This window comes from Saccoglossus kowalevskii, chromosome 9 (genome assembly GCF_978046115.1).
Source record: "Saccoglossus kowalevskii chromosome 9, keSacKowa6.1, whole genome shotgun sequence".
NCBI lineage: Eukaryota > Metazoa > Hemichordata > Enteropneusta > Harrimaniidae > Saccoglossus > Saccoglossus kowalevskii.
Genome location: NC_140649.1, coordinates 6,794,826 through 6,852,818, shown reverse-complemented (window position 1 = coordinate 6,852,818; position 57,993 = coordinate 6,794,826). Strand labels below are relative to the sequence as shown.

Below are 57,993 nucleotides of genomic sequence, written 5' to 3'. Positions count from 1 at the left end.
TATTGACTTTCACATACATTGGTGTATATTGACTTTCACATACATTGGTGCATATTGACTTTCACATACATTAATTTGTGCATATTGACTTTCACATACATTAATTTGTGCATATTGACTTTCACATACATTGGTGCATATTGACTTTCACATACATTAATTCGTGCATATTGACTTTCACATACATTGGTGCATATTGACTTCCACATTGGTGCATAATGACTTTCACATGCATTGGTGCATATTGACTTTCACATACATATATTGACTTTCCCATGCATTGGTGCATATTGACTTTCACATACATTGGTGCATATTGACTTTCACATACATTGGTGCATATTGACTTTCACATACATTGGTGCATATTGACTTTCACATACATTGGTGCATATTGACTTTCACATACATTAATTCGTACATATTGACTTTCACATACATTGGTGCATATTGAATTTCACATACATTCGTGCATATTGACTTTTCACGTACATTGGTGCATATTGACTTTCACATACATTGCTGCATATTGACTTTCACATACATTGGTGTATATTGACTTTCACATACATTGCTGCATATTGACTTTCACATACATTGGTGTATATTGACTTTCACATTCATTGATGTATATTGATTTTCACATACATTGCTGCATATTGACTTTCACATACATTGGTGTATATTGACTTTCACAGGTTGGTGCATATTGACTTTCACATACATTGCTGCATATTGACTTTCACATACATTGGTGTATAATGACTTTCACATACATTGCTGCATATTGACTTTCACATACATTGGTGTATATTGACTTTCACATTCATTGATGTATATTGATTTTCACATACATTAATTGGTGTATATCGACTTTCACATACATTGGTGTATATTGACTCACATAGGTTGGTGTATATTGACTTTTCATGTACATTGGTGCATATTGACTTTCACATTCATTGATGTATATTGATTTTCACATACATTAATTGGTGTATATTGACTTTCACATACATTGGTGTATATTGACTTTCACATACATTAATTGGTGTATATTGACTTTCACATACATTAATTGGTGTATAATGACTTTCACATACATTAATTGGTGTATAATGGCTTTCACATACATTAATTGGTGTATATCGACTTTCACATACATTAATTGGTGTATAATGGCTTTCACATACATTAATTGGTGTATATTGACTTTCACATACATTAATTGGTGTATAATGACTTTCACATACATTAATTGGTGTATAATGACTTTCACATACATTAATTGGTGTATATCGACTTTCACATACATTGGTGACCCACATGCATACAATGTATGTCTGGTATCTTTGCTGTTTTGTTCACGCTTTACTTGACTAAAAAACTCCAGTTCGGCATATCGACATGCTGGAAATAATATAAAGAATATCCTTTATCTTCTTTTTAGTATTACTAAAGAAAAATGCAGCACCAATATTTGAGAAGAAAAATGCAAAAAGTCAAAGCCATGAGAGTCCTCCAGTGAGATCTTTGATAACACCATAAGATACTAAGTCTCTCAAAAACTCTCTTTCAAGTTGAAAATCATGAGTTTTAAGGGTTCTTATCACTCCCATTTGTAAGTTACCATAGTAATGCAATGGTAGATTTGGTCGTTTATAATCGTATCCAAAGCCAGCTACATCTACTGTGTCACACATCCTAGCAGCCATCAAAACAGCAATAGTGCCTGTAGTTGGCACATTCTGAAAAGCAAAGTATTTTTAACAACAATTATTCGTGGGTTGGTGCATGTAATACTATGCCTTAGTTGCGATTCCCTTTTTCCTTATGGACTCCATCCATGAACCTGTGATTCCACTACTCATGCCCCTCCATTCCACCAATCATGCACCTCCATTCCACTACTCAATAATCCTTACCTTAAACATCTGGCCATCGAATTAAAGAAATTTAAGAATTTCACATGATAAAAAGCTGTCTCTTTCATTCTTACACTCATACCCCTCCTTTCAATTATCTACTAAATGTAAATATTGGTTCAACCCTAAGCAGAATAATTGCTCCATCCCTGAGCATTCTTACCTTAAACATCTTGCCATCGAATGAAGGAAATTTGACGTGATCAAAAGCTGTCTCTTTCACTACAGCGGGGTTGAGTATTCGAAACTGGTGAGGCTTGTTAGGCATTGAATTTGCCACTCCTTTCCAAAATCCATGTTTGATTTTCTGACAAGAAAACAAAGTTTTCAATATTTTTTTACGAACAAGCAGACTGTTGGCTGATATAGCCCCCGTTGTTTGTAAAGCATAGTCTGAAAGCAATACAAATGAAAAAAGTCTGATAGTCAAAGCAACATTATTTTTATTCAAAAATATTCATTAAAATTAGAAATTTTAAATTATTGTCATTAAACTAATAAATCTGATAGAGATGGTACCTACACATAAAATATCCAAGTAATTAGGCTAGGTGTTTTCAATATGAAGTCAAACACTGATGAATGAGGTGACCAAGTTTGATAAGGTTTGGAATAGAATTTAATAGTAAGTCTACACAATGACAATTGTTAACAGTGATATTGACGACGACAAACATTTTCCCTTAATATACCTTTCCCATTAATTTTTGATTATATGGACAAGGTAATAATGGCATTTTACCAAAAATGATGAGCATATACACTAAAATTAGAGAATTCAAGTTATTATTACAAAATGGAAAATATCTAAGCCAAATGGCATTATGATTTATCGATAAAGTAGAAAATGTAACATTATAGCACCAAAAACTGCCACTTTTGACTACACAAGAGGTCATTGTGTACAAAGGTCAGTCTTAAAATAATTGACTGGCATGAAGGATTATCATCTCCACTATAACAGTACCGGTATATATATTGTATCCAATCAGTCCTGGGCACAATATTATCTAGTTATTTCTCAATTACAAAATACTGTAAGTTGTAGTAGTATATTGTTGATTAATCACACAACCAGACACAATTGTTGCTTTGAACCCAACCATTACAGAAAAGACCTTATGGAAATTATATGTTGTAAACACTCACAGTAAGATCCACCTTGTCATGTGTGGCTACTAATGTAGCCCACTGTAAATCAACAGGTTTGAATGCAACCAATACAAATATAGCATTAGGATCGTAGTCATCTAATTTTGCTGGAGCACCCTCTGGGTGTGATATTCTTATCGTGGTTCTTGTTCCAACATCTGATTCATAACTATACACTGGTCCGCCATTTACTCTGATGATAATAATCAGAAATATACATATTAAAGAAAATTTACATATAAGTTATGCTATAAATAAAAATAAGGTCATCTAAAATTATTTATCAGTCTCAAACATTCTTCATATACATGGACCTCAATTTAATATAACATGAACTGAATTAATCTCATGGTCCATGATAGAATATAACATGAACTTTATTAATCTCAGTCCCACAATAGAACATAACATGAGCTGAATTAATTTGAAGGTCCATGATAGAACATAACATGAACTCTTTTAATCTTAAGGTCTATGATAGAATATAAAATGTACTGTATTGATCTTAAGGCCCACATAGAATATAACATAAACTATATTAATCTTAAAGTCCATGATAGAACATGAACACTACCGGTATTACTACTAAAGCTCTATCATAGAATATAACACAAGTCCTCTTAAAATATAACATGAACTGTAATAATTTTTCGAATAAAATATCGACTGTCAACCAACAATAAAAAATAGATAGTGGACAAAATTTTGGCAGGAAAATTCTGGAAAAAAAACAAACAAATCATAAACTGTGTCAACTAACAATTAGTTAATTGTAAACTAGTAAAATGTCTATTTGCATATATTCCATTCAACCAATTATTTTTTAAGTGAAATTTCTCATGATATGGTGTACTGAAGCAAATTATGATGAGTGACATAAACAATGAACTTGGTTGAAATTTGATACTGATTATTGAGATACTTGCATTTGGGGAGAAAACAAATGTACTTGTTGAATATTTAACCAGAATTTGAAATTATATGGATTTGTGATGCATATGCCAGCGACATTATTCAGGTTACATACACTGTATTTAAGGTTTAACTTGGTTCCTGTGCACATGAATACAATTTGTAATTACTTAGTGTGAATAAATGTACACTGATGACTATATATAGGGTATGTGAAGCAATATTGTAACTGTCATGCAATGTTTCAATATTATTATACATCTGTCACCGTAACGCCATAAGTTACAGCGTTATGTAATTTACCAGTATTTTCTGGGGTATTTTCATCCTACCATATTAGGAAATGCAAATTCCAAATATGGAATGATTACGCGCATAACAATCTTCTAAAAATAAAAAAACAAACATGGCTGCCACCAGGGTTTGACCTGCCTCCACACAAAGAAGTTCGCTGATTCTGTTCTAAACATTTTGGATTTTTACATTCCCATGATGTATCCTTGGAAGGAAAAGATGTATAATGGTATCCTCGTAATAACCTTATATTATCAGACCCTAGACTCAAGAGAAGAAGTCTACTCTATTGCTTTCCTTACATTTACTTTACTTACCTAATAACGACATCATATTTGTCTATGTTGGGTCCCAATCCAGTGTTTTTAATAACACTCCCACTACCAACAATCACACATCTTGCGCATGATATACTATCAAAACAAAAACATTACAGTAGTTACCGGTATTATAAATACTTCATAAGAAGTGAAAACAATCCTTACAGACGTCTTTGAAAATGTTAAGAATGTTTTGCTATTTTGAAAATGTGTAAATTATCCCATTATATTACTCACTTGGTAACTTCAACAGGCAGAGCAGAGTTAGAAAGTAGCTGCAATGCGTCACTGAAATTAGACTCTGAAAAATTTTAAAGTAAGTGCACGCTTTTATTCTAAAGGTATACCTAGGAATGCACATTGATGGAACACTTATTAATTGTGAATAGAAGTATACACTTTATATGAGCTTACAATTAAAACCAATTATATTACCTCAGTGGTTAAACAATACCTACATTTGCATACAACAATCAGTGTTTGATAATTTATATAAAAATGAAATTTACTGACACTGATTCATGAACTTTCCAAACATTTATTCTCTTTTTTAAATATTAGAGATTGAAATTATCTGTATATTATTAATAAACAACGTATATTAGAAGGTGCCTTTGATCGAAGTAGAAAGCCAATATAGTCTAGATACAGGGCTGATAGTCAAAGTAGAAGGCCTATATTCAAAGCGGAAGTTCTATTGTGTTCAATGTACGTAAGTTTGAACCAAATCCATTTGAACTTCATCAAGCATGTGTGAGATATGGCTGAACACGATCAGATGGACGGACGGACGGATGGACAGATGGACGCACATGCACATGTACATGCATGCACAGACACACAGGTCAATCCATAAGTCCGAATGGGGACTAAAAATAGAGGGCCTACAGTCAAAGTAGAAGAATTGTATTTCTTTCAACTATACTTGTCACTAACCTGCTCCATACACACCAAAAGGTACTTTGAATTCTTGTATATCAGCTGACTGCAGCAAGGATTGCTCAAGAAAGATTGGTATCCTAGCAACAAAGCTGAAATTATGCAGAAAAAAAATAAATTGTAACAATTTTGTCAGACTTCGGGTGCATTCTCTGCAGAACAAATGTCACTAGTTAATCATGTAATTGAATCTGATTGTCAAACTCAACCAGACATTTCCAAGACATACTTTAAAACCATTTAATTTCATCTTTTTCATTTTAATCTTTTGAGCAATTTCACTGGAATTGCAATTTTGATTTTTATTGTTATTCTACAAATACATATAGATCTAATTCAGTGAATTTCACTGATCAATGAAAATAGTGAAATTCAAAACCAGCAAATAATGACAGTAAATGGACCAGTCGAAAAGTCATTAGCCAAACTCACTCAAAAAAAAACTATTGGCATTTCACTTTGATCACATTTCTGCCACTCTGGAACTAGATGTCAGTTGTGTACTTAAAAATTTCATTCAAAATAGTTCATACATTTGGACCTATAGGTGCATATCACTATGTTTTGAAGATGGGATTCATAATGGCCAACTGGCAGCCATTTTTAACTGTAATTGGAGATGACACAGCAGAACTTTCCATATTACTGTTTGTTCATCTGTCTATCAATAATTTCATTTTCTTTTCGAAAACCAGTAAACTGAGTACTTTGATGTTTAGTTTTGATGTATCATGATTTGAGGAATATGATATTAATTTTTTATTTTTATTTTTTTTTGGTCCGAATTGTTTACAACTGAATCTTAGCCAGAATTTTTTGTGCAAAATGATTAGATATAATTTATTGCATGTTATCAGGACTTTTATAATCACTTTTGTAATGCAAGAAAAAGATCATTCTATCATCATTTATTTGTTATTTAAGGTAGCGAGACTATTATTTGTGTTGAAAATTACGATTTTCACATTTATTTATTAATTGATGAAATGCACTATAAACTTTCATATGATAAAGTCAACATAACATAGAATGTCATGTAAGTTGGTTAAAATGCATATTTTCTGAAGGGAAGCAAGGCAGCCTCAGTAGTGTTTTCCAAAATCAACAATACAGGTTTAATCTGTGTGCCTATAAATTTCAAAGATAAACTCAAGACAAAGCAATGTTAGGATGTGTTATCAGTAGCTATCTGACACACAATGAGTGTTTCCAAACATTCGAGTGGTTTGTCTCCGCCCCTGTTTGTTTCACAGATTAGTCATTTGCATATGAATGTGTCAGACACAAGGTCACACAGCCACTGAAAAAAAATCATTGATTTTGGTGTTTTCATATGCCGAATTTATCCAATTATAGCTATCCCATCCCTTTATTTTTTTGGTTTTTAATAGCCTTACACATTTGGATGCCCCTACACATGGTAAAACAGACCTTGATGGGAAAACAAATTGATTGTGCCGATAAACAAGCTTGAAAATCTTTGCTGTTACTTCATGGACGTTTTCTAGGAGTTTATGTTTTTCAAAATACAAGGTCTTTAACAAAAAATAACGTATACTTATTGTTGTCGGATTAACACCAAATTTTCACAGCTTTAAGGTGACAATGAGAGGAACTTGAATGTGTCCAGACAAACTATTTCATCGATTATTTACCAACGAGTTGTGGTTTGAGTTGGGGGCAATGTGACTAAAACAGTAATTGAAATTCAGCACACTATTTTTTAAAACGCGTTGCTTGAATAAAACTGACCAGACACATTCAATTTACCAGACTATTGAACAACTAGGAAAAGTGAAAAAAATACTTCTTATCGCCAGCGTAAATGCGTAATTATTTTTTTTACAGAAAAAGTAATTTTTCACCTTTGATTGAGTAACGCGTCGTAGAATGCAGATACGGGCATGCAAAATACACTTGTGAAAAGCTTGAAGTCTGGCGATTCTAAAAATATATACTTTCCCGGGTCTATTTGTAGTCATTTAGTCACAATTAGAAGATGAAAACAAGTATGCAAATAATAGTCTCGCTACCTTAATCTAGTTTCTTAATGGGTGAGTTTGTGATACTTACAGAATGAAAACATTATTATACCAGTAGCACAGTTCATAAGTAAAAGCTTTGAAGTCAGGAAGCAGGGTCTTACTTGACATCTTAATGCCTGCTGTCAATTTTGTAATTTTATATTAGATTGTATTTTAGAGATTTTGTTTTATTTAGTAATTTAGTGATTGTATTTGTTATTTGTTTTTTAGTATATTGTGTTTTTGTTTTGTTTTTTATATATATATATTTCTCCTTGTACTTTGTGACCATTTTCTTTCCCTCCGGGGATTGTGTAAGAGTCAATAAGTAAATACGATATGTTTGACTTTTTCTTAACACATTACCTGATAAAAGCCTCCACAGAGTATTTGAGATGTGATTTGATTTTGTGACGATATCATTAATTTTTTATTTTTAGCGAGTATTTTTACCATTTTTGGTTAAAAAAATGTGACCTAACAATTGTTGACACCATTGTTTGATGAAGCTTGGTGAGCATGTAAAAAACCAGACTACTTTTTTGTAGATGAACTTTAGTTTGTCTTAGTTGATTGGCTGTCACAATGTTTTTATAAAACAGTAGAGCTCTGTTGACCAATCAGGGCACTTATATTTTATGAATGTGGTTGTGTAGCAATATCTTGCACAATGTCAGGACTGATTATGTTCAACATTCACACATGTTTCAAACATCCTATTGCACATATAAGCATATGCATTTGTATTAGATCTACTTCATGAGCTTGAATGAATTCATTTAAAGCTACAAAATTAAAATCAAGTTCTGGTTCAAAATGACTTACTAGTTTCAGTTTTATTTACCATTGCATGTCAGGACTTTGGATTGATATTAAAAAGACAATCAAATAAACAGATTTCAAGTTGTATCAAACCACTGTACTGAGATAATTGTATTCTTTCAGTGCAACAAGATGTGTGCACATATATACAAACAGACACACATGCAAGATAATGACAGAGGCTCCCATTTTGTGTTTTACACAACATATTCAGTTTTTGTTTCGTCTCTACAAGAAAAGCTCATACTTGGATAGGGTAAATTCAAAGTGAATAAAGAAAGTTTTAACAATTGACTAATGAATACACACCTTTTACCCATGGATTTAGACATTGATTTCAGTCTCTTAATGGTTTGTCGCTTTCTACATGTATCATCATTTTCATTGCTTTTCTTCATTGGATTCCTAAGTGAAATAAAAATGACAACACATGTCATACAATAACCGTATATGGATTACTAGTGTTGTTGAATTATACTTTATAAAATATAATTACACCCCTTCATTAACTCGCCAATAATTACATCCCTCTTCAACTCACCAATAATTACATTCCTCTTCAACTCACCAATAATTACATTCCTCTTCAACTCACCAATAATTACATTCCTCTTCAACTCACCAATAATTACATTCCTCTTCAACTCCCCAATAATTACATCCCTCTTCAACTCACCAATAATTACATTCCTCTTCAACTCACCAATAATTACATTCCTCTTCAACTCACCAATAATTACACCCCTTCATTAACTCGCCAATAATTACATCCCTCTTCAACTCACCAATAATTACATTCCTCTTCAACTCACCAATAATTACATTCCTCTTCAACTCACCAATAATTACATCCCTCTTCAACTCACCAATAATTACATTCCTCTTCAACTCACCAATAATTACATTCCTCTTCAACTCACCAATAATTACACCCCTCTTCAACTCACCAATAATTACATTCCTCTTCAACTCACCAATAATTACATTCCTCTTCAACTCACCAATAATTACATTCCTCTTCAACTCACCAATAATTACATTCCTCTTCAACTCACCAATAATTACATTCCTCTTCAACTCACCAATAATTACATCCCTCTTCAACTCACCAATAATTACATTCCTCTTCAACTCACCAATAATTACATTCCTCTTCAACTCACCAATAATTACACCCCTCTTCAACTCACCAATAATTACATTCCTCTTCAACTCACCAATAATTACATTCCTCTTCAACTCACCAATAATTACATTCCTCTTCAACTCACCAATAATTACACCCCTCTTCAACTCACCAATAATTACATTCCTCTTCAACTCACCAATAATTACATCCCTCCCTTAACTCACCAATAATTACATCCCTCCTCTAACTCACCAATAATTACATTCCTCTTCAACTCACCAATAATTACATTCCTCTTCAACTCACCAATAATTACATTCCTCTTCAACTCACCAATAATTACATTCCTCTTCAACTCACCAATAATTACATTCCTCTTCAACTCACCAATAATTACATTCCTCTTCAACTCACCAATAATTACATTCCTCTTCAACTCACCAATAATTACATCCCTCCTCTAACTCACCAATAATTACATTCCTCTTCAACTCACCAATAATTACATTCCTCTTCAACTCACCAATAATTACATCCCTCCTCTAACTCACCAATAATTACATTCCTCTTCAACTCACCAATAATTACATTCCTCTTCAACTCACCAATAATTACATTCCTCTTCAACTCACCAATAATTACATTCCTCTTCAACTCACCAATAATTACATTCCTCTTCAACTCACCAATAATTACACCCCTCTTCAACTCACCAATAATTACATTCCTCTTCAACTCACCAATAATTACATTCCTCTTCAACTCACCAATAATTACATCCCTCTTCAACTCACCAATAATTACATTCCTCTTCAACTCACCAATAATTACATTCCTCTTCAACTCACCAATAATTACATTCCTCTTCAACTCACCAATAATTACATTCCTCTTCAACTCACCAATAATTACATTCCTCTTCAACTCACCAATAATTACATCCCTCCCTTAACTCACCAATAATTACATCCCTCCTCTAACTCACCAATAATTACATTCCTCTTCAACTCACCAATAATTACATTCCTCTTCAACTCACCAATAATTACATTCCTCTTCAACTCACCAATAATTACATTCCTCTTCAACTCACCAATAATTACATCCCTCCCTTAACTCACCAATAATTACATCCCTCCTCTAACTCACCAATAATTACATTCCTCTTCAACTCACCAATAATTACATTCCTCTTCAACTCACCAATAATTACATTCCTCTTCAACTTACCAATAATTACATTCCTCTTCAACTCACCAATAATTACACCCCTCTTCAACTCACCAATAATACATCTCTACTTTAACTCACCAATAATTACATTCCTCTTCAACTCACCAATAATACATCCCTCCCTTAACTCACCAATAATTACATTCCTCTTCAACTCACCAATAATACATCCCTCCCTTAACTCACCAATGATTACATCCCTCCTTTAACGCACCAATAATTACATTCCTCTTCAACTCACCAATAATTACATCTCTACTTTAACTCACCAATAATTACATCCCTCCTTTAACTCACCAATAATTACATCCCTCTTCAACTCACCAATAATTACATCCCTCCCTTAACTCGCCAATAATTACATCCCTCCTTTAACTCACCAATAATTACATCCCTCTTCTAACTCACCAATAGTTACATCTCTACTTTAACTCACCAATAATTACATCCCTCCTTTAACTCACCAATAGTTACATCTCTACTTTAACTCACCAATAATTACATTCATCCCTTAACTCACCAATAATTACACCCCTCTTCAACTCACCAATAATTACATCTCTACTTTAACTCACCAATAATTACATCCCTCCTTTAACTCGCCAATAATTACATCCCTCCCTTAACTCACCAATGATTACATCCCTCCTTTAACGCACCAATAATTACATCCCTCTTCAACTCACCAATAATTACATCTCTACTTTAACTCACCAATAATTACATCCCTCCCATAACTCACCAATAATTACATCCCTCCTTTAACTCACCAATAATTACATCCCTCCTTTAACGCACCAATAATTACATCCCTCCTTTAACGCACCAATAATTACATCCCTCCTTTAACCATAGACCCTCTTTTTAGAGGGTCTATGCTTTAACTCACCAATAATTACATCCCTCCTTTAACTCACCAATAATTACATCCCTCCTTTAACGCACCAATACTAGTAATTACATCTTATAACCCTTTAACTTACCAATAATTACATCCAATAACCCTTTAACTCACCAATAATTACATCCTATAACCCTTTAACTCACCAATAATTACATCCTATAACCCTTTAACTCGCCAATAATTACATCCTATAACCCTTTAACTCACCAAAAATTACATCCTATAACCCTTTAACTCACCAAAAATTCCACCCTTTGTCATCTTCATCTTCCTCATAATCACCATGAACCATATCGTTTTTTTCTTCAACTTTTTGAACCTCGTTCTTTGAATCTTTATATTGGAAATTCTGTTTTTCCAGCATGTATTGGTGTCCATCATTTTGATTCACTTCTCTCTGTAACTGCCTAACACTAGAATCACCATTGTCAACTTCAAAATGTGCATCTAAATAAAAATAAATTACCAATGTGCGAGAGAATAATATTAATAATTTAAATCCGCGTCGTATAAAAATACGTGTATACATCCGTTTTACGTCATTTTTACGAATTTATTTCAACACCTTTGTGATTAGCCTGACAAGTGCGCCGCCTACGCCAACTTGTCAAGCTACTTTGTGATAAGGTTTAATACGGTGATTCAATAAATAATGTGAAATGTAGTACGTTGAGTATTATAGATGCCACTTACGTAAATCAGGTTTGATTTTGAAGAATATAAGAATAACAAGTGATATACTTAATACAAACGCTATCGTAGTACGGTTACGGAGACGAGGCATTGTGGTCCGACAGACTGGTCCCACGGACACTTCTGCCTATTTTGAGCGCAATTGTAGCCTGATTTGGGCCATTCACTGACAGCGGCTCAAACGCAAATCACGGACGAACAAAACACCGTCCATCGCCCTACTAATATGCAAACAAGTAATTGAGGCTGCTAGTAGAGAATTGCGGAAGCAAATTGTAGATCATGCACTCTCAACCAAAACTGTTGACATTTTAATCAAGGTTAATAATTAACCTAAACTGAAATAGCGCCCTCGATTAGGTTTCGCTCCACCAAAACTCACGTGACCAAAACTTATTCCTAATAAATAGTGACACCATTCACAGGCGTGTATTCGTTGTGATTGGACAACGGCAGTTTTCAAATTTATAAATTTATAAATATTTTACGGTTATAAAATTAAACCATAAATATTGGGGGAACATTTATAAGTATAGTAGATAGAGACAGGAATGTCACTGGTCAATCTTATACATTTGAACTATGTGAAACCATACTACATGTAGTTTATTAGGAACTAGTACAACAATAATTTTGCTTCGTATGTTTACTCGCCTCCGGCAATATCCTGCAACGATTCAGTGAAAAACGCAGCATTAAGCACATACCAACGTAGAAACACGATTTACAAGAAAGCGATGGGGAAATACACTACACAAACCACCGCCAGTTTGGTAACCATGACGAGAGAGAAAGAACATTCGATACTCTTCACACATTGTGTGGTGTCCCCTTCACTGTGTTTAAAGTTATTTGACCAACTAATCTCACCAATTTTAATGTACGGGGCAGAAATCTGGGCATGTGATTTATTAAAAGATGACAATGATCTTGAACACACCTGTAATCAATTTTATCGTTTCATAATTGGTGTAAGTAAAACTACATCAGTAATCGGTATTAAAGGAGAACTTGGCAGAACGCCAATAAGAATTAAGGCGTCAACATTGGCAACTAAATATTGGTTCAGGCTAAATACCCTACCTGATAACCATATACTTAAATGTGCTCTCGATGAAGCAGTTAAGAATAATTCTAGTTGGATAAAACATATTGAAAATATAATGGGCCACAATGACTTTGAAACAATAAAATTAAACCATAAAGTAAATAACATTGATCAAATCTCAAATGTTGTTAAAATAAAACTCACAAAAGATTATGAAAAATTATGGAAAGAAAGCTTAAATTCTCCTCACAGTAAAAATGGTAAACATGGCAATAAAATGAGAACATATAAATTGTTTAAATCGTTTTTGAAAATAGAAACTTACCTGACCGAAATAACAAACTTCAGCCTTCGGAGAATTGTGAGTAAATTTAGGCTTAGTGATCATAATTTAGAAATTGAAAGAGGCAGACAACAACGACCAAAAATTCCTGCGGATGAGCGATTTTGTAAAAAATGTAATACAAATTCAGTTGAGGACGAACAACATTTTATCCTAGATTGTGAATTTCTCAATAAAGAAAGAGGGGAGCTGTTTCAGGAAATAGGAATTAAAAATAAACTAAATAAAACAGATAATTTCATTAAAATAATGACGTGCTTCATACCCCTGGCAAAGTTTCTAAATAAGGCAAAACAGAAATCAGGTATATGATAGCTATCACCTTTACATTGGGAGAATCCTGTAACTATCCTTAATTTGTTTTTCCTAGTAAGCTTTTAACATCTTTTATTTTTAATTTTATCTTATAGTCTAGCTACTGTATTTTTTCTTATGATTTGTATTTTATTTACCATACTGCGCCCTCTGATGGCATAGTAGTGTAATAAAGTTATTATTATTATTATTGTGGCGAGTGGTATAAACAATATAATAGCCGCAACCGAGTTCAGCTATGGTAGTATGTGGATCCGCTCACCAGATTTCGAAGTCGCCCGGTTAGCATGGAAACTCCAAATCAATCAAAGCCTTAGGAAACACGTGGTCCAATCTTAAGTACAAGTGATGACGTCATAACTCTTGTACATTAATCATTTGAATATTCGTCCTAGTCAAGTATGCCATTCAGGTCGATTGCGCAGCATAACTTATTTTTATGGTATTTTTCAGACTTGCCAAATAGGAATACAAACTTTTCACCTATCTATACAGAATTGGCACCAATTTTGCAGAGTTTCAAAGTTATTTTAACAACTTTGAACGCAACTTTTCAGGGTTTTTCAGGAAACTTTGCAGACTTCCCACGTAAGAACACGCAACTTGTCTTGCTTTTCCATCTTGAATTTTCAAGGTGAATGTTCCGGCGAAGCACTCCACTCTATATCACCTTGAAGTATTTCATTAGGACTATGTGTATGTGACAATGCCCTCACAGTTTAGAATCAGTTTAACAACAGCCAATCATATAACTTCTTTCTTCAACGCGCTTGGCCAAGCTATCAAAATCTTCGAGGCGGAGCTAAGTCACTAAACGCTCCACGTTGCTATTTAAGACGCGCGCCACAATACCATGTATTTCTATGGACTCTGCGCGAGCTGCTGTGCACTGGTCAAAAAATCGAGAAAACAGCACAAACTTAACTTTGAAGAAATCCAACCAAATTTAAATAGTTTGCATATGTAGGGGGTGACAACAACCATCCCATAATACCGTTTTCTGAGAATTTATTGGTCTTTGTTTCACCATGATGGTTGCCAGGCGGTGAAAATGCCTGACCCGAGAATAAATGTTGCTGAGCACAGTTAAAGCTGTGGTGGCTTGGATGTCGAGGCGATACAGCGACAATATCCATACATCATGCAACTCACTGATATTCAGACCAAAGCTATTCAAGCTTTACTTAATAATAGTGGTAATAGTGTTGTCACCACTGTTGACTATTATAGAAGAGTAGGTGTTATACCCCAAAGCTCGTGATATCACTGCAACACATATCGGCAGTAATGAAGCCGAAAATATCAGAAATGCAGAGCTCCGAGCGTTTTCTGGCAGTCTTTGTAACAAAGCTTTCTATTGGTCGGTAAACTTTCTATCGCGCAACCACGTGACATACACGATTATGAATGGTATTACCGCACGGTGTTGTAGAGAGAGGAATGTCCGAACGGAACAACACCGTGCAGGCGGACGATGTGCTTTTCACGTAGCTTTACCAACACCATGTAACTTTGCAGGTTTATCACGTGAATTCACCCACTTTGCATGCGACTTTGCAGACTGGATCAAATGAAACATAGTATAAAATTTGCTACAATTGCTAATGTATTGCATCATATTGTCTGTGAGTATGCTTTTTTAGCGTGTGTGTATTTTAGTACGAGCGCCCTCGATTGTTCATTTTTATATATTCCTGTGTGACCTTTAACCCTAGGGGAAAGATCATTCGATTTGATCATGGCGGTATTCAGTAAATTTCTGCGTGTATCGCCGAGGAATTCTGTTATAGCAGTAGGCATTGCTGCGGCTTTGTATTATGCATCATTATCCAAAAAGCGTAAAGGTAATTTGCCGAAAGGGTGAGTATATAGTTTTGTGTGATGGCCCATATCCGAGTCATATCCAACCACCGGTGGGGTCATTCCAGTTTTTATCCACAACCCCCCTACGGATGGATATTAAGGTTATGACACCCTATGGATTCAAATCCACCATTCAGGTGTCGGATTTTTGTTCACTAACACACCCCCTGGAAACTACTGATTTGACGTATACGGATGGGTATGTGAAAAAATTATACCCCTCGGATACACACAAAAACAGAACCCCTTGGAAAAAAAGCTGTGTGACTTGCAAGTGGCCTACTTGGGTCTTCTAATTATAAAACAGAAATTGGTAAATTGGATGGTATGTTGCAAAGAGCAGTGCAGTTGGAAGGAATCAATGATTTTTTTTTTTGGGGGGGGGGGGTCTGCACAACTAGAGTGATGTCATAACGTCACCTAGAGGGATGTTTGTGTCCCACATTGCTTTGTGCACCTTTTAGTTGAATGACTTTTGTCATTGGTGTTGATTTTTTTTTTATTGTGATATATCTCTAGTAATTGCAATGTAGAAGTACGTTCAACTGAATGGCCAGGTAATTTGCGGACTGATTCACAAATCATGTGTATGAAGCAATATGGCGCTCAGTGTAAATGCAAAAATATACATCTAGAGTGCATATATATATGTAGAGTGTAATAAAAAAAATTTATTGCTCATAATTTGCAAGGTCTAATGACTATTGGTAAAACTTTAATACACAGGTTTACTGCTTTGGATTTAATGTCACAAAAACATTAATTTAAAGTTGTATATTTAGTTGAAAGCCCTTTGTAAATAGGTTAATTTGACCCCCTTAACCAAATCCAAAAACAAAATCCAGGACAACATCTATGGGTTTTGCCTGAAAAATGGTCAAGTTATTTAAGTTAGGAAAACAACTTAAATCCCATGATGCAACAGTGAGTAACTTACCAACATTGGCCTAGAACGACACACAAAGCAAGAACAAAAGGGGTTGCTAAGGTAACGTGCCAAACTTCGGTCAACATACACTTGATGTCAGCATCGCAGCACAGCAAGTTTTGCAAAGAAGTACTTGAATTCAATTGCGCCCCAAAATGATGTCGCTGATCACTCAGTTGTCGCGGCGTATGTTGTACCAAATTTTGACTTCGGCTTTTTTTTCTAAGTGCATGCGACCTCTCACCAATGTATTAAAACACTTTGAATTTATACTTTGCGTGATTATATTTGGTCTACGCGGAACAATAAACTTTCTAAACATTATCTGAGACCATGCATGATGTATATTCACAAAATCTTATTTTATATTATGTACGTCTTCCAAGGCTCAGGCAAATAAAACAAATGTTTTTCTGCTAACTATTATAGACTAGTTTCCAAGCTTTTGACTAAGGCAAATTTATTTAATTTTCTATTAGAAATTTTTGTGATTCTTGTAATTTCCCAGTCATTCATGGTCTTGACAATAAATGTGAATTGCTGTGCGAGCCTAGAGTTAGAATAAAGGGAATGAACGCGAAACTTTCTAATTATGCCAGCCAGTAAAATACAGAGATTTCAAATATTATAAATAAAATGTATACAAGTGTTGTAATGTCCGATGTAATAGCCACATGTCGAGTTGAGTTTTTTTAAAATTTATAATGTGAACTATTCCAGCTCATGGATGCCAATGAAATTTGAGAACAACTGAAATGTACAAGTCAGACTCTTTTAAATGAATGTATCAAGTATACACATGAATTATTTGCCCCAACACATTGGTTTATTCTTTATTCTAAGTTGCGACTGATATGTTTGTGTGGGCTTGATCGGCACAGTCGTAGAATAATAAATAGATTTTCTTGGGTTAAAACAGTTTGCGAGCAGGGGTACAGCCACGTATGACTGCATGCATTTTAAAAGGGCGTACACCCTCCCCCCAGGTCTCTTGGCTGACAGATTTTTTTTTTACAAACCTACCCCTTGGAAGCTTAAAAATTACGACCGCATGGATTCACATCATCTATGGGGAGTGTGCATGATATGAAAAAAAAAATATCAAAAATATGACCCCCCTCGGAATTAAATCATCTGTAGGGGTGTGGATATAGAAAAGAAAATAGTCAAAAAATGACACCTCTCGGAATTGGACCATCCATACTTTTTGTAGAAATATGACCCCTCGGATTTAACCCATCAGTAGGGGGGGTGTGGACAAAAACTGGAATGACCCGTGACGGACAAGTCAATCCGGCACACCGATTTACAGAGGGTACCGACAGAATGCACCAAAACTTGGCAAAAGGTCAAATCAGAAAGACTGCATCTGTATTTCACAACGTCTAAACAATTATTTGCTTGTACACTTTATCATTATCATCGTATAGCATATACAAATCTCAATAAATCACAACAATCAGGGAACAACATGGTTTGTAGTTCCATGCAATAATTCACTGGATTTCGATCCAATTCGCACCAGACGAACTCGCACCACGATCATATTTCGGCACAGATCTAGAAGCAGTACCTACACACGAATTGGTGACGTCATAAAATACATGACCTTCAATCGGGGTCGTTTCCTCGGTATATACGAATTGGTATATACAAATTACAATAAAGATACTTAAGACATTACACATAAGGTAAAACAAATCATGTGACAATATAATGATAATAACGGTAATAAATCCTAGCTTAACAGTTGAACAGAACGCTCATATAGTCAGTCGGGTGACGCCGAGGGTCACGAACTGTGTTGCAAAATGGCCGTGTGGTTGAAACTGGGTCATGGAGTGATGGGTGAGGAAGACATCATTAAACACTCAAAATCACAATAAAACGGGGAAGTGGTTGCATATTACGGCGTAGCCAACATGGGAAATAAAAAAACGCCCAATACAAACGACATGGGTTCGAATCACACTAGATACACACTCACCAGAACCGAAGCAATCAGAAACCAGCAATCGTTTTGGCTTTTCCGTTCAACTCATCGGAACACTGGAGTTGTTAGAAAAATGAACACCACTTAACGACCAACGTCTTGGCGTGGTACACAAGCGTGCCATCAAAATAAAACAAAATTAGCTTGAAAAGACAGTGGGTTCGAGTCCCGTTCAGAGCTACCGTGAAAACGTAAATCAAATGAACTGAAATCTCTCAAACCGTAAACAAGTAAACAAAGAACGTCGCAAAAAAATAATAAACCTCACAAAACTCCACCATACAAAACTGAATGAATAAATAATAAAATAACTAACGTCTTAAACTGGACGACGCGCAATTTGTTCAACAGTTTCCAGATTTTGACAAGAGATAAACAAGACCCAAGTCAAGGTAAGTTTTGTTAAAGTGTTGATGGCGTTCCCTATATTACGAAAACAATTCAGGCAACAGACGAATATCTTCTGTGGTGTTGTTGAATTTATACTGTGTCTGCGGAATTGTTGATTGAGGGTTCGAAGCCAGCAGTTAACATTTTGTTAGAAAGTTTCACAATTGAATCAAATATCCAAAGATACCAGTATATTTATTTCATTATTTTAACAACTTGCAATGGTGGAAGTTGGTCAAGCACGAGTTCTTACACCTAAATAATTATCAAAAATTGTCGACACATTTATTCTCTCAACCTTGTAGAGGTGGAAATTAATTAAACAACAGGTATTTACTCACAAATATAATGATCAATATTTGTCCATACATTCATTCTGTCAATTTAAAAACTTGTAATTGTTGGAATTAATCAAATGAGAGTTGTCTACACCAAAATAAGTTTCAAATACTTGTCCATACATTTATTCTCTCAATTTAACAACTTGTAATGGTGTAAAATTATTAAATGAGAGTTGTCTACACCAAAATAAGTCTAAAATATGTGTCCACACATTTATTCTCTCAATTTAACAACTTGTAATGGTGTAAAATAATTAAACGAGAGCTGTCTACACCAAAATAAGTCTAAAATATTTGTCCGCACATTTATTCTCTCAATTTAACAACATGTAATTGTGGGAATTAATCAAACGAGAGATGTCTACACCAAAATAAGTCTAAAATATTTGTCCGCACATTTATTCTTTCAATTTAACAACCTGTAATTGTGGGAATTAATCAAACGTGAGTTGTTTACATCAAACTAAGTATTAAATATTTGTTGAGACATTTATTCTCTCAATTTAACAACTTGTACCGTAAAATCTGTATTAGAAGCCGCATCCCTAATAGAAGTCGTACCCATTCTTTTTGAATAATTGAGAACCAAAAATTCATCATTTCTCATATGTGTAGATGCTCTAATAGAAGCCGCATTCCCTCTGTTGCATTGTACCATTTTAATAGAAGCCGCGGTTTCTAATACAGATTTTACAGTAATGGTGTAAAATAATTAAACTAGAGTTGTCTACACCAAAATTAATCTCAAATATTTGTCCACACATTTATTGTCACAATTTAACCACTTGTTAATAGTGGAAATTACTTAAACGCGACTTGTTTAATCAGTTGACATCAATGCAACTTACCCGCAGACAGTGCACAACAGAGTATCATTATTGAGCAATTATAAACAGGAACGTGTCTTGGCATTAGGGTTAGGGTTGGGTCAGGTATGGGCAACGGAATTATTAACAGGAACGTGTCTTGGCATTAGGGTTAGGGTCGGGTCAGGTATGGGCAACGCAAATGGCAAACACCCAATTGGCAAGATGTACACTAACGGGTTATGGCATGCATATAGTTTACACAAGTAAAAACACAAAATTGGCAATTTTTTGGACAATTGTAACTCAATAATAGAAATATGTTGTATTTCTATATATATACACACTATATAGTCTTATCAAATGCAAACACATCCAGTCAATCCATTGTGGTCTTGTGGGTCAGTTCTCTACATAGTGATCAGGAGGACCTGGGTTCAATTCCCTTGCCTGCCAATCTTTTTCTCGCAAACACCATTTGGAAATAAAGCTAAATATGACAACAAATTATTTAATTTGCATGACTACCCACATAGCTCAGTTGATTTGTACTATGTCAGCAATGTGAGCGATCGCTGGTTCGAATCCAGTATGTTTAGTTAGATTTTTGAATGCTAGTGAAGACAGTGCTCCTATGAATAGAACTTAAATCCTAACTCCTGTGTGAAGACACTTGTGGTACAGTGGACAAGACAGTGCACTGGGAACTCAAAGATCGCAAGTTCGAATCACGGATTGGACACTCCTACAAAAGACATCAAAGACGTTAAAATCATAAACAGCGGATTCAAAAACTCAAGTCAGGAAAACAAAACACAAGAATACTACCCCACAAGGAAGCCAGTCGAAGTCGTCGAAGAACGAACACAGTTGACAGCTGTAGGTCACGTGCAACAACAGACACGAGGAGCATGGCTGCTCTCCAAATGCGTCACTTCTTTTGTATTGACCCCCTAAGGATTGCTAATCCCCCTTTCTAACTCTTTCCCCAAAAATAATATATCGCCCCTTTTAAAATGTATTGACCCACAAATTAATGAATATTCATGAGCACAGAAACTGCTACGTCATGAATAAATTAGCATAATTAAAAAAAATTTGCATAAAGTGTAGGTACTCCTTCTGGAGCTCTGCCCAGAATCAGTTAATCAGCGGCAACCGGTACAACCGCCTATGAGTGGGAGGCGAACGTACCGGCGACTGACTAACCATGCCGACCCTACTGTAGGTCATTTTTAAACTCAAAGAAAACGGACTGGCGATTTCCGGTAAAGAACTGCATTTATATCGAATATTTATACCCGACAAGAAGTCCGCCATCGGGGCGCTGATGGAGTGCGTGGTGGCGGGGGTCGACGACAGACAATGGAAGACTACTGTAGTACATTCAAAAACTAGTAACATGTTTTTTCAACGTATGTGTCTTAACGGGCGAAATAATATACGATAGAAATTACATAACATCGGAGTTCTTGAAATTATTAACGGCGAAATAATATACGATAGAAATTACATAACATTGGAGTTCTTGAAATTATTAACGGCGAAATAGTATACGATAGAAATTACACTACATCGGAGTTCTTGACAAATACTAACGGCAAAATAATATATGATAGAAATTACATAACATCAGAGTTCTTGAAATTATTAACAACAAAATAATATACGATAGAAATTACATAACATCGGAGTTCTTGAAATTATTAATGGCAAAATAATATACGATAGAAATTACACTACATCAGAGTTCTTGACAAATACTAACGACGAAATAATATACGATGGAAATTACATAACATCGAAGTTCTTGACGGCGAAATAATATATGATAGAAATTACACAACATCAGAGTTCTTGAAATTATTAACGGCGAAATAGTATACGATAGAAATTACACTACATCGGAGTTCTTGAAATTATTAACGGTGAAATAGTATACGATAGAAATTACACTACATCGGAGTTCTTGAAATTATTAACGGCAAAATAATATACTATAGAAATTACACTACATCGGAGTTCTAGACAAATACTAACGGCGAAATAATATACGATAGAAATTACATAACATCGGAGTTCTTGAAATTATTAACGGCGAAATAATATACGATAGAAATTACATAACATCGGAGTTTTTGAAATTATTAACGGCGAAATAATATATGATAGAAATTACACAACATCGGAGTTTATATATATATTTACACATAGAACAATGACTTACGTTGTATATAGTTCTGAACGCATCTCATTATCACGGCGGCAAGAGCAATTACTCACAGGTTGCACGGTAGTTTACTCTGCTGATTTTCTACTCTGTTTGCAGTATACGAGTGTATGAAAACGGAGTAAATTCTCTGATACAACATTCATGATTACTAGACAGTTTCATATCGTGGATAAGCTGTCCAAAGCTTCACATTCGTCCACCCAATCGGCCTCATGCCGATCATGAAAAATACGAAATAAGCTTAGTCTATGCAACGCTGTATAATGATAATTGCGTATCCCTATTGGGATTTTGACTAAAATGTAATACAGATGTGGATAAAAACAAACAATTAAAATGAGAATAAAAATACACACAATCAAACAAGCAAATAAAAGTAGAAAAAAAATGAATGGTAAAGTAATTTGGAATCTTTTCCATATTTGTGTTGGTGAATGTTTGGTTTACTAATGCATGTACATGACTTTATCTTGAGTTAGCTGACTATATTGTTTTCAGTTTTATCTCTCTTGTTTTGAAACAGTTTTCTTTGTATTTTGCTATTTCTATTATTGTTTTTGCATCTTTATTATTTAAAAAATATATGTATGTGTTAATGTGTTTATTGAACATTGAAGTCTATTCCCTACTTGAATTCGGATTGGTCACAAGAGATCCTGGCACCACAATACGTACAAGAGAACCCGGCACCAAACGTGGTGTGGATTTACTATTGTTCAAGGTGTCAGCGTTTGAACCTGCGGACTTGGTAATGTGTGACTTGCGCAAGTATTGCGCTATTTTACCCTTGTAGGAGGCGTCAGTATTTGAACCTGCCGGTTCGGTAATGTGTAGCATTCATAACTGGCGTAGATCGTCTCAGGCGTCGGTATTTGAAACTGCAATTTTGGTAATGTGCAACTTACACAAGGATTACGTAGTTTTAGCATATATATAGCGATAGCCCCGAGTACAGTCCTGTAGGTTGGCCTCCTTCCGCTGTTCATTCGGTTCCCACAGTCCTGAAAAGTCGCATAGACCGATGATTCGACACCCGCCTACAAATTTATGGCTCTCTGCAGTTTTCTTTATTTTAACCAGCTAAAACATCTATCTAGCGACCACAAATACCTTTTTTTGGCCGAAAAATGAACCTACAGTACTGGAACTAGTTTTACGCCAAGAACAAGATGGTGGCGTATGTTTTCGGTTGACATTGAAAATTGTCGATTTTATCGACCCTGGTGGGAAATCTTATGTAATTTTGCTTCCAGTTAAGGTATTTAGAATAGTTAGACGTATCGACCTGTTTATTTTTAACTGCAAAGCTGAATGCCTCTTAAATCGCCCAATACATTAGTGGTGGTGCGAGTTGGCATTGGTGCGAGTTAGCATTGGTCCGAGTTGGTCTGGTGCGAGTTGGTTTTGGTGCGAGTTGACCTGTGACCAGTTCACTGACCCCTACTGTGGTTAATGGTACCCAGGTTTTTTTCTAAAAAAAAACTGCAAGAGGGAACACTGCAATTGAGTGGCGCCACCAAGTTAAAATGGAGCATTCTATGGCTTCCTTGGGGCCAAAATTACTATCAGACAGGTCACAGCTGTAGACTGTGGCCACATGTGATCCCTGGTCAATCAGAATTTTAATGGTTGCCAGTGGATCTGCTCCCCAGAGTAAGAGGGCGCTGCACTTCTGTTTCCTTGTTCAAAAAAAATCCTGGTATCATAGAAATGAATCTCCCCTTCCTTACTGAGTACTTTGTGTATACAATCATAATTACAGCAGTTAACTTGGGATTAGTATAGAAAGTTTCTAAAATCAGAATCTGAATCGATAGATACACTGATAGATATATATTTTATTTAACACAAAATTTTGTGTGAACGAAAACATACCATAAATCAGTGGTCAAGAAAACTATTCTCAACAAACATACAAAAACAAAAAAAATACATTTACTGTAAAATACTTAATTTTCTCTTGGATTTAATTTTTGCTGAAGTAATGATTTTTTCTTTATTTCACATTCAACTTGTGAAAATTCAGTGAGATAAATTCCATACAAAACACCCAAATAGTTTTTTCAGCGAAAATTAATTCCAGCTAAAATAAAGTTATATCACTTAGACCAAGCCCCTTAATAACTTTTTATATCTAACAATCAATCTATGGCAGTTATTTTAATCAAGCTGGTGTTGCACAAAAATATTATCTTTAAGACTGGATTGCCTGGTTGTCAACTGTTTCTTCTTGATGATTGAATTTCAAATGTTTATGGACAATTTGTGTTGATTACATAGCCTGGAATCTGATAGAATATTATATTATTATTTTAATAAACAGAAAAAAACATCTGTCATCTGCTCTATCATGCAGCCCACTCTTGTTACTGACTGTGATATAATTTGGCTGCTCAGGATAAAAAACAACAACATATTTTGGGGGTAACAACTCGATAAATAAAGGCATTTCAGATATTTCTACTTGTCTGGGTTAATTGTACATAACAAGGGTGCACAACTTATTCCATGCATTGTGATTTCATTGAAACCATATAATGTAAACTAGTGTACTTAGTGTTATTCAGTATTCATATTCCCACACTAATTCATAATATATAAATAAAATATAATATTTTCCCATTTACTTTCTGCAGAGGGTATTTCACCCTAATTTTACATTTTAAAACTTTTATATTATGAATGGAAGGACACAGAATTTTGAGAATCATTTGGAATGATGGAGCAAATTTACTAACTACAGTACATTTACCCTTTCTTGTTTCTGTGTATCCTTGTTTTCTAATTGAGAGTTAATTAAAACTCAGTTTTAATTAATTTTGAAATAAACATGCTATTACTTTATGTGGAGTTTATACATAAGAATTCATACTTACAGAAAAAAGTAAAATGTGCCCTTGTCATTTTCAGCACATGTCATTGCAATGGTTATACTCTCTATATCTCTGTATCTACCTATGCCAGAAACATGTATACTAATTATAAGTGTGTTTTTTTTGCCCCATTCAGTAAGAACATATAAACTATTACTATCTTTGTTGGAACAGAAAGGACATCATCTACAAATCATTATTTGATTATGTCTGAATAAGGCAATAATGTCAGTTGACAGAAACTACTTTAAAAAACAATTCTGACATCATCAGTCAAATTTGTACATTAATTAGATTTTGAGTGATCTGTTTTTTTTCAGGTTTGTACAATTTTACTCAGACTGACAGAAAGCAAAAATCAGTGATAGTAATTTTAATGGCATACAAGTGAAAAATAACAGAGTGAAATATTAGATATTATATTTTATAGTTGGATATATTATTCTTATTATAAAGAATAACTACATGATTCATTTTTCACACCATTATCTGTAGTTTATATACAGAGGTGGGTCAAAGGTCACTGTACACTGATCAAAGTACATTAGACTTTGATAACATTTCTGTTCATCTCACAGTGCTCTCATATGCTAGAATCTCACCAATTTTAACAAATTTGTTACATAATATATATATGACAAAGGCCTACCAATTCAGTGTTGTTACCATGACAACAGTCCCATATAAAAGTAAATCAGATACACAACATTTGATCATGTTGTAAATGACCTGAAAGTGAATGAAATAAAGACAAAATTACCATGAAACCGATATGCTATACTTACATGTATGAATAGGTGAAACAAACTTCTGTTGCAATAATTAAACAATTTGTTTTTGAACTTCTTTTTTAGCTCAATGTTGAAAGGTTGATCTTTCAGAGGAGGAACATTGCATTTTATATACCTTTACTCTCAGTCTCTCTATACCTCTTGTGTAGATTAATGCGATCCTGAACTGCCTATATGTATACTGTCACTCAAATAAACCTCATAGTATTTACCGGTATATATCATGTATATAAATTGTAACAATATCCTAACTTACAATGAATGCAGTAAGACAGTGGAGTATATGCATCATCACTTTATTCTTTGCAGTGTTAGCTCACCCCATCTTGGTGTTAAAATTGGGGAGAAACAAACCGGTGGTTCAAGAGATAAAGCAGCATTGGACAGACTCTTTCTCAGGTGAGTTCAACTATTAAGAGAACTGCTATTTACATGTATTGTGAGTAACAAACTTGCACAATCCTATTTAATCCTCACAAAAGTAGTCCGAAACAGAGACTTATGTTTTGCTTACAATCCATACATCCAATGTCATTTCTTGGAATTGTATAAAGACATAAAATAATAGCATACATATGCACGTTGATCTGTTTTTTATTTGGTTTGGTTTTGGCTAGCCTTAGTTCTAACTATAAAAGTACTGATGTGGCTACTTTATTGCAAATCATGTATGGATCCTTGCAAAATTAATCAAAATTAAATTGTTTTATTGTTAATTCTGCCTTGGTACCTACAAATATTTTCTCCTTATATTTTTTTTTTCCCAGTCGCATGTGGAGAATTCTTAAAGTCTTAATACCAGGATGGTTCACTTTGGAGGTAAGTTGTTCTGAATGGTCATTCTGAGATCTTATTTCTGTCTTCTTTTATATCTTGTTATACTCTTCTCATCTATTTTGTTTTGTAGACTGGTTATGTTATACTAATAGCTATTATGTTAATAGCTAGAACCTACTGTGATGTCTGGATGATATCCAATGGTACTGCTATAGAAAGTGCTATTATTGGACGAGATGTCAAATTATTCAGATATTACCTATTTAAGTTCATCTATGCAATGCCAGCAGTAAGTATTTCTTCTCTCTTTAACTAGTTGCACCTCAGATTTATGAAATTAATGATACCCCAACTTCTTATAAATGTGGCCACTTGTAAATGTGGACATCTCAACTTCCTATATAGATCAGGTCACCTCAACTCCTTATAAACTCAATATAATTGTGGACTCCAACTTTTTATAAATGTGGCCATCTCAACTTCCTGTAAATGTGTATTACACCACATCTTTCAGTGAATCTGGACACCTTAACTTTATGCATGTGAAGGCCTAAACTCTCAGTAAGTGTCTACTACACCTCAACTCCCTGTTAATGTATGCCATCCAAATTTTTGTGCATAAATGTGGACACCTTAACACACTGTAATTATTGACATCCCAATCAATTTCCCCATGCCCAGTAAATTGTGTCATTTCCGGTGTAATAAAAATAATTTAAAATAACTTTGTCTCAATATTTAAACAGTTTATCAAAATTTGAATGCTTAATTATTTCTCAATTTTTGTATTCTTCAGATTTCGCTTGTGAATAACATATTAAAGGTAAGTAACACTTCTGTAATATTGATTAGCTAATACTTTTACAGTATGTGTTCATTGATTGGCTAATACTTTTACAGTATGTGTTCATTGATTGGCTAATACTTTTACAGTATGTGTTCATTGATTGGCTAATACTTTTACAGTATGTGTTCATTGATTGGCTCATACTTTTACAGTGTGTGTTCATTGATTGGCTAATACTTTTACAGTATGTGTTCATTGATTGGCTAATACTTTTACAGTATGTGTTCATTGATTGGCTCATACTTTTACAGTATGTGTTCATTGATTGGCTAATACTTTTACAGTATGTGTTCATTGATTGGCTCATACTTTTACAGTGTGTGTTCATTGATTGGCTCATACTTTTACAGTATGTGTTCATTGATTGGCTCATACTTTTACAGTATGTGTTCATTGATTGGCTCATACTTTTACAGTGTGTGTTCATTGATTGGCTCATACTTTTACAGTATGTGTTCATTGATTGGCTAATACTTTTACAGTATGTGTTCATTGATTGGCTCATACTTTTACAGTATGTGTTCATTGATTGGCTAATACTTTTACAGTATGTGTTCATTGATTGGCTAATACTTTTACAGTATGTGTTCATTGATTGACTCATACTTTTACAGTATGTGTTCATTGATTGACTCATATTTTTACAGTATGTGTTCATTGATTGGCTCATACTTTTACAGTATAAGTTCAATGATTGGCTCATACTTTTACAGTATGTGTTCAATGATTGGCTCATACTTTTACAGTATGTGTTCAATGATTGGCTCATACTTTTACAGTATGTGTTCAATGATTGGCTCATACTTTTACAGTATGTGTTCATTGATTGGCTCATACTTTTACAGTATGTGTTCATTGATTGGCTCATACTTTTACAGTATGTGTTCAATGATTGGCTCATACTTTTACAGTATGTGTTCAATGATTGGCTCATACTTTTACAGTATGTGTTCATTGATTGGCTCATACTTTTACAGTATGTGTTCAATGATTGGCTCATTCTTTTACAGTATGTGTTCATTGATTGGCTCATACTTTTACAGTATGTGTTCATTGATTGGCTCATACTTTTACAGTATGTGTTCAATGATTGGCTCATACTTTTACAGTATGTGTTCATTGATTGGCTCATACTTTTACAGTATGTGTTCATTGATTGGCTAATACTTTTACAGTGTGTGTTCATTGATTGGCTCATACTTTTACAGTATGTGTTCATTGATTGGCTAATACTTTTACAGTGTGTGTTCATTGATTGGCTCATACTTTTACAGTATGTGTTCATTGATTGGCTCATACTTTTACAGTATGTGTTCATTGATTGGCTCATATTTTTACAGTATGTGTTCATTGATTGGCTAATACTTTTACAGTATGTGTTCATTGATTGACTCATACTTTTACAGTATGTGTTCATTGATTGACTCATATTTTTACAGTATGTGTTCATTGATTGGCTCATACTTTTACAGTATAAGTTCAATGATTGGCTCATACTTTTACAGTATGTGTTCAATGATTGGCTCATACTTTTACAGTATGTGTTCAATGATTGGCTCATACTTTTACAGTATGTGTTCAATGATTGGCTCATACTTTTACAGTATGTGTTCATTGATTGGCTCATACTTTTACAGTATGTGTTCATTGATTGGCTCATACTTTTACAGTATGTGTTCAATGATTGGCTCATACTTTTACAGTATGTGTTCAATGATTGGCTCATACTTTTACAGTATGTGTTCAATGATTGGCTCATAGGTAGACTTTTATAGTATGTGTTCGGAGTCGCTCGCCTGTGTTCCAAACTCTCCTCAAATAAAAGTGCCATCCTCTTTCAAATAACTTGTATCAGCCATTGAAAATTTGTATAGTATTCTGCCTTAGCAAGAAAAAACGAACATGCAAATTATCTTTGGCTATAGCGTAATATTTTCATATTTCAGGGTATTTTGGGAGTTAAAAACCTATATCACAGTAATATTTATTCAGCAAAACACACACATATTATCTCTTTCTCAGTTCATTTTTTCTGCAAAAATCATCTTTTTTTTTAACTGGTAATCCACGATTCACAGCTGTATTATATAGGTCTTCTAGCTGTCTTTTAAAAATTGTTTCAAATATGCCGCTGACTTTTTCCAGGGTTGCCTGTCTATTGTTCTTTTGCCTTTTCATATTTTTGTCCTACCCTCGCCTGTTACTAGATAGGTTACCTATGCACAAAAATAATTACATCGTGTCTATCAGTAATTCGGGAAGCGAGAATTCACTTATGCTAGTGTACCGGTATTGTTCTATGTACCTGCATAACTTGGTAAGTGTTATGCTATAATATGCTTGACTATACACTAGCATACCTCCCAGATATGTGACATTAGTCTTTCCTGGTTATAGGCTACGAGTTAATTGCTTTTTTCTTCTTTTCAGTTTGGCTTGAATATGTTGAAGTTGCGATTTCGTCAGAGACTCACTGATCATTTTTATGATAAATATCTCAGGTGAGAATATATGCCTGGAATATATATATAGGTATTCGCTGTGTTATCTCTATGATGAATCAATGAGATTCTTGATGATGCTATCATTTTTCTTTTAACTTTCTTTTAACTATGGAGTCATCGCAAACTAATATCTTTTTATATTTTCATTAGGGGGAACACTTATTACAAGATGACCAACCTTGATAACAGAATTTCCAATGCTGATCAGTTGTTAACACAGGATACAGAGAAATATTGTAATAGCGTTGTGGATTTGTACTCCAATCTAAGTAAAGTATGTAGCAAATCAAGGATGGATAATTAAGGGCCTAGATCACACAGAAGTCATGATTACAAGCTCATACAGTGAAATAGTGCATAATTTTACTATGACAGCTGCTGAGGCAGTAGAATTCCGAGCAAATATATCTACTAATGTCCATCCAGGACAATAAATTTGTGTTATTTCAGCAGCGCAGTTTATATTCCACTAAATTCAGTTGGATCATGGTTTATTGTGTGTACCTCATGTTATCCACCATGTCCACCCTGCGATATTGCTTGACAATAGAGACAGAATAAGTCTGTACACTATAGAGTGTACAATTATCATAACACTTTACTACAGATGCATTACTTTACACTCAGTAGATGTAACATTTCACCACAGCAGATGTAACACTAGACGCAGCAGACGTAACACCTCACTCTAGCAGACGTAACACTCTAGCAGACATAACACCACAGCAGATGTAACACGACACACAACAGACGTAACACCTCACTCTAGCAGACGTAACACTCTAGCAGACGTAACACTCTAGCAGACGTAACACCACACACAGCAGATGTAACACCTCACTATAGCAGACGTAACACTCTAGCAGACGTAACACTCTAGCAGACGTAACACCACACACAGCAGACGTAACACCTCACTATAACAGACGTAACACTCTAGCAGACGTAACATCACACACAGCAGATGTAACACCTCACTATAGCAGACGTAACACTCTAGCAGACGTAACACTCTAGCAGACGTAACACCACACACAGCAGACGTAACACCTCACTATAGCAGACATAACACCAGAGCAGATGTAACACTACCCCCAGTAGTACGTAACACTTCATCACAGCAGATGAAACATTTCATCCTTGTAATCTTATTAATATTTCTTGTACCTCCTTTGTTGCAGCCTTTACTTGATATTGTCATTTACATAAGAGAGTTAACTGGAGCTATTGGTATCCAGGGACCAGCCAGTATGATGGGTTATCTGGCATTTTCCGGCCTCATACTAACCAGGCATGTATTACCAACTTTACCACGAATACAAGTGAGCGTATGTTAATGTATGTATACAAATAAGCCTTACCGTATAGAAATTTATAAATAATCTTTCCTGTCATTAGATTAAGAAGACCAATTGGCAAAATGACCGTTACTGAGCAGCGTTACGAAGGGGAGTTCCGCTACGTGAATTCACGTCTTATAACCAACTCTGAAGAGATTGCATTTTATCAAGGAGGAGAGCGAGAGAAGAAGACCATTAGGGGGACGTTTGCTAAACTGATCGGTCACCTCAATGATTTCGTCATGTTCAGGTTCAATATGGGATTTGTTGATAATATTGTTGCCAAATGTAAGTATAATGGCCACCCCTGTTTTACAATGATCTGACCATTGTAACAATATATTGGCGTATACCATTCTCAAGTTTAGGGATGTTTTTAAAAGGTATTAGATACAGAGGCAAGATTTTCAAATAAAATGTTATGAATGTCAAAACTATTGATAAAACACAATAATTTTTAATGCAGTCCATTTTTGTTTCTCATTCTGTTGCTATGCTGTCTTTTGTAACTTGATTGTTTTATGTTTTACAGACCTTGCACTCGTAATGGGTTACCTTGTTGTTAGTCGTCCATTTTTAGACCTAACTCACCCAAGGCATTTACATAGCTCTCATAATGAGCGATTGGAGGTAAGAATCCCATAATGCATCATATTATGATATCACTTCCTGCTTGTTTTACAGATATTGCTACAGTAGTGGGTTATCTTGTTGTAAGTCGGCCATTTTTAAATCTCAGTGATCCAAGGCACTTGCATAGCTCTCACACTGAGCTTCTTGAGGTAAGAAGCAATCACAATCATCACATTGTGTCAAGCAATTATCACTTAAATCATGATATCTTCACAATTTCCTGTACATAGTCACATGAAACTGATGATTGTGATTTGTTAAGTTACATACTGGCATCATACAGGGTCTGAGAAAATATGACTGAGATCATTTATCCATAAAAATTGTGAAATCTTAAAAATTTGGGTTTAGTTCATAATCAGACAGGGACTATGTCATCACTGTCATTTAGTCGCATCAACTACATTACATTCATATTTGGCTAATATCTCAACTATTACAATCTGACAGGGACTATGGCATCACACTATCTGTTAGTTGTCTCAACCACATTACATGCATACTCTGCTAATCTCAGCTATTACAATCAGACAGGGACTATGTCATCACTGTCATTTAGTCGCATCAACCACATTACATTCATATTTGGCTAATATCTCAACTATTACAATCTGACTGGGACTATAGCATCACACTATCTGTTAGTTGTCTCAACCACATTACATGCATACTCTGCTAATCACAGCTATTACAATCAGACAGGGACTATGTCATCACTATCTGTTAGTTGCCTCAACCACATTACATGCATACTCTGCTAATCACAGCTATTACAATCAGACAGGGACTATGTCATCACTATCTGTTAGTTGTCTCAACCACATTACATGCATACTCTGCTAATCTCAGCTATTACAATCAGACAGGGACTATGTCATCACTATCTGTTAGTTGCCTCAACCTCATTACATTCATACTCTGCTAATCTCAGCTATTACAATCAGACAGGGACTATGTCATCACTATCTGTTAGTTGCCTCAACCTCATTACATTCATACTCTGCTAATCACAGCTATTACAATCAGACAGGGACTATGTCATCACTATCTGTTAGTTGTCTCAACCACATTACATGCATACTCTGCTAATCTCAGCTATTACAATCAGACAGGGACTATGTCATCACTATCTGTTAGTTGCCTCAACCACATTACATGCATACTCTGCTAATCTCAGCTATTACAATCAGACAGGGACTATGTCATCACTATCTGTTAGTTGCCTCAACCTCATTACATTCATACTCTGCTAATCTCAGCTATTACAATCAGACAGGGACTATGTCATCACTATCTGGTAGTTGCCTCAACCACATTACATTCATACTCTGCTAATCTCAGCTATTACAATCAGACAGGGACTATGTCATCACTATCTGGTAGTTGCCTCAACCACATTACATGCATACTCTGCTAATCTCAGCTATTACAATCAGACAGGGACTATGTCATCACTATCTGTTAGTTGCCTCAACCACATTACATTCATACTAGGCTAATCTCAGCTGATATAATCAGACAGGGACTATGTGACCACTTTTTAGCTCCGCTGTCGACTTTGTCGAGCGGAGCTTATCATATGAGTGATTGTCCGGTGTCCGTCGTCTGTCGTCCGTGTCAATGTTTTACATTTTCGACTTCTTCTTGAAAACTACAAGCCTGAATGCTTTGATACTTGGTGTATATGTACCTTGGGTAGACCTCTTATAGATTTGTTCATTTCATGATCATATCTTCAATTCTCTAATTTTGGTGAATATTTTTGTCATTTTTGGTAAAAAGTGATATTTTCGACTTCTTGTTAAAAACCGCAAGTCCAATTGCTTTGATATTACATATATAGGTACTACATGTGGATCTCTCTCAGATTTGTTCATTTTGTAATGATATCTTCAATTCTCTAATTTTGGTGAATATTTTTGTCATTTTTGGTAAAAAGTGATATTTTCAACTTCTTGTTAAAAACTGCAAGTCCAATTGCTTTGATATTACATATATAGGTACTACATGTGGACCTCTCTCAGATTTGTTCATTTTGTAATGATATCTTTAATTCTCTAATTTTGGTGAATATTTTTATCATTTTTGGTAAAAAGTGATATTTTCAACTTCTTGTTAGAAACCGCAAGTCCAATTGCTTTGATATTACATATGTAGATACTACATGTGGACCTCTCTCAGATTTGTTCACTTTGTAATGATATCTTTAATTCTCTAATTTTGGTGAATATTTTTGTCATTTTTGGTAAAAAGTGATATTTTCGACTTCTTGTTAAAAACGACAAGTCCAATTGCTTTGATATTACATATATAGATACTACATATGGACCACTCTCAAATTTGTTCATTTCATGATGATATCTTCAATTCTCTAATTTTGATGAATATTTTTGTCATTTTTGGTAAAAAGTGATGTTTTCTTCTTGTTAAAAACCACAATCATGTATGGTCGAAAATAATATTTGTGAATTCTTGTTGAAAACAGCAAGTCCCATTGCATTGATACTATACATATTGTTCATTTTCTAATGATATCTTCTGTTCTTTAATTGAAATGTGCATTGCTAACAACAGAGCTATCTTTACTTTTCTCAAACCATTATTTGAACTTTTCCAACCAGACAGACTTGACACAGTTGTCAGATTTTGAGTAAAAGTTTTGAAAGTTAAAGTTAAAATTGTTTTCTAGTATTGTTATGATGTTAATAATTATCATGGAAGATTACATTATGATTTTGTCTTTTACAGGATTACTATAAGTCTGGTCGGATGTTGGTTAAAATGGCTCAAGCTATAGGGAGAATCGTATTGGCAGGTAGAGAAATGACGAGACTAGCCGGGTAGGTTTATGACTCACTTTCTGAATTTTCTGTGGATGTACCATGTTATAAAACTCATTTGTAACTTACTACATGTGTTATTTGCAACAATGATTGTAATTCCAATTGTTTGGATTTCAAGGAAATGTATCCAACTATGGAGAATAGTGCATAAATGGAAATGGTCCTCTTTACATTTTGTATGCAACATTTTCATCTCTACTTTGTATGTAAAGACTATTTTCTACTGTATTTCAGTTTTACAGCTCGTGTTACAGACTTGATGAGTGTGTTGGAAGACCTCAATCGTGGTCACTATGAACGAACAATGGTTAATACGTCATCCATTGCTGGAAACCGAGGTATTTAAAATTCATTACACTCTTGTCAGTTTAGGAGATGTATTCATGTTACCAATTTAATGATATCAGTTTCAAATATCATTGCATGTGGAAATTGCTACATACCATTTGACTTAAGGCACAAATTAAAAGAATCATAATTTAACTAAAAGTGTGAGAATATACTTGTCACTGAATACTTGACATCTTGAATTATCAAAATTGCAGATTAGCTAGATTAGCTGAATTAGCCAAATTAGCTAGATTGGCTAACATATGCTAGTTAAATAGACATTGCAGTCAACAAAAAAATACAAAGAAATTTTTTTTTTCATATTATTTATGCCATTTTGGAGGAAAATTATGCAAACTGGCAATAGCAATATTTTGATGGTGGACTATTGCTTGATATTTTAGTAGACTCTGACAGTGAAGAAGACAGGCAGCCATTGGTCCCTGGTAGTGGACAGGTCATACTGCAAGATCACCTGATCAGGTCTGTTAGATGCTAAAGATTTCATAATAATCAAGCGCCCACCCCCCACTTTTGTGCAATTTTTATATTTGGGGTCACATTCAGCAAAGTGCCCACCCCTTCAAAATGCAACTAATTTAAACTTGGTCTTTGATCATTGCTTAACGAATACTGGTAATCGTTTTTATATGATACAGTGTGGATATTGCTGCCGTGAATATGTTGTGAATGCGTAGAGCACGGTAACCGTGCATGAACTACGCTTCAAGAAAGACCTGTTAATAAAAGTAAAATGTAGTAAATATTTCATGCCATATTTAGTTTACTGGTACCTATCAAAAATTGCTAGTACCGGTAGCCAGTTTTTTGAAAAAATCATGTCATTTATTCACCGAAATTAATTCCAACAGATCGTACTTCGATATCGATAATTCACTTCCGCATTGCATTTCCAGAAAGTCTTCTGTAACTTCCAAAGAATTTCGTTGGTACAATACAGCATTCTGATTGGTTAATAACCGACTTGACCCATTAGATCAAAGGACGTTGTTGCAGGTCAAATCATGCAAATACATCATGGCAGAAAGATTTTGATTTTGTTCCAACAGACTAATATTTTTAATTTCGTTAATTCGTGTAATAAAATGTGCATATATTTTGTGACCATTTTTTGTTACTTCATTGTAAAAGTCACCCCTAAAAAATAATGATTTTCTGAGTTGAGGACCCTGGGCGCTAATGCGGTTGAGTACAATAGTTACCAAAGTGGAGGCCAATATTTAATCTTAATGACTCAAAGAGGAAATTATCAACCTGAGGGTCATTAAAACTGAATATTGACTAACACTGAGGGCCATTAAAACTGAATATTGACCAACACTGAGGGTCATTAAAACTAAATTTTGACCAACACTGAGGGTCATTAAAACTGAATATTGACCAACACTGAGGGTCATTTAAATTGAATTTTGACCAACACTGAGGGTCATTTAAACTGAATTTTGACTGACACTGAGGGTCATTAAAACTGAATATTGACCAACACTGAGGGTCATTAAAACTGAATATTGACTGACACTGAGGTAACTAAATATTTTGTTATCATGAATAAATAACAAAACATAAATCTAAAAATGTTTGTGTTGTCTGAGTGTGATTGTACTGAGTTGTGGTTGTTATTATTTTTTCAGGTTTGAACACGTTCCCTTGGTAACTCCGAATGGTGATTTATTGATCAAAGATATGACATTTGAAGTTCCATCTGGTATGAATGTGTTAGTTTGTGGTCCTAATGGATGTGGTAAAAGTTCACTCTTTAGAGTACTAGGCGAGGTAATATTGGATTTAGAAACGGAAGACATTGTACATCTCTATTAGTTAATTTTTTTATATTGCGGATTAAGCTCCTGTCTTTCCTATCTTGAGACCTGTGCAACACAGAATAAACTGTGTTCTACTTGCAATACCAAAGTACTTGAAATGTTTATATCATGGAATAACTCAGTTTTAACCATTTTTTTGCATCATATGTCACTCAACATGCACATAATTGTTTAATTTTCAGTTATGGCCTCTTTTTGGAGGAAAAATGACAAAACCTGAGAAGGGAAAGCTTTTTCTACATCCCACAGGTAAGCTGTAAGACTAATAACGACTATTGCATTCCTCTTCTGAATTAAGGCATACTCCGGGTATTCATATGCTTTGGTAATTTGTACAATTATTGTACCGGATTCTGCCGTAAATTTTCCCTCGACCATTAAACGGCAGTTTGCGTTTTGAAAAAAAATAAAATGGGAACAAGAAATCGCGTAGGGCATTTTTTCGGCAGTTTTTAAGGTGTTTTTTTTAAATATTTTGGCGAAGTTTCTTTGCTAACCAGAAAATATCACACAATTCGTAGATGAATAAATAGTGTTACAGATTCTATTTATACGATAAAAATGCAGGGTAGTATAAAATCAGATATTGTTTTCTGATTACAGAGGCCGTACATGACGATTGGTACATTCCGTGATCAGGTGATATACCCCGACAGCAAGTATGACATGAATAGTAAGGGCTTCAGTGACGAGAGCTTGGAAGACTACTTAGACAAGGTATCTGTATAGACAGTCCACAAATGAATAGTTAGAAACATTGTACAAATTATTCAACCGCAAGATACAAAAATATACGACAACCAACGAATTAGTATGTCTGTTGCAATCATGCTGTGAATCTGGATATGTACGTAATATACAAGTTATTAATACTGTTCAGTGTGTTGTCATGTATCACCTTGTCTCCTGTCTGTGGCAGTGCTTTCCTCACAACAAATAGTATAGTGTCCTTGATGTACATGCATGATAGTCCCACAATGAACATGTACAGTTACAATTCACAGTTAGTATCACTATACATATATGCTATTATATTTGTGTCTTTGGTTGTATTTTGTGCTCCATTGAAAGTGAAGTAAGAAATAGAAACAGTATACAGAGATATAAAAGACTTTGATTGTGAAATTTATTTGTGAAATTATTTCAGGTTCAGTTGAGTTATTTGTTAGAGAGAGAAGGTGGATGGGATTCTATACAAGATTGGATGGATGTACTCAGTGGAGGAGAGAAACAGCGAATAGCTGTAAGTAAAACAAACCTGATTTTTGTCGTAAAGATGAATATATACATCTGTAATCATTTGCTGTGCACACTATTGCTTGTTATCATCACAAAACAAGAGAAATGTTAGTTGCCATGGTAACTTTTATGTAAATTATTTCCCTTAGATGGCACGTGTTTTTTACCACAAACCACAGTTTGCCATCTTAGATGAGTGTACTAGTGCTGTCAGCGTGGATGTGGAAGGGTTCATGTACAACTATTGTAAAGAACAAGGTATCACATTGTTTACAGTCTCACACAGGAAATCACTATGGAAACACCATGAGGTAAACTTAACATATTCAGCAATATCAAATAACCTATTTTGAAATCAATTGGTGAAACAAGTTTATGAAAAAAATGTATTCACTGGTTTGCTATATTAGTCCCTGTTGAACAAAATCTGGGTTCCTTCCATGCTTCTGTGTGATTGTCTGTATGTCCAACATCATCAACACGGACAGTTGGTACAAAGACAAATCTTATTTGGAGACGTATACTCATTGATTAGTTTTTCATTCCTTTAATCGTCTGGTGGCCATTTTAGCTCCAAATATTTGGACCAATTTCATTCAAACTTAGTATTGACGTTACTCATATAGAGTTACTATTACCGTACTTATCCGGGTAAGAGCCCATGCCTGGGCAAACGCCCACCCCCCACTTTTGACACAATAAAGGAGTTGAGATCATATCCGGGCACACGCCCAGGGGGTCTTTTTCTACACAAAAAAAACTATTTTCTATTCGTTGACTGTGGTTGTATTAACAGTTGACTTTCTTGAAGACTGTCGTGATACTTATAAAAAATTTTAATTGCGTAAAACAAGGGGTGAACGCAAAATAGCTGTGACAGCTTTCTGCCTTCAGGGCAGCGCGTTCTGAATCCTAACAGTCAGCAAGTCTATAAAAATATATATTAAAGCAGAAACGGTAGTTCTCTTTTTAAAATATGTCGTGGCCCTAAAAATGGCCGGCTGTTTGGTTTGTGCTTCCTTAGTAACTTAGAAACGATTCAGGCAAATCGAAAGAAGGAGAGCCGCAAGTGTCGCACTCGATCGGCTTTAGAGCCCGTCGACAATGAAACCAATGTTGCAATATTGTAGCAACCCGTACCTGGGAGAGTGGTTGAAATCTTGTTATTTTGGCTTTATAAAATATTTTGTAGCAGCTTGCGAATCTATAACTGGGGTCAGCAATTTTGCAATGTCACGCCAAAGACTGCCAACTTTTTTACCATCTTTCATCACCGTCTTGAAAATATTCTTCTGTCGTTGGATAAAAAAAAACTTCCTATTTCAAGTCCACCGCGATATCCATATAGTGAGACATTCCAACCGCCGGAACTTGCTGAATGATAACTTTCACCGTGATTAATAAGCGTTGAGTCTGATAAAAAAGCAATGTCACGATTTGACCTTTATGATGAAATACTAGTAGTGATGTCATTATTAGCCAATCAGTAAAGCAGATGCATAAAGGTCAAAGACGATTGCTAGACTGTAAACAAAAGCATCGTGTGCCATCGCAGTAGAGCGACCCCATTTTTCTTGTCTCTTTATTATGATTAGACATGAATGAAAAGTGCCAAGCTGACAGACTGCGAAATCCGTGGATTAAAAGTGCTAAGTCTAAATTGTGTGGGACGATATCGACGAACTTCAGGAATAAGTTGTAGGGATTTTGTTTGGCGGCTACAGTGACGCCGACTGGACTTTGAGGGTTTTGAGTTTGACGAAGATGGCAATGAACGTACAAATACAGATCTGAGAAGGTTTTTTCAAACAGCTATGAATTTTTATAATTTTTACTGCGTAAATTTGTAAATTATTATTGATCTTGTATGACGGTTTATTGTAATTTGTGGAGACCGGTAATCATTTTACACAGTTTAACCCCTGACATTTTAATTCATTTTGAGTTCACGCGTGTTTGTCGGCGGGAAAATCCTAATTCAAATGATTCCTCACTGTCGATTTTTATTATTTCTGTTTTTTTGTCACATTATAAGCAATACATTATTTTTGTTCTACTTCTAGTGTTGCATATTGTTCATTTATTTCCGTTGCATGTTTTCATTTGTCGTTCTATTCCCTGCCGATTTTCGCGAATTTTCGTTTTTTTTGCCGGGGATCTCCTGGCAAACGCCCACCCCTTCTTTTTGGCAATTTTCCATGTTCAAGACCCTGGGCTTATACCCGGATAAATATGGTAAACTTGTTTTGTGATTACTGTTACCGTTTTGCACTTTCACAGATTTGGTTTGAATCTCGTACAAAGACACATCATGAATGATGGCATACAAGTGATAATAAAATAAATGCGATTAATTTACCAGTATTTACTATATGGGGGCAGCCAACCATTGCATACAAACACCTAATTACATGAAGAACCTAGAACACTTTCCTGGAGTTTTTGAAACCAAAATTGTCATCTAATTGTAAAGCCTTTGCTGATGAGTTCTTGAGTTCGATGATGATTTTTTGTGTACACTGACTGTGACTTGAATACATGTTGATTGATTGTTGTCTTCAGTTGTTTTTAGGTTTCGCTGAAATTTAGCCATTTTTCTCAAAAACAATAAAATCACAAAACATGTCATCAACTTTTTCTCAGACATGCTGATTTTATTCAATGATATTTCTTATGAGCATCACACTCATGCATTTCTTTTTTTGTTATATGATTGGATTTTGTGATTTGGTAGCCGTGTCTTTATCAATATTATGTTATATGCATTCTTATGATCAATGTCAAGTTAATCTACTTTATTCACTTTTTTTTTTTATAGTACTTTTTACATATGGATGGACGTGGCAAATATGATTTCAAGAAGATCACAGATGAAACTATTGAGTTTGGTTCGTAATATCTTGAATCTCTTTCCTGAGAGATCAGTCTGTGTTTAGTCGACTACCACATTGGATGTTGTTGGTCAGTGCAGAAAACCATGTAATTTACAGCATAAATTAGTTTATATTTTGTAATATGATTCATTTGATTCTGGAGGTATAATTATATTATTGGAGAATTTTAACTATATTGTAAATAAATTAAAATTTGAGTTTTGCACTTAATGAATGTGTTTTTGATAACTGGGTTTAATAAGACAGCACTAAAGTATTTGACTTTATGTCTAAACTGTCATAAGATTGTTGTAGCCTGACATGTAGGTGTGAGTGACGCCCTCGCAGGCCGAACAGCATCAGATCTCACTAACACCTGACAGAATTATGTATGTCTTGTCGGCAAAATCATTCTTGCAATGAGTTTCAATTAATATTCATTTTGGTGGTCATGGTAACACCGTCAATCAAAGCCATGTTTGCATTGTCGGCAAAAATCACAAACTGTTTTCAACAAAACGATAAACATTTGGGGGAAATTTGCCAGCATCTTATAACACATTATGTCAACAAACAAATAAACTCTTCCATGAATGGTTACTCTTTGATGGCTGTCACTGCAATTGGGAAAGTGAAAAACTACATCGTTCTGTCAGACGCATGTTGGGTTTGGAGCACCGCGGAGGGCACAACTCGCGCGATCTCATCAGGCTAAAGATTGTTGCTGATGGACATTATGCAAACTTCGTAATTAAATATGCAAAACTACACATCTTATTTGTTTGCTGTACATGTTGAGATAGTGGTATTGTACATCACCCTAAAGGATCCAATCTGTGTTCAGATCAAATCTATAAATCAGTAGGAAGATGATATTATAAGTTTTTAACAATGTGACAGTGTAATAGTATTCATTTTCTTTCTGAGTGTTTTACATTATGTTCTATAAAGATATTGATTATAATTATTATATTTGATTATAATGACTATAGTTTGTCTTGAGCCAACCCTCTGCCTAATTTTGTTTTATTTCTGTGTGTTCTAATATTACACAAACACGCACGTCTTATCGGCCTTGTAACAACATTGGATTAAACTTTTAATATAGTTGATCGATGAATTGACTTTTAATATAGTTGATCGATGAATTGGCTTTTAATATAGCTGCGATATGAACTTGATTAAAACGCTTTCCTATATAAGGTTGTGTTTTAATTAAAATCAATTACAATGCAATTCGATGTAGAATTACGTTTTAATTAAGTTTGATTAAATAAAAGGTGAATATCCCGTGACTGAACATAGAAATGTTTGCAAAGCTTAGATTTAGTAAAGGGGTAGGTATGGTATAATTATATTAATATATTATTATAAACTGAACCATACCTTCACCTTTTACTAAACCTAAGCTACGCAAACTTGACATAAATTGGATTCAATATTAAATATAAATTATGAAAATAGTGAGGGTCGTTACAATGTAGGTTCTGTCGTCACAAGTCGGTGTAAAGTTAAATTGAAGTTATCACAGCATTGTTAGCACACACACACACACATACATGAGAGGTCAATAGTGTCTCTGTTAAATGCAGGAGATATAATTAATTTGTGTATGTGTGCTAACTTTGTGATGTAATGAAATGTACATTGCAGTTGTAACTCTATGATGCAAACTCCTGGCTATCTGCACTATCAGACTTCTGACCCAAGACCTAAATGTTGTCAATGGCATAGTTTGTGTTTGCCTGAATTAACTTTTGAAGACACAAAATTATGTTTCATTTTCGTAACAATTTCAAACGAAATCTGTCAAAGAAATGGTAAAGAAGATATGAAAATAAACATGGCCAATAGTTGGAAATGTTAAATTAAACCACAAAACAAAACATGTGTTTGAATAAAAGTGGAACCAGGCATGCTTGAGAAATGGTTGATGTCATGTTCAAATGTTTAGTTTCTATTCATTAGTTGTCTACAATTTTCGTTGTTGAATTACATGTAACCAAATCGCCAATAATGCGGCTTCAAACCCAACCTTGGATAATTTTTTCAAGGAAAAGCTCCTCGTCAGTGTTGCACCTAAAGTTACATGGTTGTAATTAAGGCCTGGTTTTAAAAAAACCCCATAAAATTGCTAGTTGGAAGAAATTTACAATCATAGCGGTTTATAATCTGAAATATGATGAGACACTGTGTGGGTTTATTGGCTAGAACAATGGGTCACATGACTAAGTGGTAACAAAGTTTGAAACACTTAATAACAGCATTCGTGAATGGACAAGATCAGGAAGATCAACACGGAGAAATCAAATACCGTATTTGTTTTATTAGAAGCGCCTATCTAGTAGAAGTGCACATAAAAAGAAAATTACATTTATTGTATGCTTGATCATTGAAATATGACTTATGGCTATAGAAACATTTACATAAATGTACATGCTTTTAATAGAGGAAATACTGTATTGTGAATTACAGCTTGTGAAAAATACAATGTGCCAAAGTCAAATTTTTTCAAAATAGTTTTTCTTTTCAAAATTTCGATCAAGATTTGTTGCCAATAGTAAATTATGTTTGTTTGGTTCAAAATTATCAAGAAAAATTCTGACAAAATGTTGCACAAAATTTGTTTATATATTTTTAATATATTTTATTGCAATATAAAAGATAACAAAAAATTATTGGGTAATTGACTGGTCTCACCATCTTTAGTAAAAACATGCCACAGTCAATTGAGCGATGAAATTCACAATAATTAGACTAATAATAACAATTTATTATTGATTGTTTACAGATTAATATTACTACAAACACCGAATATTCCTCTCTTTAGTGTTACAGTTAATAATAAATTGTCTTGATATAATAATTGCGATTTTAGTCTGTCAAGTGACTGTAGTTGCCGCAAACAATCTATGTAGATATGAACATACCAGCTGTTCAAAGTCTAGATGATGGTTCTTCAAATGAATACGATACGTAAAAACCACCCACAAATACATCGGTGTCAGCAACACTGATGAACCCAAGACTATTTGTAATATAAATGAAGAAAACTATGGTTTGTTACCTTGGCCAGACTGCCGATGTTCAAATTAAAATGCAATATTATGTCTACATGAGTTAATAATTAGAATAATAATGTACTCTGCGAAAAGACAATACAATGGTGACATAACATATTACAAGGATACCGAAAAGTACGCACGAAGACAGTACAGTGGGAGTATCAACTAACATGCAACATACTGTACTGTCTGAGTGCATACTTTTCGGTATCCTCATAATAACCTTATTTTTATACATCTTTTTCTCCCAGGGATACATAATGGGAATGCCGAAATCCAAAATGTTTTGAAGAGATTTAGGGAACTTCTTTGTGTGGGGCCCGGTCAAACCCTGGGGGCAGCCATGTTTGTTCTTATTATTAGCGGACGCTTATGCGCGGAATCGTTCCATATTTGGAATTCGTGTTTCCTAATATGGTAGGATGAAAATACCCCATAAAATACCACAAAATTAATTGGTGTTACGGTGACAGATGTTTAATAGCTATTAGTAACCATAATATTCAGTTATAAAAATAAATCAGAAAAAAATGATATACCCAAAGGTGTAGAATACCTGAACCAAAAAGATTTTATGTACAAATGATAAAAAATTAACCCTGTTGGTTGTCATGGTGACAACATTTAATACATATTAATGATGCAAGAACGTTACATGAGTGCAGTTGTTACAACCAGGGACGTCACTATACCAATGACACCGAAAACATGGATAACCAATAGTATAACTGCATATGTTGATCCCTGTCAAGAAAACGAATACATTAGAAACTAAGATATTTTTATCCGATGCGTTTTCTAACCTGACTTGTGATTGCAATGTAACAGAATGTAAACATGAACTTACTGTTAGATTGGGCTTGAGTTCATCATGGTCGTCTTGTTTAACTCCATTACTGCCAGCTGGAGACATTTCATAATTCTGTGAGCGTGAACGTCTATTAGCTAAATTATAAAAAAAATCATGTTTGAAAAAATACATGCAGTCAGGGATAGATTTCCATTTGAATCCAGACTCCAGTAAAGTTGTATACAAATGTTCCTTCAAGGGAAAGCACTGTGTCACATAGTTTATTAACTTACCAGCACCCTCTACAATTCCAATTACTAATTTTAATAGTACTTCCATCATGACGTGGAAAGCTACAAATCCAACCACAGTCCAGGTTGTATATTTCGGCAGATCCATTTTCTCCAGATCAATTCCAATAAAAATACATGCCACTATGAAACAATAACAATCAATATTAGATATATTATTTAGAGAAATTTTGTCATATATTGCTGGTTGAAATTAAATATGCGCATTTTATAACTACTACTACTTGCATAACATTTTTGAGGATTGTTGTCAATGTCCAATAATATTGATGATAATGTTCACATAGTTGCTGCACAAACAAAATTCAATATTTCCAAATTAAAACTTTTTACCATGACTACAGCATAGAGCCATGTTGAAAGGCTCGCCTTGTTTCTCTAACTGAAATAACTTACAGTACTGCTATGTCTTGTGCTGCAGGCACTGTACATCAACACTGATTGTATGTACATGTATTAATTGAGAGCATTGTCAAAACATGCATAGTCTCCCCATTTATCAAGTGATATACTTACAAGCCAGGATGTATGCAGACATGCCAACCACCCAGTGAGCCCAGTTGAAATATGGACGCCTGCAAAGTCAAATAAACAAGTTAAGAATAAACTATTTTAGTATTGAGAGGTAACAAACAAACTTCTATACACTGAATTTCACTTTAATAGTCAGTTTTTTTTTCATAGAGATTTATACAACATTAGTACCCCGGAAGACTCTGGTGCCACATTCTAATGAGCAGAAGAAATTTTTACTCGCAAGAGACGATAACGCCCATTACTTGTCAGTCTGTTGTAGAAGGTGTTGTGAATGGTTGTATTTTGAACCACCATTTGAAATTCATAATTAGTGTATAAGATCAAATGCAATGTATATTTTGCTGTTTTTAATGAAATAATTCATTCTCTCTGCCACTATACAGAGTATAACTGAAGATGAAACACAAATAGTTCTTATAATATTCAAGCATTGTGTTCCAATTCCCTTTGTGAAATCAAATTATTAAAATTACTTTTTTCATATTCAATGAATCTTACCTAACAGTTCCAGGATGAGGTCTCAGCAAAGCCAGTATTGGGTTAAGGAATCCTAGTGCTACTGTGACTATCCCACAAACAGCATGGATGAATTTTGGCTGTAGAAATAAAACAAAAAACATAACTATTATATGTAAACTATAATGTTGCATGCAAGCTGAAAATATAATCAGTCTGTAACTAGCTGCAGCCCCACACTATTTATCGCAATATACAAGGAGAACACTCTATAGTTCATCATTGTAAAAAATCATACTTTTGTTTTTTTAGAAATGTACATGTCTGGCTGTTGTAATTTGATTACTCACCTGAGTTGTGAACTTATAATGAACAAACCCTCCAAGATAGACAAAAATGATGACAAAGGCAGTGATAAAACAACAAAAATTTAGCATCATGAGGAATCTGTGAAACTGAAAAAGAACTGTGTATTATTTGCATATCTATGCATTATGGGTAATTGAACAATGAAAAAAAATAACTGGGAAATAATAGTCAAACTTTGGAATGATTGGCTATGAAATAATATCTTGGGAAGAGACAGGCTATGAAATGATAGCTGGAAGATGGGTCATAAAATAACTATGGTAGGCCATAAAATGAACACCAAGGTATAATAGGTCATCAAATGATACCTGAAGAAGGATTGGTCATTAAATGATTGCTGATGAATAATAGGGTATTAAATGATATCTGAAGAAGGATTGGTCATTAAATGATTGCTGATGAATAATAGGGTATTAAATGATATCTGAAGAAGGATTGGTCATTAAATGATTGCTGATGAATAATAGGGTATTAAATGATATCTGAAGAAGGATTGGCCATAAAATGATTGCTGAGGAATAATAGGGTATTAAATGATATCTGAAGAAGGATTGGTCATTAAATGATTGCTGAGGAATAATAGGGTATTAAATGATATCTGAAGAAGGATTGGCCATAAAATGATTGCTGAGGAATAATAGGGTATTAAATGATATCTGAAGAAGGATTGGTCATTAAATGATTGCTGAGGAATAATAGGGTATTAAATGATATCTGAAGAAGGATTGGCCATAAAATGATTGCTGAGGAATAATAGGGTATTAAATGATATCTGAAGAAGGATTGGTCATTAAATGATTGCTGAGGAATAATAGGGTATTAAATGATATCTGAAGAAGGATTGGCCATAAAATGATTGCTGAGGAATAATAGGGTATTAAATGATATCTGAAGAAGGATTGGCCATAAAATGATTGCTGAGGAATAATAGGGTATTAAATGATATCTGAAGAAGGATTGGCCATAAAATTATTGCTGAGGAATAATATGGTATTAAATAACATCTGAAGAAGGATTGGCCATTAAATGATTGCTGAGGAATAATAGGGCATTAAATGATATCTGAAGAAGGATTCGTCATTACATGATTGCTGAGGAATAATAGGGTATTAAATGATATCTGAAGAAGGATTGGCCATAAAATGATTGCTGAGGAATAATAGGGTATTAAATGATATCTGAAGAAGGATTGGTCATTAAATGATTGCTGAGGAATAATAGAACATCAAATGCTATCTGAAGAAAGATTGGTCATTAAATGATTGCTGAGGAATAATAGGGTATTAAATGATATCTGAAGAAGGATTGGTCTTTAAATGATTGCTGAGGAATAATAGGGTATTAAATGATATCTGAAGAAGGAATGGTCATTAAATGATTGCTGAGGAATAATAGGGTATTAAATGATATCTGAAGAAGGATTGGTCATTAAATGATTGCTGAGGAATAATAGGGTATTAAATGATAGCTGAAAAAGGATTGGTCATTAAATGATTGCTGAGGAATAATAGAACATCAAATGCTATCTGAAGAAGGATTGGTCATTAAATGATAGCTGAGGAATAATAGGGTATTAAATGATATCTGAAAAAGGATTGGTCATTAAATGATTGCTGAGGAATAATAGAACATCAAATGCTATCTGAAGAAGGATTGGTCATTAAATGATAGCTGAGGAATAATAGGGTATTAAATGATAGCTGAAAAAGGATTGGTCATTAAATGATTGCTGAGGAATAATAGGGTATTAAATGATAGCTGAAAAAGGATTGGTCATTAAATGATTGCTGAGGAATAATAGAACATCAAATGCTATCTGAAGAAGGATTGGTCATTAAATGATAGCTGAGGAATAATAGGGTATTAAATGATAGCTGAAAAAGGATTGGTCATTAAATGATTGCTGAGGAATAATAGAACATCAAATGCTATCTGAAGAAGGATTGGTCATTAAATGATAGCTGAGGAATAATAGGGTATTAAATGATAGCTGAAAAAGGATTGGTCATTAAATGATTGCTGAGGAATAATAGGGTATTAAATGATAGCTGAAAAAGGATTGGTCATTAAATGATTGCTGAGGAATAATAGAACATCAAATACTATCTGAAGAAGGATTGGTCATTAAATGATAGCTGAGGAATAATAGGGTATTAAATGATAGCTGAAAAAGGATCGGTCATTAAATGATTGCTGAGGAATAATAGAACATCAAATGCTATCTGAAGAAGGATTGGTCATTAAATGATAGCTGAGGAATAATAGGGTATTAAATGATATCTGAAAAAGGATTGGTCATTAAATGATTGCTGAGGAATAATAGAACATCAAATGCTATCTGAAGAAAAATTGTCCATAAAATGATTGCTGAGGAATAATAGGGTATTAAATGATATCTGAAGAAGGATTGGTCATTAAATGATTGCTGAGGAATAATAGAACATCAAATGATATCTGAAGAAGGATTGGTCATTAAATGATTGCTGAGGAATAATAGGGTATTAAATGATAGCTGAAAAAGGATTGGTCATTAAATGATTGCTGGGGAATAATAGGGTATTAAATGATAGCTGAAAAAGGATTGGTCATTAAATGATTGCTGAGGAATAATAGAACATCAAATGCTATCTGAAGAAGGATTGGTCATTAAATGATAGCTGAGGAATAATAGGGTATTAAATGATATCTGAAAAAGGATTGGTCATTAAATGATTGCTGAGGAATAATAGAACATCAAATGCTATCTGAAGAAGGATTGGCCATAAAATGATTGCTGAGGAATAATAGGGTATTAAATGATATCTGAAGAAGGATTGGTCATTAAATGATTGCTGATGAATAATAGGGTATTAAATGATATCTGAAGAAGGATTGGTCATTAAATGATTGCTGATGAATAATAGGGTATTAAATGATATCTGAAAAAGGATTGGTCATTAAATGATTGCTGAGGAATAATAGGGTATTAAATGATAGCTGAAAAAGGATTGGTCATTAAATGATTGCTGAGGAATAATAGGGTATTAAATGATATCTGAAGAAGGATTGGTCATTAAATGATAGCTGAGGAATAATAGGGTATTAAATGATAGCTGAAAAAGGATCGGTCATTAAATGATTGCTGAGGAATAATAGAACATCAAATGCTATCTGAAGAAGGATTGGTCATTAAATGATAGCTGAGGAATAATAGGGTATTAAATGATATCTGAAAAAGGATTGGTCATTAAATGATTGCTGAGGAATAATAGAACATCAAATGCTATCTGAAGAAAGATTGTCCATAAAATGATTGCTGAGGAATAATAGGGTATTAAATGATATCTGAAGAAGGATTGGTCATTAAATGATTGCTGAGGAATAATAGAACATCAAATGATATCTGAAGAAGGATTGGTCATTAAATGATTGCTGAGGAATAATAGGGTATTAAATGATAGCTGAAAAAGGATTGGTCATTAAATGATTGCTGGGGAATAATAGGGTATTAAATGATAGCTGAAAAAGGATTGGTCATTAAATGATTGCTGAGGAATAATAGAACATCAAATGCTATCTGAAGAAGGATTGGTCATTAAATGATAGCTGAGGAATAATAGGGTATTAAATGATATCTGAAAAAGGATTGGTCATTAAATGATTGCTGAGGAATAATAGAACATCAAATGCTATCTGAAGAAGGATTGGCCATAAAATGATTGCTGAGGAATAATAGGGTATTAAATGATATCTGAAGAAGGATTGGTCATTAAATGATTGCTGATGAATAATAGGGTATTAAATGATATCTGAAGAAGGATTGGTCATTAAATGATTGCTGATGAATAATAGGGTATTAAATGATATCTGAAGAAGGATTGGTCATTAAATGATTGCTGAGGAATAATAGAACATCAAATGCTATCTGAAGAAGGATTGGCCATAAAATGATTGCTGAGGAATAATAGGGTATTAAATGATATCTGAAGAAGGATTGGTCATTAAATGATTGCTGATGAATAATAGGGTATTAAATGATAGCTGAAAAAGGATTGGTCATTAAATGATTGCTGAGGAATAATAGAACATCAAATGCTATCTGAAGAAGGATTGGTCATTAAATGATAGCTGAGGAATAATAGGGTATTAAATGATATCTGAAAAAGGATTGGTCATTAAATGATTGCTGAGGAATAATAGAACATCAAATGCTATCTGAAGAAAGATTGTCCATAAAATGATTGCTGAGGAATAATAGGGTATTAAATGATATCTGAAGAAGGATTGGTCATTAAATGATTGCTGAGGAATAATAGAACATCAAATGATATCTGAAGAAGGATTGGTCATTAAATGATTGCTGAGGAATAATAGGGTATTAAATGATAGCTGAAAAAGGATTGGTCATTAAATGATTGCTGGGGAATAATAGGGTATTAAATGATAGCTGAAAAAGGATTGGTCATTAAATGATTGCTGAGGAATAATAGAACATCAAATGCTATCTGAAGAAGGATTGGTCATTAAATGATAGCTGAGGAATAATAGGGTATTAAATGATATCTGAAAAAGGATTGGTCATTAAATGATTGCTGAGGAATAATAGAACATCAAATGCTATCTGAAGAAGGATTGGCCATAAAATGATTGCTGAGGAATAATAGGGTATTAAATGATATCTGAAGAAGGATTGGTCATTAAATGATTGCTGATGAATAATAGGGTATTAAATGATATCTGAAGAAGGATTGGTCATTAAATGATTGCTGATGAATAATAGGGTATTAAATGATATCTGAAGAAGGATTGGCCATAAAATGATTGCTGAGGAATAATAGGGCATTAAAGGATATCTGAAGAAGGATTGGTCATTATTGGTCAGGAATAATCTGTCATTAAATGATATCTGAAGAAGATAGGTCATTACATGACTTTTGTAGTAGGAGAAGGAACATATATTGAGGCATATCTTAATTTCATTTAAATTCAATAAAAAGACGTAACTTACTGCAAACCAGACTTTTTCTCCGCATAGCTTACTGTTTGGCCAAATGAGTTTGAAATATCTAGCAAATATTATAGCAATACTAGCGAGACCCATCCATCCACTAATCATCAGACATGCTATGGGAGGTAGAGAAAAAATATATGAGATATCGACAATTACAATAAGATCACCGACTGGGGCGACATATTTCTCACAGAATTCTCGCTTTGTACGAAGGATCTTAACAGCGTGCTATAATGCATTTCAATGTACAGTGTTATTGTGGCACTATGGAGTATATATTACTGTCGTAATTATAGTGGGAAAGCTTGATTGTTTTAAATATCGATAACATATAAAATATATAAAATAACGCAATCACGCATTATTGGCATTTAAAAATGTATCATTTTGTTATTCTAAAAATATTTCCTTATCTTTATGAAATTTACTTATCGTCATATAAATTGTCCAATTGAATCACGTTTAATAATTCAAATGTATCTGTCTTGTCGATTTCATATTGATAAGTTGCGAGGCAACACTCACCATGGACTTTAAGCATGATTGGTCTTTTCATAATCTCGCTGTATGTCTGCACACCGTCTAGTTGCAAGGCCTTGGCAGTGATAATTGGCAACGTCATGTGTTTTCCTTTTCCTGTAAATCCTGAAATTGACAACATAATTATCAACTCATCATATGCTGCAACCCTTCCCCCTCAAAAAAAGGTACAACTTTGGGCTAAAACTGTATGCATGCGCGGATTTTGGCTGGAAAATAATGACAAATCCAGCCACCCCCCTACAATTTACCTTACGTGGATGTGCTGCCCTGTTGGGTGTGATTTTTCAGCCATCTGGTCTTAAATGATCCACAAATTTCAGGGATTTGGTCTAAAAGGGGTTTATTACATATTTATTAAGATAATTTAGGTCTTCTTTTAATATGCCACAACCGTACTTTGCTCTAAAATGGGATCTGACGGACAACTGTTTGGTCTATGATGGGGTCTACATTTTTGGTCTAAAATGAGCTATGGGTCGTGCAGTGCGGGCTACCCACCTATACCATATCGGCAGCCAAGTAACCCCCGGGCCGGTGTGAGGATATTCAATAGATCCGCCAGTAGTATGTAACAATACTATAATCAGACTAATGTGTCTGTGGTGTGTTAGAGCATAGACCCTGGTTAGAGTTGCAACCAATAATTACTGTAACGAAAACAGAAGAGGAAACATGGAAAAATAACTGTACTTTGAAGTCAATTTGTATGTTTTATATCTTACCATTCATTGACCAGAGTGGTCCCCGTGGAATTAACAAATAGTGTGGATCGTTCAGATCGAAAGTTATATTCGCCCCTTGGTCTTCTGACGGCACATAGTCAACTGACATTGGTCGATTAAAGGTACATTGAATACTGTTTTCAAAGTACATGCCGCTGAAACTGGCTAGGCTTGCCTGAAATGAAATATATATATATATATACATGTAGTAAACGAATATTATTTTAAAAGGCGGTAGTCGTCTCGCCAAGCATGCGCGAGATTTGTAGGTCTCATATAAACAAAGATGGCGACTTTGACTGTTGCGCAGATCAACGAGTACAAAATGAGACGTTACTAAGCTTTAATTAGGTATTTATTTAGGTGATTGGACGGTATCGAAGGAGTCACCGACGGTAATTAGTGCAATCCGCGCCAAGGTCAAGCCTTATACTTGTGTTTTCCATTAGAAGAGCGCATTGGATTGTGGAAAAATCAATATGTATATGTCGCACATGCGCAGCGCGACGACTCCCGCCCTTTAAACAGTAATTAAATCGAGTATTTGGGATTTAAAATTGACTATGTTATAGTGCAATAATGACGCACGAGTATCAGGGTCTTGTCATATTGACCGCGTGATGGCGCTTATCAAATGAGAAGCACTACCACTCGTTGCGGTGAGATTACCTTACCTCTGAGATTGGCTGTGGGACATTGCTTTTGCCTTTGTTGTAAGAGTGGTCGAAATGAAGCGTGTCCTGGTAGAACAGACATGCCCAAACGTCATCGTTATTCTAGAGGGCAAAGATCAAAAATATAAATATTATTATTAGTTATGAGTTGTACTAGCCGATACCGAAAACAATATTATTATAATTTCGCAGTCAATTTTTACCATCATTTGCTCTTTGGAGAATCCAACTCCTATATAGCTGTCTCCGTACTCCATCCTCATCCTACCCAGTAACTCGATCTGAATCGTGGAGTCGGAACCTTGTTGCCATGACACGAATACGTCACAATCATCCTTGTTTGTGCAGCCTTCCGGTATGGAAAAACATCCCTTTGTCTCCCCGCATCCCGAAGACGTCACTATGTAGTTTGCCTATTAAAAAACAAAGTAAACAGATATAAGCAATTCTTGTGTGTAAAATAAATACTTCAGAGGTGTTATGGTTTTGTCTTTTCTGAAGCTGCAGTTCGTGCTTCGGTGGTTCATAGATTCTTTATTCTGATATCACTTGATGACGTCACGTCAAGTGTGTTGGTTCCCGGCATATATTTCATTGTCATAGGGACGAGTGTGAAGACAGCGTACGGTTCCTATTTTTCGACACACAAATATTGTTAAATTGGCTGAAATTTCAATTTATCAACATTCGCGGGAATCGTACGCCAATCGAACGCAGACCGAACCGGACGCTATCTTCACACTCATAAGGTGTGCCTTGTTCTGTTTGTTTGTTTGTTGCATAGCCTTCATATATCGACTGTCAATACATCGTTCACCAAATAATTGAAAACATGCACTGACATGGCAGCGTTACGATCTTTCCCGACAACGATCTATGCCAATTTATAACTATTGGAGAATTGTTTACTTTCATTCATCTGGGGGAGTGTATAGTCAATGTTGTCTACCTTTTTGTGGTATATTTTTGAGTTGCTTGTTAATGGTTAGGTTACGATGTCATTGTAAACAACTGGTGCATGATCAGTAAATGGCGACAAAATGCGTTGGGTACAACTATTTAATGGAAGGAAAATCAAAGTGGGACGGGGAATTACACGGCTCATACAGCGAAAACTACATATTATTCAACATTATTAGTTTTGAAGATACTTTTCAAAATGAATTTTATTTTTAAAAAACGTACCTATTCAGTAAAGGCAAGTCTGTTTGGAAAGAAAAATGAATTAATCTTGATACAAGCATACGTATATGTCAAACGACATCTTACTAAGAATGGAAGTCTCGCTCTGAAAGGGGCGATAAAAAATGCAATGTCATTGCATTTCTATTGACAAAGTTGTATTGCTAACATACCTCATCAGCCCAGACCTCACTGGCTGCCAGCAACGCACATAACACCATCAACATATTACGCATTATTATTTAGACTGCAAAAATCGTTGTTTTCAAATTCTGTGGAATAAATAGTGAAAGTATACAATCAGTTAACAATCATAGTATAGGCAGCGTATATTCGGGTAAAGGGTTCCGATCGTTTACGGCTATTCGCTGATCGAACATTTCGTTCATAGATCGTCGTGAACGTACGCAGTCAGTGGTCGTTGTAGTATGCAGGTATATAAACGTATGGCAGACGTTCCGCAAAGCTTGGTATCACAATTTCACTGTGATAGGCGCAGACTTAGTGTTCAAGGTGCAATTTCCGAGCGCATACTGTTCAATTGCCGTCGGTGGTCGTGAGTTCCTAAGTTTAGACCGAAGCATGGACTATCGCGAGACTGTGCGAGAGTGTAAGATCTAGGCTGAAAGGGCTAATTAATTTGGGAACTCGTATTCACAGCTTTTACGTAACGAGTCGCTAATGATAGAAATAGTAAAATAGTTTCACAGTGACCATTGTGATACCGCTTTATCGCCGGTGCATGTGCGATATTCGTCAACAATAAGTGCTTTCAATGTGTCCGTGCTTGTCACCGCCATGTGCATACAGAAATTCTAAAGATAGAAAATAAGAAGAAAGAACGTCGTGAGTTTTGAGAGACGAGACAATGTTTATATTCACTGACGTATGTGATCGTAGAAATGCTGGTATGACCGCCTATGAGGTAGTAGTAAGAACCACTGAGTGAAATAGGCCGAACACAGCATAACAAGTCGTCGTGAATGAAATAAAAATAGAGTCAAGGGCGCCTGTAACACCACAGGCAATGTCTTCGCTTAGCTGACAGATAAAAAATAGGTGATGAAAAACGTTTGAATGAAGATCAAATAAATTACTTGATATACCGTGTACCTACAAATGAATCGCGTGGTTGTCATGGTTATAAAAATATCATATCATAAATACATAACATATTTATTATATTTAGTATTTGTTGATACAAAATGATCATACCAAATATTCTATTCGGAATATAAAATTATTAGAAAACACTTTTTATTAAAACTACGACAATATACTAGTAGAATGTGATGAGAATCAAGGAGCCCACTTACCTCAGCTGTAAAGGAGACTCTTTTGCGCTATCTCGTGGTGGTAGTAGCCGCTCCTATACATTATATATGTGAACAATCAAATGAATGCATACAAAACAGAGTTTCAATGTAATATACATACAAATAGACGATAAACTTTTACATGACAAACATTCAATGAAATCGACTTTCATTGTTTGACTAGAGGGCGTGCTGATACATTCCTGTCAGTCTATGGGATGCAGTCACCGGGAGTTGAAACAACTTATGTGATTTGTTTATTAAATAATCGCAAATGTGTGTCCCATTCTCTCTAACACCCTTTATCTGTTTAACACTGTCGACTTACATAATATAATTTCATTTAATTTCATTTGGTCGACGTAATAGTGCCACACAAGGTGAGAAAATCTCACTATTTTCACTTCCCGTGCACCATTCCCACCTCTGGCGAAGGTGGTAGATAGTGATAACCACGTGATCAAGTCACGATCGCAAGCACCCATTTGTCACAAGTCGCTTACTATAGTCCTCTTATATTCACCCCGTGTCACGATGACCTCCTTTCTTTTATTCGAGGTAAAACTTAATAAAAGTAGAAATCAACCCCAGTGTATGATTGTGAAGGGATCGTTGTTCAGTGACGTCATTACAAATAAGGTGGTAATCATCTGTCGTTATCATGTGTCACCATAGACAACTATTCACAGTTGTATCCCACTTTGTATTCTCTGTAGAAAACCTGTGAGCATTAGTGTGTGCAGTTCATGAAAAATATTAACCAATATAATCCCGAACTTCTAAAATCAAGTAAAGTTACCTCCGAGTGATTATAACATTTATGTTTGAGTTGGTAATTAGACATAGCGACCTTCAGTACAGCTAGATTCAGTACTCCAATGTAATGTTTTCGTAGTTTTGATTATTTCAGCTCGAGCCAGCCAAAATGGCCGTGTATACACGTTCGGCATACATATGTTGTGCAATTTCACTGATCTACGTAGCTCACAATATATATAATGGATTAATACCTAGATATACATTTAACATTTATTAAATCTGTTTGGGGATGTTTGCTCTTTAAGAATAAAAATAAGAGAGAAGACGACCCTTCATTAAATATGTTTGTCAAGAACTGAGTACACCAAGTAAGCTCGTTATAGCGCCCTCAATACACATGTTTCGAATATACCAATAAAACTGATCCTGGAATCTCAAATCACGCATATACTATCGTGGCATACCATGAACATATACACCAACAAAGTCATTTTGTCTGCAGTTAAAGACACAAAAACAGAACTAAACGCAAAACCTTGAGTTATTAAGTGGGTCAACCATATTTTAAAACGCACCACCATTAGGTCAATCCAACTTGAAGACGGCAAATCTGATGAGGTTTTTTTCTAATTAAATGTCGGATTTTCGAATAATATATTTAAAACTCAATAGTTGTACAAATTTTAAATACTGTATATATACTGTTTAAATGGTAGAATACACTATTTGAAACTCGTTTGGCTGCCATAATCCGTAATGAATGACTTTCAGACGAATT

The 57,993-nt window shown here is 34.6% G+C and overlaps 3 protein-coding genes across 5 annotated transcripts; 1 reads left to right on the top strand and 2 right to left on the bottom strand.

The window, feature by feature from the left end:
* Positions 1–1,400: 1,400 nt before the first annotated feature.
* Positions 1,401–12,560, bottom strand: LOC144344199 (uncharacterized). The gene is made up of 11 exons (XM_085503552.1): positions 12,348–12,560; positions 11,894–12,101; positions 10,069–10,460; positions 9,119–9,731; positions 8,698–8,793; positions 5,540–5,634; positions 4,841–4,904; positions 4,601–4,696; positions 3,075–3,270; positions 2,089–2,232; positions 1,401–1,748 (listed from the first exon to the last, which is right to left on the bottom strand). Exons 1-11 carry the CDS (start codon positions 12,436–12,438, stop codon positions 1,503–1,505), a joined length of 2,241 nt encoding a protein of 746 aa, XP_085359678.1. The 5' UTR covers positions 12,439–12,560; the 3' UTR covers positions 1,401–1,502.
* A 3,224-nt stretch (positions 12,561–15,784) lies between these two features.
* LOC100374507 (ATP-binding cassette sub-family D member 3-like) lies at positions 15,785–42,508 on the top strand. The gene is given in 20 exon segments (XM_085503098.1): positions 15,785–15,913; positions 26,581–26,670; positions 27,039–27,090; positions 27,179–27,337; positions 27,845–27,871; positions 30,326–30,396; positions 30,550–30,673; positions 31,581–31,690; positions 31,798–32,027; positions 32,424–32,521; positions 35,121–35,212; positions 35,450–35,553; positions 35,950–36,028; positions 37,198–37,339; positions 37,572–37,622; positions 37,624–37,638; positions 37,993–38,106; positions 38,537–38,632; positions 38,778–38,939; positions 41,447–42,508. Coding segments are annotated over 20 exon segments (2,016 nt in total). The 5' UTR covers positions 15,785–15,791; the 3' UTR covers positions 41,525–42,508.
* A 1,299-nt stretch (positions 42,509–43,807) lies between these two features.
* LOC100374353 (ferric reductase 1-like) lies at positions 43,808–56,490 on the bottom strand. Of its 3 annotated transcripts, none has more exons than XM_085503095.1 (13): positions 56,457–56,490; positions 55,314–55,412; positions 54,162–54,371; positions 53,959–54,060; positions 53,285–53,459; positions 52,545–52,664; positions 52,017–52,132; positions 47,011–47,115; positions 46,703–46,800; positions 46,184–46,242; positions 45,650–45,790; positions 45,414–45,511; positions 43,808–45,310 (listed from the first exon to the last, which is right to left on the bottom strand). In XM_085503095.1, exons 2-13 carry the CDS (start codon positions 55,374–55,376, stop codon positions 45,218–45,220), a joined length of 1,380 nt encoding a protein of 459 aa, XP_085359221.1. In that variant the 5' UTR covers positions 55,377–55,412; positions 56,457–56,490; the 3' UTR covers positions 43,808–45,217. The 3 variants fall into 3 exon arrangements, with proteins under 3 accessions (XP_085359221.1, XP_085359223.1, XP_085359222.1); XM_085503097.1 differs by lacking the exon at positions 56,457–56,490 and adding an exon at positions 55,855–55,928; XM_085503096.1 differs by lacking the exon at positions 56,457–56,490 and adding an exon at positions 55,548–55,799.
* Positions 56,491–57,993: the final 1,503 nt, after the last annotated feature.

Excerpts from the sequence above, each read along its gene's own strand:
- LOC100374353 (XM_085503095.1), bottom strand. The coding sequence starts at position 55,376 with ATGCGTAATATGTTGATGGTGTTATGTGCGTTGCTGGCAGCCAGTGAG. Across the intron at positions 47,116-52,016 it reads GAGAAAAAGTCTGGTTTGCA|TTTCACAGATTCCTCATGAT; the intron begins GTAAGTTACGTC and ends GTTCTTTTTCAG. Across the intron at positions 46,801-47,010 it reads ATTATAAGTTCACAACTCAG|CCAAAATTCATCCATGCTGT; the intron begins GTGAGTAATCAA and ends TTATTTCTACAG.
- LOC144344199 (XM_085503552.1), bottom strand. The coding sequence starts at position 12,438 with ATGCCTCGTCTCCGTAACCGTACTACGATAGCGTTTGTATTAAGTATA. Across the intron at positions 4,905-5,539 it reads TTTTGGTGTGTATGGAGCAG|AGTCTAATTTCAGTGACGCA; the intron begins GTTAGTGACAAG and ends AAAATTTTTCAG. Across the intron at positions 1,749-2,088 it reads TCGATGGCAAGATGTTTAAG|AATGTGCCAACTACAGGCAC; the intron begins GTAAGAATGCTC and ends TTTGCTTTTCAG.